This window comes from Muscardinus avellanarius (genome assembly GCF_963383645.1).
Source record: "Muscardinus avellanarius genome assembly, chromosome: 4".
NCBI classification, from domain to species: domain Eukaryota; kingdom Metazoa; phylum Chordata; class Mammalia; order Rodentia; family Gliridae; genus Muscardinus; species Muscardinus avellanarius.
Window position 1 is genome coordinate 155,201,812 of NC_137789.1, and position 70,704 is coordinate 155,272,515.

At 52.7% G+C, this 70,704-nt stretch overlaps 1 protein-coding gene across 1 annotated transcript; it reads left to right on the forward strand.

Annotated features, from left to right (window-relative positions):
• Positions 1 to 8,161: 8,161 nt before the first annotated feature.
• Positions 8,162 to 45,628, forward strand: LHPP (phospholysine phosphohistidine inorganic pyrophosphate phosphatase; the record flags this gene model as incomplete). The annotated part of the gene is made up of 6 exons (XM_080694621.1): positions 8,162 to 8,286; positions 22,069 to 22,256; positions 24,382 to 24,535; positions 30,801 to 30,864; positions 31,605 to 31,697; positions 45,533 to 45,628. The coding sequence occupies 6 exons, from the start codon at positions 8,162 to 8,164 to the stop codon at positions 45,626 to 45,628; spliced, it is 720 nt and encodes a 239-aa protein (XP_080550747.1).
• Between the last annotated feature and the right edge of the window lie 25,076 nt (positions 45,629 to 70,704).

The window sequence follows — 70,704 nt, forward strand, 5'->3', positions numbered from 1 at the left end:
TACAGCGCCAAAGAGAGGCATCTGCAGAGTCAAGACAAGGAAGCAGGCTAGAACTCTGCGAGCACAGCGGTCATCCACTTCTGGGTGAAATAAAGAGGACTTTCGTGAGTCCGTCTTAGGCGGTGTCCTGCAAGGTAGGAGTCAGAGTCCTCTGCTTCCTAAATCTGCACCCGAATGTCATGCCTTTACCTTCTCCCTGGCCTCCCTGCCTGCAGCTTTGCTGCCCTGACAGTCTGTTTGGCTCAGTTAGTATGCAAACCCCCCAGCCTTGGAAAGCCAGACTCTTAATGTAAATGAGAGAAGCCACCAGGCAAGGACCCGCCAGGCGTGGGGATGTTGCTACCCCACCCTGCAAAGGATGACCTTATAGGAAGGAAGACCTGTGTTACCAGACCTTCATCTGGGCCGGAAAAAAACAGAAGTCTGAAGTACTATGTGACACCTGCAACGTTTTAATGCTGGCAACCAATTCAGAATGTTGGAAAATAGGCTCTCAGAAACAGGTGCATGGATCAGGAGTTTGGACCATGACCGTGCTCAGGCCAGGTGGGCCCGTCCTTTTCATTGTCATGGTATCTCCACGGACACTGTGGTTCATGGGATGCAGACTAAATGCCTTAGCAGGGAAGGTAAAGTTCAAGGTCTGAGCCACTGTCTGTGCAGCCCTGGTCCCTGGACAGGCCATGTTCCATATGAGCTGGGGGGTCCTTTACACATGCACAAAGGCTCTAAACCCTGGGCCAGGTGTGACGATACCTGACTCACGTGGTGGCCTGTTCCTTCCTGGGCTGCCTGACGACCATGCCACAAGAGAAGACATCATGCTGAGAAGGGTCCAAGGAGCTCCCAGAGAGGCATGGGGGAACTCAACCCAGGCAAGTGGGGTCCTTGGCTTCCAAGATGGAAAAGAATTTCAGCACATGCCAGTCAGAGCCATAGACAGAGAGACCGAGGTTCACTTAGAAGAGCAAGGAGCTTAGTGTGGTGGCACAGGACTTGGGAGGCCAAGATGAGAGGATTGCAAGTTTGAGGCCGGCCTGGGCATCTTAGTGAGACCCTGTCTCAAAAATTTTTCAGGGGTTTACAGCTTTATTTATTTATTTATTTATTGTATTAGGGATTGAACCAAGGGCCATTCTACCTCTGAGCTACACTCCCAGCCCTTTTTACTTTTTATTTTGAAACTTGCTAAATTGCCGAGGCTTGACAATCCTCCTGTTTCAGCTTCCCAAACACTGGGGTTGCCCGAGTGCACTGCACACCTGGTTTCATGAATCTTTTAAAGGAAGCTTGGAGAGGGGTGCATATGGGAAGGCATGTGACCCCAAGATGGTGTACAGAGGTCTGGTCATTTTCTGGATCCTTAACATTGGTCTCCATCATCTGGTTGATAGATATTCTGGGAAGTCCTCCATTAGCAGGTTCCCCCAGATATCCTGTCTCTCTTGTTTAAGCCATTCATTTGGGTGGTTAGTTAACAGTGCACACGGTAATAACACATGTAATTAAGTTTTTGGTAAACTTTAAGACAGATTTCCTAAGAAATTATGAGTGACGGGCCTGGAAGAGAGACTGGCTTTGGGAGTGGCAGGCTTGGAAACTTCTGAATTAAAACTTATTTTTGCCGGGCGTGGTGGCGCACGCTTGTAATCTCTGCGCTTGGGAGGCGGAGACAGGAGGATCGCGCCGGTTTGAAGCCAGCCTCACCTCCTTAAGAGACCCTGTTTCCAAATAAAAATGTAAAAATAGGTCTGGGAGTGTAGCCTGGAGGTAGAAGGACTTCCAGGAACCCCAGTACCACCAAAAAAAAAAAAAAAAAAAAAACAAACACAAAAAAAAACTTATTTTTGCTGGGTGTGGTGGCGTATGCTTGTAATCTTAGTACTTGGGAGACTGAGACAAGAGATCCAGGTTCTCAGTCAACCTCAGGTATTTAGTGAGGCCCTCCGCAACTCAGGCCCTGTTTCAAAATAAAGAATAAACAGCCGAGCGTGGTGGCGCACGCTTGTAATCCCCGCGCTTGGGAGGCGGAGACAGGAGGATCGCGCAGGTTCGAAGCCAGCCGCGCTGGCGTAAGAGACCCTGTTTCAAAAATATAAAATAGGTCTGGGAGTGTAGCCCGGAGGAAGGAGGGCTTCCAGGAACCCCAGTACCACCAAAAAATAAAAAAATAAAAAAAAATAAAGAATAAAAAACAGGGCTGGGCGTATAGCTCAGAGGAAGAATGCCCCTGAGTTCAATCCCCAGTATTGCAAAAACAAACAAACATTTTTTGCCAGGTGTGGTGATGCACGCCTGTAATCCCAGTACTTGGGAGGCCGAGACAGTAGGATCTCAGGTTTAAGGCCAGCCTTAGCAACTTAGCAAGAACCTTAACAACTTAGGAAGACTATGATTTCTTTTTTTTGTTTGTTTTGTTTTGTTTCTTTCTTTCTGTGATACTGGGGATTGAACCCAGGGCATTCTACCTCTAAGCTACACCCCTGGCTTTATTTTATTCTTTTATTTCAAAGCAGGGTCTCACTAAGTTGCAGAGGATCTTACAAAGTTGCTGAGGCTGGCCACAAAACTGTGATCCTCCTGTCTCAGCCTTCCAAGTACTGGAATTACAAGCATGCGGCACCATGCCTGGCTTGAGAAGCACTTTTAAAATAATGGCTTTTGAGGGGTTAGGCCGGTGCCGGGGCCAATGGCCGGCATCGGAGCCTGCCGTGAGGCAAGGCCACTACTGCGGCCTCCGAGGTCAGGATTGGAGCCAGCTGAGGGGTTAGGCCGGTGTCGGGGCCAGCGAGACCAGAATTGGGGCCTCCCATGAGGCAAGGCCGCTGCTTGAGCCAGCGAGGTCTGGATCAGTCCACCAGGTAGTCAGGCCACTACTGGGGCCATCAAGAGTGGGATTAGCGGAGCCTGCCGCGAGGCAAGGCTGGTGCTGGGGCCTCCGAGGCCGGGATCAGAGCCTGCTGAGGGGTTCGGCCGGTGCCGGGGCCACCTTCCGTGAGGCAAGGCCGCTATTGAGGCCTCTGAGGCTGGGATCGGAGCCTGCCAAGGGGTTAGGCCGGTACTGGGGCCAGCGAGGCTGGGATCAGAGCCTGCCATGAGGCAAGGCCAGTGCTGGGCCCGCCGAGGCCGGGATCAGAGCCTGCTGAGGGGTTAGGCTGGTGCTGGGGCCAACGGCCGGCATTGGAGCCTTCCATGAGGCAAGGCCGTTATTGAGGCCTCCGAGGCCGGGATCGGAGCCTGCTGAGGGGTTAGGCCGGTGCTGGGGCCACTGGCCGGCATCGGAGCCTTCTGTGAGGCAAGGCCACTATTGAGGCCTCTGAGGCTGGGATCGGAGCCTGCCGAGGGGTTAGGCCGGTGCTGGGGCCAGCGAGGCCGGGATCGGAGCCTGCTGTGAGGCAAGGCCGGTGCTGGGGCCTCCGAGGCCGGGATCAGAGCCTGCCGTGAGGCAAAGCCCATGTTGGGGCCTCCGAGGCCGGGATCAGAGCCTGCTGAGAGGTTAGGCTGGTGCCGGAGCCACTGGCCGGCATCAGAGCCTTCCGTGAGGCAAGGCCACTACTGAGGCCTCCGAGGCCGGGATCAGAGCCAGCCAAGGGGTTAGGCCGGTGTCAGGGCCAGTGAGGCCAGAACCAGGGCCTCCCATGAGGCAAGGCCGCTGCTTGAGCCAGCGAGGTCTGGATCAGTCCACTGGGTAGCCAGGCCACAACTGGGGCCGTCAAGAGTGGAATCGGTATTTGCAACACGGCATGCACAGAGAAATATCGCAGAAAATTAAAACCAGATGCTTCCCCTAATCAGCAATAACTAGGAGGAAAGGGGCAACAGGAAGTGGTTGAGCTATAGAAAGGGCCCTCTAGTGAAGCAATTAAGGTGACCAATCAGAGGGTGTGGAATAGGGGAGGATGGAGCCTCTTTAAAAAGCAGGAGGTACATAAACATATGTATCAAAGTTAATCACCAAACAAGCATGGGATCGAGGGAGGGGGAAGGAATAGGATGGGGGCTGGATGAGGGCTAATTGGATGATGTGTGCTTGTATATCCTCTCAAGTCTTATATTCCAATGTGATGTATGATTACAATGCACCAATAAAAATAAATTAAAAAAAAGAGTGGGATTGGTACTTGCAACGCGGCATGCAGAGAAAGATTGCAGAAAATATAAATCAGATGCTTCCCCTAATCAACAGGAAGAGGTTGAGCTATAGAAAGGGCCCTATAGTGAAGCAACTAATGTGACCAATCAGAGGGTATGGAATAGTAAAGGACGAGCCTCTTTAAAACGCAGGAGGTACATAAACAAATGTAGCAAAGTTAATCACCAAACAAGCATGGGATGAGGGAGGGGGAGGGAATGGGATGGGGGCTGGATGAGGGCTAATTGGATGATGTGTGCTTGTATATCCTCTCAAGTCTTGTACTCCAATGTGATTGAAATATGACTACAATGCACCAATTAAAAAATAAAAAATAAAAAATAAATAAATAAAATAAAATAAAATAATGGCTCTCAGCCAGGCATGGTGGTGCATGCTTGTAATCCTAGCATTCAGAAGGCTGAGACCAGAGGATCACGATTCGCAGACAGTCTCAGCTAATTAGTGAGGCCCTCCACAACTTAGTGAGACCCTGTTTCAACATAAAGAATAAAAAAATAGGGCAGAGAGTATAGCTTGGAGGTCGAATGCCCCTGGATTCCATCCCTAGTACTACAATAAAAAAACAAAAAACAAGAAAGTACACAAACAAGGGCATGCATGCAGCTTGGGGCTAACCAGGGGCATCAGCCATCAAATCCCAGCTCAGCCTTTAAATGAAATAGGGCCTAAGTAGCTGAGGCTGTCCATGAACCGTGATCCTCCAATCTCAGCCTCCCAAATGCTAGGATTACAAGCATGTACCATCACGCCTAGCAATAAATTTCTCTTACATGTAAACCATGTTGAATGTTTCTATTGCTGGCAACCAAAGAGTCCTAACGAATACAAGTTAATCTGAAAGGATTGTACAGACATCTACTACAGCCAGAGAAGACTGATGGATCTTATTTGAGCTAGAATCCAGACACGATTTGTAGATTGGTATTTGGAAAAATAACAGGCCCAAAGCTCTGGATGGAGCGTGTGTCCCTGTTCACTGCTATGTTAAGGTGCCACCCAACAATCTCTGGCCCCAAAGATGCAAACAAGAGAACACTGGATTAGGATTCTGGGGAAGGTTTTGCCTTCCTCCTTCGAATCCTCCCTGCCTGAGATGCAGAAGTCATACACATTGGCGGTACAGCAGGCATCCTGAGAGAGAGCCTCAAAGCTTCAAGCTGAGGGTGATGGGGTGGACGGATGGAGGGAGCCTACTCCCTGCTGGTCTTGGGAGCTGATGTTCCCACCCAGGGCTGCCTTCCTCTTGGATTTATGACATCTTAGGAGATATATCCCTATTTGGCTGAGCAATTAAGAGTTATATTTCAGTCCCATGTAACCAAATGTGACAATGCCCTTTGCCCATTACAGGCAAAGGTCTTGGAGTTTTGCATCCAGCCTCAGCTCCTCAGTGGCCCACACTCAGAGACTTGCCAGCTTGGATCACATGTCAGTTTTCAGGTGAGGGACCTGGGTTCCTGAATTTATTTCCTGTCACCGCTGTAAGAAATAATACAAATTTAGTGTGTCCCGATGATGGATTTATTACCTTACAGTCCTGTAGGTCAGAAGTCCTAGAATCAAGTTGTAAGCTGGGCCACTTCCCTTCTGGGGGATATGTGGGAGAAGCTATTCTTTGTTTTTTCCAGATCTCTGTTTCCAGAACTGAGGATTGAACCCAGTGACATTCTACCTCCAAACTGCACCCTCAGTCCTATTTTTTATTCTTAACTTTGAAACAGGACCTCATTAAGTAGCCGAGGCTGGCCATGAACCCGCGATCCTCCTGTCTCAGCCTCCCAAGTACTGGGATTACAAGCATGCGACACAATGCCAGGCTTTTTATTCAGCATTTGAGGACCACCTGTTATCTCGGCTCATGGCCCCTTCACGCTCAAGGCTAGCAGCATAGCCTTTTCAAGTCTCTAGAAGGCTATAAAGTGCATTTCTGCTGGGCATTACCATGCTGGGATTACATGTCTATAATCCCAGTTCTTGGGAGGCTGAGACTGGAGGATCACAGATACAGGACATCCTCAGCAACTTAGCAAGCCTGTTTCAAAACAAAACAACAACAACAAAAAAATGTTTTTAAGGCTTGGGGATATAGTTCAGAGGTAGAATGCTTTTGAGTTCAATCCCCAGGAACTCCCATCTCCTTAAAAAACAGAAAAACAAAACCGGCAGGTGAGACTAGGTCCCACCAAACCAGGCATGGTAAAAGGAAGGTGGTAGCCACAGGAGGAAAGAATCTTCTGAGTGGAAGGGGTGGATGTCTTCGGCTTTTCTGCTGCATTCATGTGGGGCTATACTCATAGGATCCTGACATCTTAGAAACCAAAGGATGGAGAGGGTGCTCCTGACACAGAGGTCAGGTAGGCCTCTGTCGTAGATGCACGGCTCCTGGCTGTGGAGTACTTGAGCTTGGTTCTCCAGCTCTCCTAGACATCTTCAAGTTCTTCCTGCCCTGTGTAAACAGGAATAAAGGCAAAGGTATAAAGACTTAAACTTTTATCTAAGTTGTAAGACTCCTCCCTGGCAATGTAAATTCCTCAAGGAGAGGAAGCATATCTTATATTTCTCTTGTAAACATCTTGTACAAGACATTCTACCTCTGAGCTACACCCCCAGCCTGATTTTTTAGTCTTTATTTTGAAACAGGGTCTCACTGAGTTGCAGAGGGCCTCACTAAGTGGCCGAGGTTGCCCTTACCGCGATCTTCCTGTCTCAGAACGCTGGGATTACAAGCCTGTGCCACCACGCCCAGCTCTCTTGTAAACATCTTTAAACAGCTCCCTCAGTAAGCTTATCAACAGAATATGCACAATTCACCAAACTGTGCTAAAGTCCTAACATTCTAATGAATTCTTCATTCTTTCTGTGACATGAGAGCCTGAAACAAGACGTCAGAATAATGTGGTCCCTCCCCTAACTTACACCGGAAGTCAAAATTTCTCAAGTTCCAACTGAATTAATCGCTTTAGAAGAGGTTTCCAGGACACTTTCCCTTTTTATATTATGTGTACTACAAAAGTAAATTATATTCAATATAATTTAATATATGTAATTAAACATAATTTTATAACTCACCCAAAAATCTCATTGGCCTAACACATCTGCAATATTTCCATTTTCTTTCCAGCCCAATTCCTAGGCATTCTTATTTTTTGTAGAGCTGTTACAGTGTGCATAAAATTTTGTATTTTACTTTTTCTTAATTTGTGGGGAGTACTGAGGACTGAACCCAGGGGCATTCTACCACTGAACTACGGCCCAGCCCTATTATTTATTTATTTAGCGGTACTGGGGATGAACCCAAGGGCATTCTACTTTCAAGCTACACCCCCAAGCCTGATTTTTTTATTTTGAAACAGGGTCTCGCTGAGTGGCAAAGGGCCTCACTAAGTATTAGCTGAGGCTGTCTGCGAACAGCGATCCTCCTGTCTCAGCCTCATAAACACTGATTACAAGCGTGCGCCACCACGCCTGGCTCCTATCTTATTATTTATTTATTTTGCAGTAGTGGGGGTGGAACCCAGGGACATTCTACCTCCAAGCGACACCTGTTTTTCATTATTTTGAAACAGGGCCTCTCTAAGTAGTAGCAGAGGCTGTCCGCTAACCGCAATCCTCTGGTCTCAGCCTCCCAAATGCTGGGATTTACAAGCCTGCGCCGCCTCGCCCGACTCTAATCTTCGTTTCCACACTTCTTTCCGTACCCATGTTAGGCTTTCTTGAGCAGTCTCCGCCTTTGCAGTTGACTTTCTTCCGGTGTGTTCTCGCATCCTTTCGCCCCGCAGTCCCGTTTGGCCCCGCAGGGCTGCTCGCGTGCAGCTTTCGCGCCGCTTCCCTCTGCAGGTGCTCCTCGGGGTCCTCCTGAGCCCTGCCCTCCTCCCTGGGGCGGCCGGCTCTTCCCCAGGGCGGCTGCCCACGTGTCCTGCGCGGGTCCCGCCCGCTGGACTACACTTCCCGGCGGCCCTGCGCGGCGCGCTCCGGGGTGGGGCCGCGGTCGGCGCGCGGGGAGCCATGGCCGCGTGGGGCGAGCGGCTGGCCGGCGTGCGCGGCGTGCTGCTGGACATCTCGGGCGTGCTGTACGACAGCGGCGCGGGCGGCGGCGCGGCGATCGCGGGCTCGGCGGAGGCGGTGGCGCGGTGAGCGGCCGCGGGCGGGCGGGCGGGGGGCGGCGCCGCACTCGGCAGGTGCCGCCGGCCCAGGGGGCGCCGGGGGCGTGGTCGGGGCGTGGCCTCCGCCCTGGCCCCGCCCCCCCGGCCTGGAGGACCCCCTGCGGATCTGGGCGCTTGGGATCGTGGATGAGCGCTGGGCCTGTGCTGGGTAGAGCTACCGGCGCTTGGACCGGGGCTAATCTTAAGCATAGAGACGTGGAGAGAAGGATGTCAAGTAGCTCGTTCATATTGTTATAAGTCGACTGCGTGTTGAACTGAGAGTATTTTTGATATAGTAGGTTAAATACGTTAATTAACTCCCCTTGTTTCCTTTGCCTTATTATTAGGAAACTTTCCCTGTGTGGGAAGTTGACTGGGCTTTAGCTCGCAGTCTTTTGGACTGATTGGTTCACATGGGAGGAGGGGATCTGGCCCAGCAAGCCTTTCCCTGCAGGACGGTGCCAGGACCAGGGTTGGCAGCACTGGGCCTGGCTTTGAAACTGTCCCTGGTGCCCCGGGCCAGCGCTGCTGTGATGTTGGTGGGCCCTCCGAGAGGGCTTACTGCCCCAAACTTGGCTTCCCAGAGTCGCTAGCCAGGGCACCGTGGCTTGATGGCTTGACCTCCCTGGCACTCGGTTTACCACCCTGTAGATGGCAGATAAGTGAGCCTCTTGGTTCCTTCAGAGACCCCACCTGCCCTTCTATATGTGTGGAGCTGCTGAGATAACAGAGGCCTTGCATAGTGAAATAGGTGCTTGGGCTGCTGGGACCTTGTAAAGGGGAGGCCCAGTCCCCAGGAACGCATGGGAAGGGCATCCCAGACCTAGGAAGCACCCCTGGGCCCGGGCTTGGCCCCCAGGTTGGTGGAGATTCAGCTTGAAGTGCCTTCCTGCCCTTCACATTTCTCTCCATTAACCCCAAAGCTTTAGGCTAGTGGTGTCGCAGGTGAGCGTTATATGCCAGCATCTGGGGAAGGGAGCAGAGGGTGCTGAGCTGGATCAGGGAGTGAAGTGGGCCTCCTGCGGCTGGGCAAGCGGCCAGAGCCAGTGCTGTGATGGGTGACCAGGTCTTGGGCAGTGGCTGGAGGTGGGTGGACAGGATTCTGCACACACACAGGTTGAGCCCAGTCTCAGCAACTTAGAGGGAGCCTGTTTTAAAATAAAAAGGGTCGTCAGACGTGGAGATTGATTCATACGTGTGATCCCAGTACTTGGGAGGCTGAGACAGGAGGATTCTGTATTTGAGGGCAGCTTCAGCAAGTAGTGAGACTCTCATTAACCTAGTGAGACCCTGTTTTATTTATTTATTTATTTATTTTTATTTTTTTGGTGGTACTGGGGTTCCTGGAAGCCCTTCTACCTCCGGGCTACACTCCTAGACCTATTTTAGACTTTTTTTTTATTTTTGGAAACAGGGTCTCTTAAGCTAGAGCGGCTGGCTTCAAACCTGTGCGGTCCTCCTGTCTCCACCTCCCAAGCGCGGGGATTACAAGCATGCGCCACCACGCCCGGCTTGAGACCCTGTTTTAAAACAAAAATAAAAATAGGTTTGGGGTGTAGCTCAAAGTGTCATACAAAATAAATAAATAAAAACTAAAAAAGGCTGAGGGTGTAGATCAGAGGTAGAATGCCCTGAGTTCAATTCCTAGTTCACCGGGTGTGGTGGTGCACACTTGTAATCCCAGCACTTGGGAGGATGAGACAGGAGGATCGCACAGGTTCGAAGCCAGCCTTAGCTAGTTAGTGAGGCTCTCAGCAACTTAGTGAGACCCTGTTTCCAAATAAAGTATAAAATAGGTCTGGGAGTATATTTTGGTGGTAGAAAAGCCCCTGGGTTCCACCCCCAGTACCACACACAAAAAACAGTTCAATTCCTAGTTCAAAAAATGAAAACAATATCTGAAAAGCAAAGTACGGTGAAGATACAGAGACAGCTTCAGTCCTCCCTGGTCCACCTTCTGCTCAGGAGCACAGGATACTTTCTCAGTACCAACTAAGTTTAGTCTCCCTGCCAGGAGGGTCTGTCATCCATTTTTTTTTTTTTTTGGACTGGGGATAGAACCCAGGGGTGTTCTATCCCCAGCTCCTCAGCCCTATTTTATTTTTTATTTTGAAATAAGGTCTCACTGAGTTGGGCCTATTGTCCTTGAACCTGTGATCCTACTCTCAGCCTTCCAAATAGGGGGGATTACAGGCGTGCCCCCACCACGCGCGGCCTGTCATCTGTCCCTCTTTACCACAGGGACAAAGAGGCTCAGAGAGGATGGGAGCTTGCCCTGTCTGAACTGGGATGTCATAGGAATCCCATTCGGCCTGACTCAGGGGCAGGATCCTAAGCGCTGTTGCAGACCTTACTTGGACCCTTAGAGGGAGAAGGGACATGGGGACAGGTCCAGTGCCTCCGTCTAGCAGCTTCCTCTGAGCGGATGCTCCAGCCTGACTGACACAGCACTGTCCAACAAACACAGGCAGGTTCCAGGCTGTGGCACCGGGAAGGTTCTGTTGAGCTCTGGGCTTTGCGCTGGAGTCTTCTGGCTGATCCCCAGCGTGGTTTGTTTAGGTTGGCTTTAACTCTAGCAGATTTATCTAGCTGGAGCGTCTCTGGTAACACCTACACTGGATAAACCCAACAGCATTGTAATAACAGTCCTAAAATACACCCAGCTTTCTAGTTACGGTGAAAAGCTCCCTTCCTGGAAGAGATTTTCTTCTGGTGAGCAGACCTCATACATCATACCCATCATTGAGAAAGTTTATCGTTGTGCTATTGGGGGTCTCAGAAACGTGATGGCCTGGTCTCCCTGAAACTTCCTGGCTCTGGCCTCCACCCAGGCCCAGCCTCCACAGGGCTAGTCCTTCCTGCTTGGTCGCAGGGAAGCCAAGAAGACCCTTCCTATGTTGTGACAGATGTTGGAAGCTCATGCATAGCTTGGGGCTGTGAGACTTTCCCATGCAGTAAACTCTGCCTGTTTTTGGCACATCCTGGGGGTTCTTGTGGTGGTGGAGCCAACAATGAGCTCTCCTTAGGCCCCGCTGGCCAAGGTACACAGCATTGCTGAGAGCCGCTTCTTCTCACCTCCCCCTCTGTGGCTTCCTTGAAATGCACAGCTCTCTTTGAAGTCCTTCTGGGGCTCAAAGGAAGTTCCTGGCATGGGACCAAGGGCTGCAGAAGGACCCGTGTGAGAGGAGAGGGATGGGGTCCCAGGGGTCATGGGCCTCCGTGGCAGCTCCCCAGCACCCCAGCACCATGGTCCCAAGCAGCATCTCCATGCTGTGAGCCTGGGAGGGGCTGACCCCTCCCCCCACACTCCTCTTCCTGGATTTTCTTCTTGTAACAGGTGTCCTCAGATTTCCTAAAAGATTCCCTCTTACTGGGGGACAGAAAGTACCTGGAGAAGGTAAACTCGGCTTTTGAACATGACAGGGACCGCAGGAATAGAGGCCGTGCTTCATGGAGGGAGGCTCGCCCCGCGCCAGGCAGGTGCTGCTCCATCCACCTCACCCGCCCTTTTCAAGGTGACAGCTGAGGCTCAGATTCCAGCACTGATACAAGTAGGAAAAGGGGCCGAGCCCTTGGTAAAGCCTCATCCGTCCATCTCCTCACACACCCAATATTCAGTGAACACCTCCACTGCACCAAAACACCGTGCTGGGCCTGGGGGCTGAGGGTGGTGAACAGGGGAAGGAACACCGGAACCTGGTGGAGCTGATGTCACAAGGTGAGGTCAGCAGTGGATGGCACATGCCCAGAGAGGTCAGCGTGTCAGAGCCTGAGCTAGCTGGAGGTGGGCGTCCAGCGGTGCAGGTGCCCGGCCTCCCAGGGCAGGTGGTATGAGGAGTGAGAGGGGCCAGGAGATGGATGCCCCGGGCTAAACACTTCCCAGATGGAGGAGCAGGGCCCGCACTCCTGTGTCCTTCTTGGGCAGTACAGTTCCGGGTCCCCAGGCTACCGTCTCCTTCCGGGAGCTGTGGGTGGGGCCCACCTACTGCCCCAGGACTTGTGGGCAGGTGTGGACATCTGTAACCGGCCTTTATTGGAGCCCATTCTTTGGGCAGATTGGGCTCCCCGAGGGGAGCCATTGAGAGGCCAGCCCGGCACAGCAGGGCTGCAGCACAGAGGCACTGGCCAGCCCTGGATGATGCCCTGGGACATCTGCATGTGAAAGGCGGTGGCCATTTACTGCATCCTGCCCCAGGCCACTAAAGCACATCTGCCAGGCTGGCCCAGGCCCAGCGGCCTTTTTGGAGCCGGCGGAAGGAAGCTGGCTCAGCCTAAACCCAGGGCAGCCTCATAAAGCAATTCCAACCCAGGACCGCCCCGCATGTCTCGTGCCGCCAGGCCAGCCCCACAGTCAGCCTTACAGGTGGTGCCTCTCAATCCCCAGGGTGACTAGAAGCCTTAGGGACCCTGTTAAAATGCAGGTGCTTCCCAGCAGGTCTTGGAGAAGTGAGGGACCAGGGGCAGGAAACTTGGTCTAAAGTCTGGCCGGTCCCAGTCTCTAGGACCACCTCATGCTCTGCTGGCCAGGCACCATCTGGCCTTAGAGACAGGAGTCTCTGGGGATAGGGATAATAGCAGGGGCCATGTGCCCAGGCTGGAGATTCACCTGCCTGGCCTGTCTCAGCCCAAATGCAGGACAGTGCCAGCCACAGGGCCCTGCGGGTATGTCGAGAGGGCCACTTGTTTGAGTTTGCTTAAGCCAATAGGCGCTTTCTTGGCCCAGCCTGAACCTTGGACCTTGTTTGTGGAGAACCTGCTGTTGCTTGTGGTGCCCTTTGCTGTCAGGAGATGAACCGGGTTGTCTTCAGAGATGGAGCGCTATGGCCCACAGGCCAGCGGGCTCTGAGTGTTCTGTTTGTGATGTCAACATGTCAAGTTTCGCAAGATAGGTGGCTTCCTTCTCGTAAATGTCCCGGGTTGCGGCATGAATTCAGAGAAAAGTCCAAGTCCTCTCTCATCAGCCCCATCCTAGTCACTGCCCCGCGGTGACCAGCCCCTTTCTTCTGTGTCCCTTAAAGCAAAGAGGATTCTGAAATGCAGCCTCCCCCCTTTCCTGGTCACATGCAGCGCCCTGGCAGCTGTCTGTCACGCGCACTGCCCCCATCCTGCCTGGCCTGCTCACAGAAAGTCTGAGGTTCACAGTCCAGGGTCTGAACTCTTATTAGCCCTGGAGCATTTTTTCCCCCAAGCAAAATCTGGGAGAGAACTTTAAAGAAAAAAGTGTGTGCTTTCCGCATTCACATCTGTGATGTTTGTTATGAAGTCAGTCATTGAAAAGCTTGGTGGTGTTTGAGGAACACCACCAAGTGCTGAAGTCTGGGGGCTGGACCACACAGCTTGGTTTAGATGTGCATGCTTTAAAATGTGTACCTGGGGCAACCCAAGTATATCATGAGGGGATGAATTGCGTCCTAAACCGTGGTTTATCCAGGCTGCAGCATTGCGTACAGCTGTGAAAAGCACAAGTAGCCCTGATTGGTGTTGCCCCGTGACCTGCACCTTGTACATAGCCGGTGAAGAACCTGTAAGAAGACGTCATGCACTAAGCCGCCCAGAACAGTGAGACCTGACTTGCTGGGCCCAAGCGACCCCTGCTCCAGCCTACCGAGGAGCTGTGGCTGTAGGCTAATACGCTGTTTTTGTTAAGACAAACTAGAGAACCGCGACCCCCATATATCTGGGCCGGAGTCATCAGACTCACGCACTTGAACTGTGGGGAAGGAGGCCGAGGGTGGCGGCAGCTCTGAGGTCAGGAATAAGGTCTGGTTTCTCATCTTAGCCTTGGGGGCTGGGAGCTCCCCCTGGAATCAAGGGCAGCCAGGTGGGCGTTCTAGAACAGCTGCTGGTTTACCTAGAGTGTTGCATAAGTTTCCCCACAAAGCTCACAGATGGAGTCCTGGCCCTGTCCCCAGCCCCCAGAGGTGTACAGAGAAACTCTATCGGCCAAGCAGTGTGCGGGGTCCCCAGGTGCCCTGGCTGCTGGAGTCCTCCCCTCTGCACACGGGTCCCCCCGTCCCTGCATCCCCAGCAGCTGGCCTCCTGGTGGACCGAGCCTGCCGGGAGGGCCGAGATGCCCAGCACCTGCACCGGGTGTGTCAGGGACGTGGTTGTCACTGTCACCGCCGTGACATCGCTGCCATTTATTGAGTATTTGCAGTGTGCCAGCCGCCTCCCAAGTGCGGCTTCCTGACAGCCTGTCCAGCAGCCACTGCCGGTGCCTCCGCTGACGAGGAGCCCGAGGTTGGAGAGGGTAGGTGACAGGCGGCAGGTCACACAGGGAGGAGGTGTATCTGCTTCCCCGGCCCAGCCCCCATCCTGCGCTCTTAGGATGCCGGTCCTGGACCAGCTGGCCCTGAGCTCGGGGACGACCGGCTGCCGGCCAGGCTTGTGGTCTGAGGAACCTCTGGGCCTCAGCCTTCCTCTCTGTGATGTGAACCGCACGGTGAGATCATCTCCAACACCCCCCTAGCTTGCAGACTCCTGTGCGCCTGATTCTAAACTGTTTCTTCATCACTTTGAAATCGATGCTCCGGCCGTGGCCTGGCCCTGTGATCTGAGCCGTGTGGCCGAGGCGCGTCACAGAGAGCGTGCCGGGGCGATCTGCCGGCAGGTGCAGACGCAGGGCAGCATGCCATGTGTTTGCTAAGGGCCCTGGCTGGGGGCCCACCGTGTCTCTGTGACCTCACCACTGTCCCTCTGAGGTCACTAGCCAGCTGGCCCGGACTAAGAGATCCGGTCACTGCGTCCCTACTGGACCTCTCTGTCTGGACTTTGGTCTCTGATGACAGGGATGTGTGCCGTGCCCCTCAGCGCCCAGTGGCATGTGGGAGCGGCTGGCTGGTGGCCTGGCCGGTGTCTGCCCTCAGGTGGGGTCAGTGGGAAGAGGAGGATGAAGGTGCCGCAGGCCCCGCTGGGCTCTTGGCCCAGGCCATGAAGGGTGCCTTTCACTGTTTAGGGTGTGGTGGTGACTCAAGTGAGGGACATGTGGCAGCCCCTCTGTGCCAGCTTGACCATGTCTCCATGCAGCCCTGGAGAGCCCGAAGGCTGGGTAGCACCACTGCCCCACGTCAGGGCTGGCACTTGGGTCCCAGGAGCCAGGCGTGGCGGTGCACACCAGGAACCACAGAACTTGGGAGGCCTGCGCAGGAGCGTTGTGGGTTTGACACCAGGGAACCGAGGCAAAGTTGTCGCCCTCTACCCTGGTTTCATTTCAGTAGTAAGAGGCACCTCCGGCCATGAGGTGTGGGAGCCGCCTAGAGGCGGAGGGATGGTGTTGGGGGCGAACTGATGAGAGGACCCCCCACATACCAGGTGAGCCTCTTGGGTCCTAAGTGGGCATCAGATCTGGGATTTGGGGCAGCTAGTTGCTTCTGCCAGTGAAGCAGCAGCCAGGCTGGGTACTGAAACGGGATGTCTCCTCTTACAGGGCTCTCGTCCAGTAGATTTTGACAAATGATGTCTAGGGACTAGTGAAGGGGATAGGGATAAGAAAGCTCGCCGGGCGTGGTGGGCACGCTTGTAATCCCCGCGCTTGGGAGGCGGAGACAGGAGGATTGTGCAGGTTCGAAGCTAGCCTTGCTGGCTTAAGAGACCCTGTTTCCAAAAAATAAAATTAGGTCTGGGAGTGTAGCCTGGAGGTAGAAGGGCTTCCAGGAACCCCAGCACCACAAAAAAACAGAAAAGAAATATGAAAGTTTATTTTATGTCAAAGATAAAAGAGAGAAGTCAGCTCCCCCCTCACACATGGGGGGAGTGTTCCTGAAAGACAGTTACCACGGAAGCTCGGTTTTTAACCTCCCTGGGGTTCCCTATCTGCTCTTCTATGATTGGTCAAAATTGGGTTTGGGGGAAGCAATGTCTTCTGACCAATTTCAAGCCTGAATTTGAATTGTTATCCTGTGGGCTGGTGGACCCTGCTCTCCCGGCACACAGGTCTCTCACCTCCTGCTTATCTCCCCGCCTCACAGAGGCGATGCAGGTGTTTTGTATTTATTTATTTATTTATTATCTATTTATTTATTTTTGCAGTACTGGGATGGGTACTATAAGCTACACCCCCAGCCCTATTTTTTAGTTTATTTATTTATTTATTTTTTTGTGGTACTGAGGATGGAACCCAGGGGTAATCTTCCTCTGAGCTACAACCCCAGCCCTATTTTTTATTCTTTATTTTGAAACAGGGCCTCACTGAGTTGCAAAGGGCCTCACTGAGTAGCAACTGAGGCTGTCCGTGAACCGCGATCCTCCCGTCTCAGCCTCCCAAGTACTGGGATTGCAAGCGTGCGCCACCACGCCCGCCTCAGGTCTTGTCAATCCCTCCAGTTCCAGTCCTCGGCCCTGCCGAGTACTGAGCCAGATTTTTGGTGCAGAATTCCAGAAGGCACCCAGATGACCTTGGTGCAGGAGAAAGGCCCGCCACACCCTGCCAGTCGTGGGCCCCTGTTAGCCCTCAAGTGGATATTTCCCATACTTGGGCTTTGTTTTATGGACCAGGAGGCGTCTAGCCTGCAAATCGCTGCTCTGAGCCCTGAGATGGCACTGCCCAGGGTGTCTCCTGTGGCCTGCCCAGCGTCTCCCTGCAGCCTAGGTGCTCCTTTGGCCTCGGTGACCCTGGCCTGGGTGCCACCTGTCCACATATCCACTCAGGAGCCCATTTGGCAGAGCGGGGCTCTGGTCACTGGGCAAGAGAGCTGGTTATGCACCGGGATGCCCAGTGCTCTCCCGGCCCAGCTGTGGCTGCCACACCTTCTCCGTGGCACCAGGCCTGGAGGGCTGCTGAATAGGGCACAGCCCTGGCCCTCCAGGCGCCCAGAGCTGGGGCAGGGGCAGAAGGAAGGAGGTCATGAGGATACCCAGGTAGAACAGGATGGACAAGCCTTGAAGGGGGGTAGGATTTGACTCCGGGGGGATGAAGGCAGGGAAGGACCCAGGTGCTGATAGGGCCTCCGGGTCCAACAGAGGGAGCAAATGCCGGATGGGACCAGAGGGCAGGGGAAGGGGCCCAGTGGGCGGGGCCTGGCTGTCCTTCTGCCAGCAGCCTCCTGTTCCTGAAGGGGAGCCCCTGCCTCTCCAGCCCCCCAGCCCTCCACGAGCTGGAGAGGGCAGGCTGGTGAGCCATCCCAAGGTCACTCAGGATGTCCAATAATTGTCCTAACACTTTACCTGCCGCAGAACAATAATGAGAGGGTTTTCATTATTTTCGGGTGAGCGCCCCTGGCAGATGCCGACAGCCAGCAGATGTGTGAAGTCCGAAGTGATTTGTAAAGGACCGGCTCATGTGAAGCACGGTAATTGCACTGGCCACGTTGTCACTCAGAGGTGCGTCCTGGCCTGCGGGGATGAGGTAAAGGTCAGTTCAAAGATCCAGTTGGCCACAAGAAGTGGGGGACAAGCCCCTACTCCCTCCGGGCTCCTGGGGGTCAGTGCGCTGAGGCGGCAGCCCGAGCCTGCAGGTGCCCCCTCTCCTCACGGCTTTTAGGTGTTGCAGTTGGAGACAAGGCGGCCATCAGAGCTGGGCCTGCCCAGTGACAGACCCTCTTTTCTGGGACTCTTGCAGGTCTTTGGAAGCCGTGCCAGCTTGGGCTCTCCTTACATTCTGCAATTCTTTTTTTTTTTTTTTTTAATGGTACTGGGGATGGAACTCAGGGACATTCTACCTCTACCTCTGAACTACACCCCCAGCCCTGTTTTTTTTAAATTAATTAATTAATTAATTTGGAAACAGGGTCTCACTGAGCTGCGAAGGGCCTCACTAAGTTACTTAGGCTGGTCTCGAACCTGCGATCCTCCTGTCTCAGCCTCCCAAGTACTAAGGTTACAAGTGTGCGCCACCCCGCCCTCCCGGTTGGACATTTTGTAGTTTTTGTGCCCTAAGACTCCCAAGGCCAAATCTGTGACATCTGGCAGCAGGCCTGCTGAAGCTGACAGGATCTGGTTCCTAGCCTGTCTTGGTCTGCCCAGGCCACCATGACTGGATATCACAGGCTGCATGGTTTAACCAAACACCTGTTTTTTCAAGCCAGGCATGGTGGCGTATGCTTGTAAACCCCAGCATTTGGGAGGCTGAGACAGGAGGATCACAGCCTCAGCTACTTAGTGAGGCCCCTTGCAGCTCAGTGAGACCCTGTTTCAAAATAAAGAATGAAATAAGGCTGGGGGTGTAGCTTGGAGGTAGAATGCCCCTAGGTCAATCCCCAGTATGGCCAAAAAATTTTTAAAAGTCTGTTTTCACAGTTCTGTAGGTCGGAAGTGAAGGTCAGGCGGCAGCATGACCAACCCCTTCCTGGCTTGTAGGCAGCCGCCATTTTGCTGTGTGCTCACATAATCTCTTTGTGTGTCCACAGGAGAGAGAGATGGAGAGAGAGACCAATCACTCGATTGATCAGTCTCACACATCTCTTCTCATGAGGACACAGCCCTGTCATATCAGGGCCCTAATCTATGGTTCTCTTCAACCACTTTCTCACAGACACAATCCGTTAAATAGTCACACTGGGCATTAGGGCTTCAGCATGAATTTTGCAGGACACAATTTAGTTCATAGCCCAGACCCTCGGAGCCTTCTGGGTGGAGCCGAGCATCCATGGCACACTCCTGTCTGCCCCCACACCCAGGTGTCACTCAGGGCTCTTCTATTTAGGGCACCCTGGAGCAGAGCTGGGCTGGCGGGGCCAGCCAGGGCGGGCCTTTTGGGGGCCCTAGGGCTTTCTCCCACCTGTGTGAGGGCCCAGCACCACCATAGGTGCTCCAGGCTCGCAGGCTTTGCTCTCACAAGTGGCCTGGGTCGGCCTCTGCCCCAGAGGCCTCTTTTCTCGTCTGTACCGGGAATGGCAGGTGTTGCCTCAGACTGGCTTCCTCGGTCAGCCACTGAGTGAGGGCCGCCTGGGAGCGGGCCTGGCCCTGCGGGTATGTGTGAGGGTCACGGCCTCCCCATGCTCTCGGGGGTGAGGACAGCCTGGCCCGGGACTCCTCAGGTGAGGCTCAGTGCTTCCCCAGAGGCGGGGCTCCCCATGACACTGTGTTGATATTTCACTATTTTAATAATCTTAGTAACCACTTTTATTATTTTCAGTATCTAAAATACTGAAGGGATCACCTGGGGCCGGTCCCCTGTTGACGTAGCCAAAGGGGGTCGTGGTTGGTGGCCCCGAGGGACGGGACCTCGGAGGAAGGTCACTACTTCCACAAGACCCACTAGATTTTTTTTATGAAAGAGAATCCAGCGCTAAAATGAGCATTTGATTTGGAAAGCGAGGATTTCGGACGGACTCACATTGGCACGTCGAAAGGGACGGGTGCGAGCGTCGGGGTGAGCTGCGTGACTCGCTCCCTGCCGTCCGCATCTGAAGTTGGGTGTGGAGTGACAGATGTGAGGCTCTGCCGTCTCTCCGTCACACCGATTGCTCACTGTTCTGAGAAGGTCACATCATCATTCATTAGCAATAATTAGCCCCCCGGGACCCCCTGCAGGTCTTCACTCACAGGTCCCATTAACTTGGGTGTGAATCACACGTTCCGGGTGCCAGTCAATGAAGATCTGTCCATAACGTACAAGGTGACGCTATTAGTTACAATATATTAACTGCCTAATTTAAAAATAAAAAGCCATCTTTATGAAGGGCAATTAACCACAGAGTGTAATTGATCATTCATAAACCTCTGATTAGGAAAGACAAATAAGAAAGGAGTGAATCAGCTGGACTGCGGGAGGCGACGTGGTCAGCGTCTCGGCTGTGCCCGCTCGACCGTCAGCGGACCTGCGGCCATCTTCCTGCACCACACCTGGCAGCTGCAGGGCTGAGGGCTAGAGGCTTGCTGCAGCCCGCCTGTTTCTGTCGGGGCTGATAAAGGGGGTGCAGTTCAGGGATGGCCTAACAGAAGCAGCAGGTGAAGTTATTTAGACTTCCATCTGTCAGTCACTCAACAAACATTTAGCAAGTGCTTGCTATGTGCCAAGCACTGGGAATACCGCAGAGAACCCAACAGACCTTGGCCCTGAACTTGTGAAGCATGGACATCAGGGAGAAAGACAATAAAAAGGCAAATGGACCAGTGGAGAGATTGACATAAGTAAAGGGGAGCAGTGTGTGTTGCCTAGAGACGGGATGGGGAGACATCACAGGATGGAGACATCACAGGACCCTGGACTTCTTCCGCTTGCCGCCACCACCAGCGAGGGTCGTATCAGGAGTGCCCCAGGCCCAGGCAGATGCCGGGCTCATTCCTGTCCTCCTGGTCCCTTCATGCAGCCCTGTTTTCCCGCTCCACCTCCCACTTCGCCAAGCTGCTGGTGTCTTCTTGCCTGAGAGCGCAGGGCTACACCCTTGCCTGCCCGTGGCCTGAAGTCTCCCCCAAGACCTCACTCTGGGACTTGAGCTTTCTCCTCTTGGTGGGACAGCTCTGGGAGCACTGATTCCTGTGCCTGACCATAAGTCAAGTCCTAGAATCCATGCAGAGCAAAGCAGAAGTTAGCCCGCACCCCCAGAGCCTCAGCCCCAAAGAAGAGGAGCAGAAAGCCCCGGACCTCTCTGGGCCTCAGTTTTCTTGCCCTTGAAGTGGGATAACTAGGTTCTCCCTGGGTTGTGTTGTGTTTGGGTCTTTACCTCATCCTTTACCTGTCTCCTGTGTGCATCCTTGCTGGTGGACACTGGGATCTTGGCCTCTTCTTCCTGTGCAGAAGGGCCTCGCTGCTGCCCCCCAGTGTCCATTCTTCCCTCTGCACAATGTGCCCTTTCCAAGGACCTCAGCTGCACCATGGCTCCCCCAGGAGGCCTCACCAACCTCCTGTCCCTCCTCTCACTGCAAATTGCCTCCCCCTTGGGCCTCTGGTTTATTACCTGCCTCCCACCCTTCCCAACTGGCCAGGGCTTGGCAGGTCCTCGCCTGCGCCCACCGTTTGCACACTAGCCCAGGCCCGGTGCTTAGTAGGTGCTCAGCGATCATGTGTGGGAGGGTTGGCTGTCATTCTGCTCTTTGGGCATTTGCTTTGTGGCTTTGCATTTGGAGAACTTGCCTGAGCGTGGTGGGACGCAGCAGGTCCTGTGACACCCATCAGGAAGGGATGGCGGTGCCGCTGGCCGTTGGTGACATTCCAGATTCATGCCACCTGGTGCTGGGTTTGCATGGGGTTGGACTTCTGTCTGTCCTTCTGGGAACGGTCCATTTCCCCCAATGGGGTGTGTCTGGCAAATCCCCCTCACTGACTGTGATGAGAAGACCAGCCTAAGCTCTTTCTGCTGCCTGCGCCCTGTTTGGAAAATACGAACCCACAGTTAATAAGGCACAGGTATCCGAAGCTTAGGTGCAAAGTGCCAGTGCTAAGCATTGTGGGAAGGCACAGAGGAATAGCTCTGGACAGTCCAAAGTGACCTCTGGCCAGGCTAAGCAAGAAGATGTGGTGGATGGGGAGGTGCTGAGTGCATCTGGGGTGGGATAGACTTGGCACAGATGGACAGGCGTCAAGTCCCAGGCCCAGGAGGTGAGGTGTGTCACAGGAAGAGAAGGGGGAGCCTTGGGGGTTATTGGGTATATTGAGTTTGATGAGGATGGACAGGAGGGTGGGACATGGCTTGGAGTCCCCTAAAATGGGGTCTTCTCCCAGTCAGAAATCCTGCCTGAACACACCTGGGGTCGGTCCAGGGCACTCAGGGACCCATAGTGGCCTGCTCTGGAACTTAGCCAGTCCTGGGAGAGGTGTCCGTGTCTGGGTTCCTCTCAGGAGCCACACTCTGTGTGCTGACCGCTCTCCTCTCCTGCTGCTCTCCCACCCAGGCTGAAGCGGTCCCAGCTGAAGGTGAGATTCTGTACCAATGAGTCGCAGAAGTCCCGGGGACAGCTGGTGGGGCAGCTTCGGCAGCTGGGGTTCGACGTCTCCGAGGAGGAGGTGACCGCCCCGGCACCAGCCGCCTGCCAGGTCCTGAAGGAGCGAGGCCTGCGGCCACATCTGCTCATCCATGACGGTAGGCCGCTGGGCTCTGGCTCCTCCTGCGGGCGAGTGACCCTTCACAGGGCCCCCACTCTCACCTGGGCCAAACCACAGGGAAGGGCAGGGGTTAGTAGAGGCTGGCTCCAGATGGTTCTGGAAAGCCTGGGATGGCGTCCCTGATCTGGGCTGCACCAAGCCGCCAGGGATCTGCCCAAGGGGAAAAAATTCTGGCTCCTGTTGAAAGAGACAAAGAGATGGACAGCCAGTCAGACAGACAGAGAAGGGATGACTGTGAAAAGCTGGATCGAGGTCCTTGGCTTTCAAATGTCTGGCACCCGTAGCTTCGAATTGTTTCTGTGACAGCCAGCCCTGCTTCAGTGCGGTTTGCAAATGTCTATAGGAATAAGGTTTGCATTCTGATTTTAGTCTGAGTGCAGGAAGCGAGCCCCTTTGACCCTCGGATTTGGGGGATAAGGCAGAAGGAGCAATAATATCTGGTACCTTCTGAATATTTATGTTTTTATTTTATTTTTTGGAGTATTGGGGATGGAACCCAGGGGCATTCTACCTCTAAACTACACCCTCAGCCCTATTTTTCTATTCTTTATTTTGAAACAAGGTCTCACTAAGTAGCAGAGGGCCTCACTAAGCAGCTGAGGCTGGCCTCGAACCTGTGATCCTCCTGTTTCAGTCTCCCAAGTACTGGGATTACAAGTGTGTGCCACCATGTCCAGCTCTTCTAAATATTTATTTATTTTTGGTACTGGGGATCGAACCCAAGGGCATTCTACATCCAAGGTACACCATACTCCTTTCCATTTTTTATTTTGAAAGAGGGTCTCAGTAAGTTACTCACTAAGTTCCTGAGGCTGGCCTCAAACCTGTGGTCCCCCTGTCTCTGCTTTCCGCGTGTTGTATCACAGGCGTGCCATACTGGGCCTGGCTCTGAATATTTTAAAAGAAGAGAGATCAACAGCGCCTTGGAATCCAGGACATTTCTTTGTCCTTCGGCTGAGTCCTCTTCCTTCCTACATCTTTTGTGCTTGATTTTTATTTTTCACAAACCAAGGGGCAAAGGCAAGCTGCTGTCCTCTCCAGGGCGGGAGTGGGGGCTCTCAGAGGTGGGGTGCTCCCTGGAAGGCCCAAGGCTTGGCTGCACCCTGGCACCAGCCAAGGGCACTTTGCCTTTAGGAATCTTGTTTCTTAAAGTCCTTTCTTTGCAGCCAGGATCCCGGCCAGTGGCTTTAGAGTGGCTTTCTTTCTTTCTTTCTTTCTTTCTTTCTTTCTTCCTTCCTTCCTTCCTTCCTTCCTTCCTTCCTTCCTTCCTTTCTTTCTTTCTTTCTTTTTTGTGGGTCTGGGGATGGAACCCAGGGGCATTCGACCTCTGAGCTACACCCCCAGCCCTATTTTTTTATTCTTTATTTTGAAACCAGGTCTCACTGAGTTGCAGAGGGCCTCACTAAGTAGCAGAGGCCGTCCGCGAACCACGATCCTCCTGTCTCAGCCTCCCGAGTGCTGGGATTATAAGTGTGTACTTAGCTGTCTTGTCTGTCTGTCTGTCTTTCTTTCTTTCTTTCTTCCTTCCTTTTCTTTCTTTTTCTTTCTTTTTTTTTTTTTGTGGTACTGGGGATGGAACCTAGGGGTATTCTACCTCAGAGCTATACCCCCAGCTATTTTTTTTCTTTGAGACAGAGTCTCATTGAGTTGCAAATCAGTGAGACCCTGTCTCAAAATAAAGAATAAAAAATGGGGCTGGGAGTATAGCTTGAAGGTAGAATGCCCCTGGATTCTATTCCTAGTACTGCAAAAAAAATAGACTAGCCGGGTGTGGTGGTACATTTAATTTAATTATTTAATTTAATTATTTGCCTCATTAATTTAATTATTAGCAATAATTAATTTAATTATTAGCAACAATAATTAATTTGATCCAAAAGATTGTACCTCTGAGGAAGGGAGAAGGGAAGACGTGCCTGGCAGGAGTTGGAAGCAGGCCGCGCTGTTCTGGACTCAGTGGGGACCTCTCTCTTTCTCTCTCCCCCCCCTCCCTCTCTCTTTCTCTCCCCCCCCTCTCTCTTTCTCCCCCCCCCTCTCTCTTTCTCTCTCCCCCCCTCCCTCTCTCTTTCTCTCTCCCTCTCTCTCCCTCTCTCTCTCTCCAGGAGTACGTTCAGAATTTGATCAGATCGACACATCCAACCCCAACTGTGTGGTCATTGCAGATGCCGGCGAAAGCTTCTCTTATCAAAACGTGAATAAAGCCTTCCAGGTGCTCATGGACCTGGACAACCCGGTGCTCATATCGCTGGGAAAAGGGTAAGTGGCCTCCAGGGACAGTCGCTGGCGACGCTTCTCATGACACTTTGTGGTTCTCTGGTGTAGAATCAGGTAGAGAGCGGGGTATGGTCAGGTGAGGTGGAGTGAGCGCAGGCCGTCGCCTCCAGCCTCCTGTGCTTCTCGTCTCCATTTCTTTCTTTCTCTTCTCTAACAATTATTTGTTTTGTGCTGGGGCTGCACCCCCAGCCCTATCTTATTTTGAAACAGGGTTTCACTAAGTTGCTGAGGTTGATCCCGAACCTGGGGTCCTCCTGTCTCAGCCCGCCAAGTACTGGGATTACGGGCCTGTGCCACCATGCCCAGCTCTCCTTTAATAATTTTTTTAGGAAACCAGGAGGTGGTCGATCAAGCTTCCATGTGGACGCTTGGCTATTAGAGGCTGGGCGTGGGGTGGAGGACGTCATTACAAATGGAGACCCCATGGAGACCTCGGAGGCCAAGGGTTGACGGTCTCAAGTTGAGAGTCAAGGAGAAGGCAAATTGGCACAGGATAGATCCAACATGTTGAAGAATGGCCCCAAAGGCTGCCTACGTAGTGACAGTGGCTGAGGGCCCAGGAATATTCTGTTCTGTGTCCCCAGAGTATCATCTGTTTCCTCAGTCAGCTCTCATGTTACCTGATGACCACAACTTAGAGGAAGAAAGATTGATCTGCTCATAGTTGTGGAAATTTCAAAGGTTCAGTCCATGTTAGGCCAGGTAACATCTGTGAAGTTCAGGGAATAGCTGTCGGAAGCAGAGCTAGCGAGAAGGGGACCCGGGGACATAGATACAGTCCCCAAGGCCACACCCCAGTGACCCGCCTCCTCTAGCCACATCCTACCCTCTTATGTTAACACACAGTACATCCGTGAATCCATCAATGGCCGTACCCACTGATGAGATTAGATTATAATTCAGTTACGTCACCTCCGTGCACCCATATATGAGCTCTTCTGGGGGCATTCTAGAGCTGAACCGTAACATCTGCAGAGCTGTGGATTTGTGACCAGGGCTTTGTCTGAGCTTCTGGCACATGCCTCCCCGTTCATGTTAGTAGCCAGGTTCTGTTACTGTGACAGACACATGAGACAAATCGACTTAAAGGGAAGAAAGGTCTGTTTTTGTTCTGGTTCATCGTCGCTTGCCCTGGTGCTTTGGGCCTGTGCTGAGTCCGCATGTCATGGCGGAAGCCTGCGGCAAAGGAAAGCTGCTCACCTCCTGGCAGCTGGGAAGGGGGGGGGGAGGCAGACACATCCTTCCACTAGGCCCCGCCTCCTAAGGGCTCCACCACCACCTAGCGGCCCTGTCAGTGGGGACTGAGCTTTCAACACAGGAGCCTTTGGGGGATTCAGGATTCAAACCAGAACACCATCCCTTTCTTGAGAGAAACAGCACTGGTTTTTCTCACCACCAACATAGCACATGTTCATGGAAGGAATAGAAAATGCAGATGAGCAAAGGAAAAAAACGAAAAGTGATCTTAGTGCCCTGTACAAGGAAGGGTCGGCGCGTTGGTGTCATGCAGATGGGTCTGTACAGGTGGATGTATTCACAGCATTTGTATTAAACCCAGCCCTGTTTTGTCCCACTTCTTACTGTCCACCAAACCATATTCCTGAGTGACTTCGTACACACGCAGGGTATGTCTGTGCACAGGTGTCTAGCCCGTGGGTGTCCCTGTTGCCAGACATTCAGGTTGTTCCTGATTTTCCGCCACAGGAAGCCTTGAAGAGCCCTAGTGAACCCAGCTGATATCCTTAGAGGCATGAGCGCAGTGAGCATATCTGAGGTTCTCGATGCATGATGCCTGGTTGCTTTCCAAAAAGCGTGCAGCTCTCCCCGATCACCAGCAGAAACGGCACGAGGACTTCAGAGTCGCGGGCTCTTGAAGGCACAGGGACACTTTGGAGTCCCGACCCAGCCCCCCCTCGCCTTCTCTGAGGACACGGTTCCTACCTCAGTGCTCTGGTGACCGTGTCCTCACGGCCTCTACTGCTGAACAGGGCCAGCTGTTGAACAGACGAGGGAGGCCCTTGGATGTGGCCACTGGCCCTTGCTGGGCACCTGACCTGCCCAGTCTGCCCAGTCTGGCCGCACCCTGTGAGCTGCGGGCAGGACTGTCCCCATTTGGCAGGTGGAGGTGCACAGGAACCTCCGTCCCCTCATGAGGGCTGGCAGGACCAAGGATGCCACCCACCTAGCCAGCCCCAGGGCCCGCGCCCATCACCGCTACGATACACTCTAGAACAGATGCTTGGGCCACACACACAAGATCCTGCTTTGGGGTGTGTGTGTGTGTGTGTGTGTGTGTGTGTGTGTGTGTGTGTGTGTGTTGAGCCTATGTTTAAAAGTTGTGAGACTTGACACAAAGTATTCACATTTCTAAATCTTCTGAGGTATCAGGAGCTGGGCAGCATCATCAAGCCGCAGGTCCCCACGCTCACCTGGAGCCGCTGCCCCTCTGGGCTCTCCTCCCACAGACCCCACCGCTCCTGCTGCTCTGTTTCCTAGTTTCAAAGTCCGTTTTTATTTACCATAAGCTGTTTGTTCTTTTTCTCATAGTAGAGAACTGTTCCTTCACGCTATATCTCTAGCAAAAATAGACAAGTGGAAGATGTTTCAAGAAAGAAAAGAGACCGGGGTGAGGTGACGCACACTTGTAGTCCCAGTACTTGGGAGGCTGAGACAGGAGGATTACAGGTTCAGTACCAACCTCAGCAACTTAGGGAGGCCCTCCACAACTTAGTGAAACCTTGTTTCAAAATAAAAGATAAAATAGGACTGGGGGTATAGCTTAGAGGTACAATGTCCCTGGGTTCCATTCCCAGTACCATTAAATTTTTAAAAAGTCTCATAATTATGAAAGTTATTATTTTAGATTGAGTAATAATCAAAATAGACATGTTAAAAAAAAAGAACAAGCGCCAGGCATGGTGGCGCACGCTTGTAATCCCCACACTTGGGAGGCAGAGATAGGAGGATTGTGCTGGTTCAGAGCCATCCTCGCTGGCTTAAGAAACTGTTTCCAAATAAAAAAATACAAAATATGTCTGGTAGTATAGCCCGGAGGTAGAAGGGCTTCCAGGAACCCCAGAACCACCAAAAAATAAGAACAGGAAAAATGGAATCAGTTACCATCAGCTTTGTAATATAACAACAGACACAGAGTAGGCCCACGTTTAGTGAGAGATTCGTGGGGTCTCCTACTGGTGGGGTTCTGACCTGGAATATAATATGGTAGAGTGATGTGTGTGTGTGTGTGTGTGTGTGTGTTTCTACCTCTGACCCACACTTCAGACCTATTTTCTCTTCTTGTTTTAAAGCAGTGTCTTGCTAAGTCGCTGACACTCAACCCTGTGATTGTCCTGTCCCGGCCTCCCAAGCACTGGGATCACAGGTGTGAGCCACCATGCCCAGCTTTGGGTGTTTTAAAGGAGGGAGAGAAACCCAGAGCTTTTGGACGAGGTCACAGCTCCCCTGGGCAGCCCAAGGGCCCAGGACCAGCTACTGTCACCACTGGGGGTGGCCGCTCTGAGGGCGCGGGCCACCGAGCCGGCAGGAGCGCCGGGCAGGGCGTCCTCCTCCTGGAAGTGGAGTGATTTACATTTGGCATCTGTTTGGACCCAAGAGTGGGAATTGGCTTTGTAATTTCCTCTGTCATGCCGCCGTCAGAAAATTAAGCTGTTTACTCGACAGACTATGGAAGGTTAATGGCTCTTCTGGGAAAGGTCAAGTGGTCATTTTGAAGGGAGGCTGTGCTGAATAATTTGAAACGGCAGGAGAATAAAGCATAACATCAGATCTGACTGCTCCTCCCGCCCGCCCTCCCGCCGCTTCAGGGACCAGCTTCCCCTGGCAGTCGTACCCCCTGCCTAGCCAGGCGCTGTGGGCTGTGCTGTGGCAGAAACGAAAGGAATTTACCCCCTCTCTAGTGTATGGAAATAAATTAGAGGCTTATATTGACCGTACCTCTCAAAAATGTCTTCAGCCAACAGTAGGTTTCAAGATAGCTTTTTTATTTTCTGGAATGAGTAAGAACTACAGAAAATTTCCTCTCCCTATAAAAGCTCAGATTTGCTTAAGGAAAAAATATCAAAGGTTCTGATTTTGGCTTTTAGGAGTCAATGGTCTTTTTGGACGTTCAACATGAACATCTAAAGGTTCTGACTGTATTTTGTTATATGCCCTGCGTTTCCTCCGCCCAGGACTAAATTTAAATGCAATGTAACTCCAGTAACTGGGGAGGCTGAGACAGGAGGATTACAGGTTTGAGGCCACCCTCAGCAACTTAGAGAGACCCTGTTTCAAAATAAAAAATAAAAAATAAAAAGGACAGGGGGCATAGCTCAGAGGTAGAATGCCCTGGGTTTAGTCCCCAGTAACACACACATGCGCGCACACATACGCACACACACATGCACACACGCACACATGCTAAAGTCTGGGCTTCTTTCATGTCAGAGGAGGACTCCAGGAAATCTGAGGTCAGCCGAATTGTGCCCGAGGCCGCCTTGGCGTATGTGTCTGGTTCCAAATGGCCTGGTCCAGTCCACCCAGCGTCCTGGATCCTCCAGCTGAGGGGCCTGCATCTGAGCTCACAAGCCTCAGAACAGCTGCGAACAGCTGCACATGTCTTGCTGGGCGCCTTTGTTTGGGACATTTCCTTTGCCTGTGGGGAGCTTTCCTCGGCTGGGTGCAGTCTTTCCTCATCTCTGCCCCCATCCCTGGCTCACTGCTACCTGTGGCTTCCTTAAGGAGACCCTTCTTGGTTCCCTGATTCCTTCCTCTGTCCCTTAAGTCCCCTTCTTCCCTTCTTTGAGGGTAATGGGGGACAGGGGACGAGGGCTGTGGCCTCTGAGGGTCTGCTGGAGGCCCGTGCCCAGGGCAACATGGAGGTAGAATGCCCCTGGGTTCCATCCCTAGTACTGAAAATAAATAAATAAATAAATAAATAAATAAATAAATAAATAAATAAAACAGAGCCCGGGGTGGTGGTGCACACCTATAATCCCAACATTTGGAGGCTGAGACAGGAGGATCACGGTTTGTGGACAGCCTCAGCTACTTAGTGAGGCCCTTTGCAACTTAATGACACCCTGTTTCAAAATATAAAAGAGCTGAGGTGTAGCTTGGAGGTAGAATGCCCCTGGGTTCCATCCCCAGTATGGCAAAAAGTAAAGAAAGAAAATAAAAGTATAACAAAAGGTCTGGGGATGTAGCTCAGAGGTGGAATGCTCTTGAGGTCAATATCCAATACCAAAACAAAAATCAACACAAAACAGAAGCAAGCAAGAAAGCAAAGGCAGGGCTGGGCTCGGAGGTGCGTGCCTTGATCCCAACTACTCGGGAGGCTGAAGCAGGAGGATTGGGAGTTTGAGGCCAGCCTGGGTAACTTAGCAAGACTTACCTCAAATAAACAGGGCTGGGGTGTAGATCAGGGGTAGAGTGCCCCTGAGTTCAAGCCCCAGTGCTGGCAAAACGAGGGCGGGAGGGAGAGGAGGAAGGAGAGAAGGGAGGATCTGAATGCTGGCCCACCTGCCACACTCCTCTGTCTCTGCACACTTGCAATTTAATGTCCTTAAATCTGAAGGCCAGGGAAGAGAAGGGAAACCATGGAGCAGGTGGCAGAGCACTTGAATAACTCTAAAACTGGGTCCGTCTTTTATTCTTGGCTTTCTGCGAGTCCTGCCTTCAGCGGCACAGCTTAACTGTCATCTTGAGTCCGGTGGCTTGGTCAGGCCCCGTGTGCCCAGCTTGGGTCCGGCCTGCGCTGGGCCAGGCCAGGCCAGGCACCGGGCAGGGCTCAGCCCGGCCACTGGCAGCGCGGCCCTCCTGAGAAAGGAGCGCGCCCGCGAGCTGAGCTGGCCTCCGCCTCCCGAGACGGGGGAGACCTACTTGTCTTCTCACACGGCATCTGGTGCCCACGAAACCTGGTTCCCGCTTGACCTCGGCCAACAGGAGCTGTGGCGGGCTGCTGTGGAACTAATGGAGCTTTCTTCTTCGGGCAGCAGTTAGGGGTTAATTATTAGCAATTTGGGATCCATTGGCCTGCTGTCCCTTACCAGAACACAGGTCACTTGTCTTTCTGTGTTGGCAACTGGATCCACCTGCCCCCTAGGGTCCCCGGTTAATCATCGCAGTGTGTCCCCACGAGGCTGCTCTCACCCACAACCAGATGCCGCGCCGGCCTCTGTGCCTCAGTGTGGCGTCCGCGCTGGCCGGCTCCCTGGCTCTGCTCACCTCACCTTCTGCTCTTTTATAGACGCTACTACAAGGAGACCTCTGGCCTGATGCTGGACGTCGGCGCCTACATGACGGCGCTGGAGGTACCTGCCCCGGCCCCTTTGGGGGTTGTTTGAAGATGTTTCAGGTCTTTCTGGGGAAGAGGGTGTGTTTAACGTACAAGTGGTCTTCCGTGCTTCACAGCCCTCCTGGCTGGGGCTTCCAGCTCTGCACTCCTGGGCTGGCCCCTCTGTGGTCCTGGTCACCACTCCCCCTCCCCTGCCATTCTCCCAGCATGCCCTCTGCATTCTCCTCTCTGACTCAGGGCTTCCGGTCTGTGCTGACCACCAGCCTCCTTCCTGACCCGCTCACCTGCAGCACCTCCGACTTGAGGTGTCCTAGCTGGCCCTCTTCCTGACCCTCCCCTCCAGCTTGCAGGGTCACCTGTGGCCAGGCCCCCAGAGTCCAGAGTCCGCTCTGACCCAGGGCTCCTGCCTCAGGCCAGCCCTAGGTCACACACACCCTGGGCTGCAGGAGCTCTGCCTCCCGGCCCTCAAGTGGGAGGGGGACAGTTAGGTGGGGGAGCGCTGGAGCTGGGGCTGGGGCTGGGGCTGGGCAGAGGGGGCAGCGGGCAGGTGCATGGAATTGCAGCTGAGTGAGCAAGCGAGAGCCCGTCCCTGGCCCGTGGGAGATGCAGGATGCCTCCTGCTATGGGCCGGCCTTAGGGCATCCTGGGCAGCCCACTGTGGAGTCACGGTGCTCTGGCCAACAAGGTGTGTTTCTCAGGCCCTGGCCCTCGGGGACACACTGGCACAGCCATGCCGCGTCCTTTCCCCCCTTACAGTATGCCTGTGGCATCAAAGCCGAAGTGGTGGGGAAGCCGTCCCCTGAGTTCTTCAAGTCCGCTCTGCAAGCCATGGGGGTGGAAGCCCACCAGGTAGGAACGGCACGATTTCTCTTTTTATTGTAAGGAATTTCAAACATACACAAAAGTAGCGAGTTTAAGACAACACGCCCCCCATGTGTCTATCAGCCAGACTCACCGTTGACCCGGTGCACAGTTCTCTTTATTGACCTTTTTTCCTGCTCCTCCAAAGTTTTGTTTATACTATCATATTTTATCTCCTTATTGACCCATGTATTTTTGTACTTTGGTTTGAACTGAGGGGCATCCTACTTCTGAGTGATACCCCATCCCTTTTTATTTTTGTTTTTTATTTATTTAATTGATTATTTTTTGAAACAGGATCTTGCTAAATTGCTGAGGCTGTCCTTGAACCTACAATCCTCCTGTCTCCGCCTCCCAGGGACTGAGATTGAGGCATGCACCACCATGCCTAGCTTGTCGTCTTATTTTAAAGCAAATTTCAGGCTTACTGTTCTTGTAAGTCTTGAAGCACAAGTCAGAGCCACAGGCCAGGTGCAGGGGCACACACCTGCAGTCCCAGCGGCTCTGGAGGCTAAGGCATGAGGCCAGCCTGTACAAGCTAGTGAAACCCTATCTTAAAATTAAAAAAACAAACAAACAAACAAACAATAGGACCAGGGATGTAGCTTACTGGCACCCAAATATGTAAGTAAATAAACAAACCACATTGTGAGATCACTTCCCATCCTCTAAGATAGCCATAAAAATAAGTAAATGAGGCCAGGCATGGTGGTGCAGGCTTGTAATCCCAGTACTTGGGAGGCTGAGACAGGAGGATTGCAGGTTTGTGACCAGCCTCAGCTACTTAGTCAGGCCCTCTGTAACTTAGACCCTGTTTCAAAAGAATAAAAAAATAGGGCTGGAGGTGTAGCTTGGAGGCAGAATGCCCTTGGGTTTAATTCCCAGTACCAAAAATAAAAAGTAAATGGAAGCCAGGTGTGGTGCTGCATGCCTACAAATCCAGCGATTCGGGGACTGAGGCAAGGTGTTGGCAAGTTCAAGGCCGGCTTGGGCCCAGGAGTTAATTTCTCCCATTGCCTCGTGGTAACTCTGATCTTGGTTATGGAGGTGGCTTCCAGGACTCTGCTGCGAAGTTACCATTTCTCCCTTTTAATAAGTTTCTTCAGGAAAGTGCTTTGATATTATGTAAATATTCTCTTCTCAGCCATTCTTTCCCTTCTCCCTTTAGCATCAATTGGTAGAGTGTGTGTGTGTGTCAGTGTGTGTGTGTCAGTGTGTGTGTGTGTGTGTGTGTGTGTGTGTGTGTGTGTGTGTGTTGCTGGGGATTGAACCCAAGGGCCTTCTACCTCCCAGTTAGACCTCTTAGCCCTATTCTACTTCTTAAGGACACAGGTCTACGTTGCTGAGGCTGGCCTTGACCCACCTGCAGTCCCCTGTTTCAGCCTCCCAGCTTCTAGGATTGCAGGCTGGGCCTCCACACCGGCTGTCCATCGTTCTTTCTATCTTTATTAACTGGAATTTACCATAAGGGAGAGCTTTTCCTTTTCTTTCTTTCCCTTTTTCTTTCGTTTGTTTCTACAACATGGACTTAAGGGCATTAGTTTTATTTCATGAGCTCTGACTCATGCTCATTGTTTTTTATTTTATTTCCAAAATTGTTTGGTTTGGCCCTTGGGTCCTCCTCAAGTTTAACAGCCACTTGTGCAATCTATAGCCTCTCCTCTAGAGAGTCGAAACCTTGAGATCATGCCACTTCATCTGGAAACATTGTAATGTACCTTTAAAAAGTAGGAATTCTTTTTCAGAACATATATAATAATATTACCACATCTAAATATGATTACTAATAATTTCTTAGTATCATCAGATATCCAGAGAATCATGTTTCTGTTTATTTTATAAATGTTTTATGTTGCTTACAATTTAATTGAATCAGTATCCAAATGAAGTCCTTACAATGTGACCAGTTGATGTATCATATATATATGCATATATGTATAAATATTCATATATTAGAGAGAGAGAGAGAGAGAGAGAGAGAGAGTGTGTGTGTGTGTGTGTGTGTGTGTGTGTGTGTGTTAGTTACTGGGAATTGAACCCAAGGGTATTTGACCTCTGAGCTACACCCCAGCCCTATTTTATTTTTTAATTTTTGAGGTAGGATCTCAGTACGTTGCTGAGGCTGAACCTGTCATACTCTGTCCCAGCCTCTCAAGTATAGGGATCATTGCACTGCCATGCTGAGCTCAATATGGTTTTCAACTCTCAATCTATCCAAATCTGTCCATACCCTCCCTCATTCTATTGGGTTTTTCTTGCAACATTTTTTTTTGTCCTGGGGATTGAATTCAAGGACATCCCACCTTGGAACCTCCAGCCCCTTTTTATTTTTTTATTTTGAAACAGGGTCTTGCAGAGTTTCAGGCTGTCTCAGCCTTCCAAGTGCTGGGATTACAGGTGTGCGCCACTGCACCTGTCCATCCCTGCAACACTTTGAAGAAGGCTCTTGGTTGTCCGCCCTGTGGCGCTTCTCTGCGTCTGTGTTTTGTGGATTGCAGCCCAGTGCGCCCACAACACCCCCCCCCCCTACCTACCTTGTTTCGGTAGGTGTGGAAGCCTCATCAGAGTCAGGTTCTTTTTTTTGACAAGACTCCTGTGTAGGCGCTGTTGAGATGGTCCCTCAGGGACACTGACGTGCACTGGTGTGCGCCTGTGACCAGGGCCTAACTCCACCATGTCACTGAGGGTCACAGAACAGTGCTTGAATCCTGCCACCCCTTCATGAGTCTTTCAATCTCCAGAATCGTGTGTAGAGGAAAATCTTCATCAGCCATGTAAAACCTTGAGATTCATGTTGGAAACACCAGGCATTTGTTTATTAGCTTTTAAAATAATGAGTCAAGTCCAGTTTGATAATGCATGCCTGTAATCCCAGCACCTTGGAGGCTGAGACAGGAGGAGCATAGGTTCTAGGCTAGCCTCAGCAACTTAGTGAGATTCTCAGCAACTTAAGAAGAACTAGGCATGATGGCGTACGCCTGTAATCCTAGTACTTGGGAGGCTGAAACAGGAGAATCACAGGTTCTCACCAGCCTCAGCCACCTCGTGAGACCCTGTTTCAAAATAAAATTATAAAACAGGGCTGGGGATGTGTAGCTGAGAGGTAGAATGCCACTGAGTTCAGTCCCCAGTACCACACACAATAAATAAATAAATTAATTAATTAATTAATTAATTAAAAAGGGGCTTGAGGTGTACTTGGAGGTAGACTGTCCCTGGGTTCAATCCCCAGTGCCCCAAAATAAAACAATGAATTGATTCGCCAGCATTCTCCCAAGATGACAGGTGAAAGTTAAAAATACATATATCATCAATATAGACAAATGAGTTTAAACACACATGATTTATGTATATATGTGCTTTGTATAACTATACATATAAGATACATATATCATTAGAGACAAATGAATTTGAACAAATGATTTATGTGTACACATGTGCTATATATAGTTACACATATAAATACATATATCCTTGTGGACAAATGAAGAGAACATATCTGATGTTTCTACCCATGGCTGCTGTCTTACTGGTGTCCAAGTATTTCACACTTGCACGGCGGGGGGCCTCTGCTGTCCAGGTCTTTCTGACCTGACCCTAGTGGTCCCCAAGAGCTTCAGACCTGCCCTAAGCCCAGACCCACCATCCTGCAGAGGAGTCATGCTTACTCTTAGAGAAAATAGTGTTTCTTCTTAAAACCATGATGGGTATATCAGAGGTTTTTGTTGCTACTGGGCTGGTCAACAACAAGGCTCAGAAAAATATATATCATTACACAGAAATGGCATTTGGTTCTGTGCTCAGTCTCCTTTATCGTCTATCTGCACTTCCCTTTTCCATGTTAGAGATACTGTTTCTCAAGAATCGCAACATAATCAGTCATTTGTTCATTGGTAGAGTGCATGCCTAGCACGCATGAGGTCCTGGGTTCAATTCTCAGCAGCCACCCCCTAAAAAACAGCATGAAAAAGAGCCGGGCGTGGTGGCGCACACTTGTAATCCCAGCACTTGGAAGGCTGAGACAGGAGGGCCGCACAGGTTCGAAGCCAGCCTCAGCTACTTAGTGAGGCTCTCAGCAACTTAGTGAGACCCTGTTTCCAAATAAAGTATAAAATAGGTCTGGGAGTATAGCCCGGAGGTGGAAACGTCCCTGGGTTCCACCCTCAGTACCACAAAAAAAAAAAAAAAAAAAAAAAAAACATGGAAAAAAGGCACAAAACACACACAAAAAAGCCCAACCCTCACTTCAGTATTTAAATTTACTTATAGCAATATAAGTGTATCTATCTTTTTCTTTATTTATCCTTGTCTTTTTTTTTTTTTTTTTTTTTTTTTTTTGGTACTAGGGATTGAGCCCAGGAGCGCTATACCCCCAGTCTTTTTTTTTTTTTTTTTTTTTTGGTGGTACTAGGAATGGAACCCAAGGCCTTTCTACTTCCGAGCTGCACTCCCAGACCTATTTTATATTTTATTGGGAAACAGGGTCTCACTAAGTTGCTGAGAGCCTCACTAAGTAGCTGAGGCTGGCTTTGAACCTGTGCGATCCTCCTGTCTCAGCCTCCTAAGCGCGGGGATTCCAGGTGTGCGCCACCACGCCTGGTGCTGCTGTCCTCGTTCTAATGGACCACACTGAAAGTGGGGCCGGGAAAGTCTCATTACCTTGAGTGGCTTTATTGCCTACGCTTCCTATACTATATGTATTCTGCCAGGAATATACATTTTTTAAATAAAAAATTAAATTGTACTGCTAAATATGCCTTTTTATGCCTCACTTATAAAACCTAAGAAATGCTGCCATGCCTGGGCCTCCTTGAGAACTGGGCTCAGTAGAGAGCCGGGAGGTCTGGAAGATGAGGGCCCCTTGCACTCCTCACGCCTGCGGCCGAGTGATCTGGGGGCTGACACTAGACTCCTGTTTCCTTGCGTTCTCTGGTTTCCCCCTCTGGGGCGTCTGGCCATGAATGTCTGGAGACATTTTTGGTCTCCCAGTGTGGGGAGGGAGGCAGTACTAGTGCACCCCGTGGTGCAGGCCCAGGATGCTGCTAGCCACCCTACAATGTACGGGACAGTGCCAGAGCCCTCAGCCCGCAAACTGTCACCAGTGCCGAGGCTGGGAAATCCTGTGCAAGCCTGCACGTTAGAATTCAAGTACCTACAGCGGGGATGGGAATAGGGACTTTGTCAAATGAGCGGGCAGACGACAGAGCCTCGGTCCTTGAGGTCCTTCCTCCCCCAGGCCTTGGGCTCCTGGCCTGTGAAATGGGCCCCGCCAACCTGGCGACCACACTTTGGTTCCCCAGTGACTCAGCACCCTGGTTTGAACAGTCCCGATTTCCTTTAAGCCTGATCAGTTTGCAACTACAGGAAGTTAGGATCATGGAAAACTGCCCAAACTCACCCATCACGTGGACTTTGGTACGAAGCTCTGCGAACACGCACTGATGCAGACGCTCCAGCCACAGGCCCGAGGCATGCCAGAGGGAGATTTTCAGGTCGGTTGTTCTTTGCCTGATCGCTGGATCCTAGAAGTAGCCTGGTTGCCTCTAAGAGGTTTGAATTTCCAATCTATTAGAGTGATTCCAGCACTCCGTTATTTCTAGGCTGCCCAGGAAAGGTTAAAATGAAAATTGGATTTGGGAGCGAGGCAGGCTGAAAGCTCAGCACAGGCAGCAAGTCCGCGTCTTAGAAGAAGCCAAGGGCATGATGGGTGATAACTTTATTGATTAGAGCAGTTAGAAAAATTCAAGCTTTGCCACTGCCTGGCACTTGGGCCGCAGATGGCTCCTCCTGGGCATATTTTATTAAAAATCAGGAAGCAGGAATAGAGGATTTTTACCCTGTGTATAAGACACAGTTCATCTGAAATGTCCTTATTTTGACATGCTGCTTTAAAATGTCTACACATTTTGACACTCAGATGACATTAAGGAGAATTTCAGCAAAACGCCAGGCTGGGCGTGTTAAGACTGTGCAATTGCCTCTCAGCTGTCTATCAGGGAGAGGACAGAAATGTCATTTGGGGGTGGAGGAGGATGCGGTCATGTGGGCGGTAACTAAGGCACCGCTTTGCCCCATGTGCTCAGAGCCACCAGAGAAGATACCTTCTGAGCGGCCCAGGGCCACCCGGGCGCAGGATGGTCACTGCTCCTTTCCCATGACCCCCACCAGGTAATTCCATCTAGGGCTCCGCCCCCAGTGTGGGCGTTTCCTCTGGGCGTTTTTCCGGAGTGACCCTGCCCAGCTCCTGCGGGGAACAGGCCACGGTGCTGACTGTGCATCACAGCACTGGGGGCCCGGAGCAGACACTGAGCACCCAGCACCGCAGCGGTGGGCAAACCCCACGGAGGCTTTAGGAACCCAGGGCTCTGAAGTCGGCTTTGTGATAGGTCTCAGTCCCACGGTGCCTTCAAGCCTCACAGCTGAAGTTTTCTTAAGACGTTTTCTCCTCTGGAGCTTTTACAAATGAATTCTCTTTTCTATTTTTCAAAACACGAGTATTTTTATCTCATTATAAAGTAACTCATGTTTATTAAAAGAGATAGAAAAAAATTAGAAAAGTACAAGGTAAAATGTTCATCAAACTGGGCATGGTGACATACACCTTAATTCCAGTACTTGGGAGGCTGAGACAGGAGGATCACAGATTTGAAGCCAGCCTCACCAACTTTGTAAGGCCCTCCACAGACCCTCTTTCAAAATAAAATATAAAATAAGCCGGGCGTGGTGGCACACGCTTGTAATCCCCGCGCTTGGGAGGCAGAGACCGGAGGATCGCGCAGGTTCGAAGCCAGCCGCGCGCGCTGGCTTAGGAGACCCTGTTTCCAAATAAAAATGTAAAAATAGGTCTGGGAGTGTAGCCCGTAGGTAGAAGGCCTTCCAGGAACCCCAGTACCACCAATAAATAAATAAATAAATAAATAAATAATAAATAAAATAAATAAAGACTAAAAAATAGAGCTGGCAGTGTAGCTCAGAGGTAGAATGCACCTGGGTTCCATTCCCGGTACCACAAAGGAAAAAAAAGCATCAACCCAACCTACTAGCCTAAAACAACACATATCACGCTTAGTCTTTTCAGGGTTTTTTCTATATATACATTTTTTGTACTTTTTTTTTTAACCCAGAAGTATTCTACCTCTGAGTTACACCCCAGCCCTATTTTTATTTATTATTTTAATTTTGAAACAGAGTCTCACTAAGTTGATGAGAATCTCACTATTTGCTGAGGCTTTCCTCGAACCTGCAATCCTCCTGTCTCAGCCTCCCAAGTACTGGGATTATAAGCATGCGCCCTCACTCCCAACTCTCTATATACATTTTGATATAAAATTGAAATAAATTCTGCATCTGCTATGTGAAACTTGCTCTTTCTCCCCCTAACATCCTGTTGAGAACAATTTCCTTTGTGCTTATTTAAGCACTTTCCTAAAGTATTTATGGCTGTATAGTATTTCATCCCACGGACCACCATAATGTTTTATCTTTCCCCCACTGTTGGACATGCAGTTGCTTCCAGTTTCCTGATGAGCACCCTGGAACGTGCATCCTTTTGTTTCTAATGATTTTCCGGACCTCCTGCTGACATGGCTGCGGGGCCACAATGCACGTTGTTTCTAGTTCAGGAGGTTTCTGTTTCAGCCTTCCTCATATCCATCGTTTCTTGCTTTTTGAAAAATAGTGGTCTTTGAGGGTTTTTTTTTTTTTTTTTTTTTTAGCTCTTTCCCGTTTGTGGTGCTGGGGACCTACCCCAGGGCCTTGCGCATGCCCGGCTGGCACCACACCACCGAGCCGCACCCTTAGCTCCTGCTCCTTGAGTTTTGCTCCGCTGATCTCGTTCCTTACAAACGTGCCCGACCTTGGAGACGTAGAGAAAGGCTTGGTGGCGCACTGCCCAGGTCTCTAGAGTGTCCGGAGGTTCGAGGTCTAGAAGTTGTTCAAGGCCTCTGCAGCTGCGGGGCGGGGGCGTGCTCCTCAGAGCTGCAGCACAGAGCCTGAGCCCACTCCTCCAGCTCTGGCCGTCTGTCCTCCAAAGTGTCGCCACCTGTCAGACCAGTTCTCCTAGGACAAACCGCTCAGGAAGGACCAAACCCAGTCCTGCCTCCAGGACCGTGGCGGGCCCTCCAGCTCTCTGGATTTCTATGAAGTCCAACCTCCGGTTTTGTGTCTCTGTCTCCCTTCTGCCCTATCACAGTCAGAAAGGAAGTGAAATCCAGGCCTGACAGTTAGAGGTTTTTTTTTTTTTATTATTTCCCCAGACAGCCCACCTCTTGACCTCCATCTTCTTGCCAATGATTTTTTTTAAGTCCTAAATGATTTGGCAATAATTGCGCCTCCTGGCGTGATTATCGCCCTTCACCGATAGTAAATCTGCGAAGTCTCCAGGGACCCCAGCGCATTTTGGTATGCAGAGCCCGCAAGCTGGCCCACACAGGCCTCGCACGCCGGACGGGCGGCTGCGCCCTGCTGATCCCCACGCCCGGGCCCTGCCCTGGCCACCCCGTGCCGCGGCCCGGGGCTCTGCCAGGCGTGAGCATCGTTTTATCAGGCCAGACCATAAGTGCTGTTCTCTGAGTGACAGCTCCTCCTCCTCCCAGGGACCAGGTTTTCCTGAATCTGTCCCTGTGGGCTGCATCAGCAAATATCCAGTCCAGGAAGTCCTGACTCGCCCTTCCAAGAGGGAAGAATTTCTGCTGTCTAGGGATGTGTATGTGTGTGTGTGTGTGTGTGTGTGTGTGTGTGCACGCGCGCGCGTGTGTGTGTGCGTGCGTGTGTGCGTGCACGTGCGCGCGCATTCACCTTTATTTTTGCCAGAAGCATGATTATTGTAAAGCATGGCAATAGGGAGCGTACTGGAGAAGGTTAAACTCAGGGTCATTCTACCTGAGCTACACCCCAGCCCTTTTTTTTTCTAGATTTTAAAATAGGGTATCACTAAGCCGGGCGTGGTGGTGCACGCTTATAATCCTAGTACATGGGAGGCTGAGACAGGAGGATCGCAGGTTTCAGGCCAGCCTCAGCTACTTAGTGAGGCTCTCTGCAACTTAGTGAGACCCTGTTTCAAAATAAAGAACTAAAAGAGATGGGGCTGGACGGTAGCTTGGAGGTAGATGCCCCTGGCTGCCCCGGCGGGTCTGCGCCCTGAGCTCCGTCAGTCTATCTTGCTGGTCAGAGTGCTGCCCCCTTTTCTTGGTCCTCCTTTCCCCCAGGAGCAAGGCCACCTGGACCCCTGTCTTTGCAGACAGAGCCTGAACAGATGGGCCCAGGATCAGGAGGATCCCCGGCTTGAGAATGCTGCGTGGTCAGGATTTCATTTGTCCTGGATGTGACTTTTTGTATTTATTCACCACTTAACCCAGCTGAGCATCTGAATCCAGCGAGGAGTCTCTGGGAGCAACTGTCAGCTTCACGCATCTGTCCCTGTCAACACTGGGATACTCGCAGCTTCAGGCATCTGTCCCTGTCAACATTGGGATGCTCGCAGCTTCAGGCATCTGTCCCTGTCAACATTGGGATGCTCGCAGCTTCAGGCATCTATCCCTGTCAACACTAGGATACTCGCCCTGTCACTGGGATCGGTTTTCCAGTCTGTCTGGCTCCTGACCAAGGACATTCCTGATTGGTCTCGAGGGTAGATGGGAAGGGAGTTTCCTATAGAAGGTGCTCGTGACTTTCCACCAGTGAATCTTCTGAAAGTATTCTGATGCTTTTAATTAGACTCTTGTGGTAATTACACACATATAATCCCAATCCTGGGAGGCTGAGATAGGAGGATCGCAGGTTCAAGGCCAACCACAGCAACATAGAAGGACTGTCAACGACTTATTGAGACCCTGTTTTAAAGTAAAAAGGGCTAGGGATGTATCTCAGAGGTAGAATGCCTCTGCATTCGATACCTAGTACCCCAGGCCCCCCAAACATGTAGTTATATGGAAAGCTATGAATATATTTAATCAATATTAATAATACAGGTTAATGGGGCAAAAGAAAACCCCCAAATGGCTAATGTTTGGGCAACACTGAAGTGGGATATTCTAGTACCCCCCCTCTTTTTTTTTTTTTTTTGGTGACTAATAATAATTTGTACTGATTGTACCTTTAATGTCTCCAGAGACTGACAGCCTTGAAGTCAGAACATTATCTACTCAGGAGTTACTTGTTGACCAACAAGTCAGTGCCAGGTGTCAGCCCAGAGCCCCTGCCCTGGGCAGTCACTGTCCTGAAGGAAATAGAGGAGGGGGATCCATTGTAATACACCAGCAATACTGGGGCAATCGGAGTGCTTTGGGAGACCACACGTCCCAGCCTGGCGGGTTGAGAAGGGCAGTGTCGCCCGAGTGAAGTTCTCTACCTGTTCATGTAGATCGTATTTCCATCTTGTATCATTTTCCTTTTGCATGTAGGACTTCCTTTTACATTTCCTGCAGGGTGTATCTGCAGGTGATGAATTCTTTTAGTTTGGGATGTCTGAATTTTCTTTATTTCATCTTTGTTTTTTGCGACATAATTTTGCTGGGTATAGAATAGGAGATGGGTAGGTTTTTTTTTTCCTTCAGTACTTTAAAGAAGGCACCCCACAGTCTTCCTGCTTGTGCTGTCTCCAACAAATCTGTTGTCTTATTTTTGTCTTTCCATATATAGTATCTTTTCACCTCTGACTATTTTTAAAAATATGTTTTAGCCTGGCGTGGTGGCGCACGCTTGTAATCCCCGCACTTGGGAGGCAGAGACAGAAGGATCGTGCAGGTTTGAAGCCAGCTGCCCTGGCTTACAAGACCCTGTTTCCAAATAAGATAGATCTGGGAGTGTAGCCCGGATGTAGAGGGTTTCCAGGAACCCCAGTACCACCAATATAAATAAATATATGTGTATATATATATATATATATATATATATATATATATATATATATATGTTTTTATTGGTGCATTATAGTCTTACACCATAGTGTAAGTCATGTTGACAGTGGTGTACATGCCAGAGCACTTCTCCTTTACATCAGCTTTGAGTAATTTGATTATCGCGTCTTGATGAAGTTTCTTCATGTTTCTTGTGCTTGGCGTTCACTGGAATTGCAGATCTGTGGATTTACAGTTTTTGTTGAGTTTGGACATCTCTCAGTCGTCATCTCTGCAAACGTGATTGGCTCCTCCTCTCTCCTCTTCAGTTTTATTGACCTTTTTTTTCTGTGTACTCTCACCAGTGTAACCCTGGCATTGTAGAATTCATCTCCCAAAGCTTGGTCTGGATTTTGTTTCTTCTTTGTAATCTGCTCAACTTTGGGAACATATGAAATGCAATTATAGGAACCCATTTAATGTCCTCATCTGCTAATTCTCACAGCTGTGTCTGTTACGGGTCAGTTTTGTTTGATGAACTTTTCTCCTCATTATGTGTGTGACATTTTCCATTCTTGCGTGTCTGATAATTTTTTATTAGATGCCAGGCATTGTGAATCTTACCTCTTGGATATTTTTGTATGACCGTACATATTTTGGGGCTTTGTTTAGGCCATAGTTAAGTGTGTTTAGGCCATAGTTAAATTACTTAGAAGTAGCTTGATCCTTCCAAATCTTGCTTTTAAGATTTTAGAGGCAGCTCCAGAACAGGGCATAGTCTAGGACTAATTATTCCTCACCACTGAAGCATGATGCTTCTGAGAGCTCTACCCTGTGAATTACGAGATTTTCCAGTCTGGTTCGTGAGAACAGGCTCAACCTTGTGTGAGGTCCAGGCTGTTTTCTCTCGTTTCCTGGCCTGCTTTTTCCTTGGGGGGCTTCCTCACTTAGGGGTGCTGGTCAGTCATGTATTGAGTGCCTGAGGAGACTGTAGACCTTCTCAGTTCTTTCCGAATGGTCTCTCTTGTCTGACACTTTGTCCTGTGGGCTCTGACTTTCTTGCTTTCCCCAGAATCTTAGCTCTGTCTCCGTAATTCTGTTCTGTGGGCATAGGGTAGGGGAAGATTATCTGCTTCATTAGTTAGCTCAGACTAAAGGCTAAACAAAACAACAGTCTAGGGTGGCCTAAACAATGAAAAACATACTTTTCCACAGTTCTGGAGGTTGGAAGTCTGAGACCACAGTGCCAGCAAGTTCAGTTTCTGGTGCAGGCTTCTTCCTGGCTTGTATGTGGGAGTTGTCTTGGTCAGTTGTGTGTCGCTATAACAAAATACCTAATGCTGGGTACTTCATAAGGAATGTGTTTATTTAACTCACAGTTTTGGAGGCTAAAGGTTCAAGGTTGGGCAGCCACATCTCTTTGGCCCTGTTGAGGCCCTGGCTGCATAACGACAGAGGAGGAAGAGGAAGGCCCATGCAGAAGGGGCCAAGCACGCAGGGTGGCCTTGCGTTCTAACAACCAGCTCATTCAGATTCATTTACTCCCTGAGCCCAGCACTGCTGCCTTCTGAGGGTGGGGCCTCCAGACCTAAGACCTGCAGTAAGCGCTGCCTCCTACAGCCCCACCAGCTCCCTGGGACCAGGCTCCCAGCAGGGGCCGGGGGATGCCCTCCAGCCACGTCCAGGCCTCAGAGGCTGCCTTCTCCTGTGTGCCCACGGGGCCTTTCCTCTGACTCTGCGCTGTGGCATCTCCTCCCCCTCTGATAGAGAGCCCCGTCTCACAGATCAAGGCCCCACCTGTGACCTCGTGTGACCTGAGTTACCTCCCTAGAGGCCCTGTCTCCACATACAGTCGTATGGAGGGCGAGGACTTCCACGCATGACTTTGGGGTCCACAGCTCAGTCCACGGCACCCTGCCTGCACTCGCAGTCTTGAGAGGCCGAGGACGGTGAGCTGGGCCAGGTGCAGGGCTCGCCCATCCGCGCCCTGTGTCCTCGTGTGGTGCCCATTATCTCTAGAACTGTTGGTTCAGAGAGTTCGTCTGGCTGTTCCAGGTAGGGGAGTCTATTCTAAGGCAGTTTTTGAAACGGTACGCAGGCATGGTGGGGCACGTGTATAATCCCAGAACTTGGGAAGGTGACTGCGGGTTTGAGACCAGCCTCAGCAACTTAAGGAGGAGACCCTTAGCAACCCAGTGGGACCCTGTTTAAATATTAAAAAAAATAAAAGGAGCCGGGGGTATAGCTCAGAGGTAGAATGGCCCTGGGTTTGATCATTGGTGTGTGCACACACATGTGTGCGTGCACACACACACACACACACACACACACACACACACACCAAGTAAAAAAGAAAAGAAGGAAGGAGGGAGGGCAGAAGGAAGGACAGAAAGAGGAAAAAGTACCCAGAGGACTGAGGATGGCTTGGTGGTAGAGCATTGCCCAGCATGTGTGAGACCCTGGGTTCCATCCTCACCACAAAAAAGAAAGAAAAGTCACACGTACATATTCATACAATGAGTGTATCCACTGTGTGTATGTGTGTTGTTATATATTACTTTGTTTTTCATAAGTAGTACCTTCATTATTGAAAGATTTACTTAGTCTTTACAGAACCAAGGGTTGGCAAAAGTCCCCAGGCTGCCCGGCACTCAAGGCAGGCGAAAGGCGGCCTGCGCTCACGCCGAGGCCCCGCACAGCATCCCCACCATGTGCGTCCTTGGGGCGCCAAATCACTTTGACATCTGCTGATTGATTTCAAATTGTGCAGATATATACCACTCAGAGGCACGGCCCGCGGGGGCGGCGGGAGGTATATTCATGGTGGGTTGACTTGTAATCAATACCATGACAATAATATCTTGTTTAATTCGTATGCTGGTGGGTTTAAACATCAAATGAAGCAGTTTATTATGTCAAAAGAGATGAAGGGGGCACGGGGTAAAATTCTCCCGACATCACTCTGAGCGTGTTTCACTGCCGTGACAGGCCATCATGATCGGGGATGACATCGTGGGCGACGTCGGCGGTGCCCAGCGGTGTGGGGTGAGAGCACTGCAGGTGCGGACCGGGAAGTTCAGGTGAGTGCCGCGGACGGTCCACTTCCCTCCTCCCCAGAGTCCTGGAGGGACCGTGCTCTAGTTTTGTTTTCTAAAACAAAAAGCAGGTTTCTTTCTAAATAGAGAAGCAGAATGTGGACATTTATGGCCTTGTCTATAAGTGACCTCTAAGGATGGGCCTGGCTGACCCCCATATCAGAAATCGCAGTCCTTCGTAGCTAGGTGTCCAGCAGTAAATGGAATAGCTTTCTATGCAGGGTCTGGGTCTTGACACAGATGTGAAGAGGTGCAGTGTGGAGATGGGCGGTGAAGGCTCTCCCCCGCGGAGCCTGCCCGAGGCTCAGGTGGAATCTGTCTGTGTCCCTTGGCGGCGTGCTCAGAGCTTTTGCCATGGCAGAAGTCGCAGCTGGCCCTGCACCTCTCTGCCACTCTCTTTCTCCTTGACTCTGCCATTTCTAATCTGTGAGAGGCAGAGATCCCAGAGTGGACAATGACAGCTGTCAGGATGCTCTGGGTGTGACCTCCGTCTCCAGATGCTTGGGCTCGATTTGTTGGGCCCAAAACCTACCCGGTCCTGAGCAGCTCACTGTGGGCACCTGCTGGGGCTGACACTTGGGGACGTGTGGGGCTGCCCTGGGGGACCAGGCTGTGACTTGCTTGGCCATTGAGAGTGTCTTAAACAACAGAGAGACCTTATTGGGCCTTATTGATTTCAATTGTGAAAAGGTTCAGTTTTCCTGGTGCTGGGGAAACTTGGTGAACGCCTGGGGATCCGGGGTGCCTGGGCTTCGTGGGGGGCGGGCAGGTGTGCCAGGGTGGGAGAATGCTGCCTGGGATGCTCCAGGCCCTCAAGTGACATCATCCCTTGGAGTTTATCCTGGAGAGAGAAACCCCATCCACAGTTTGTCAAATCCTTCTAGACCGCCTCTCTGTATAGATTGTTAATGTTCAGGGTTCTCTGTCTTTTCACAAAAATGGGATTATATTATTAATTTTGCAGCCTGCTTCTTTTCTTAGACAATGTTTTATGGCATCTTCTCGTGACCACTTTTCATTATTTTAAACACTGACAACCTTCTGCCTTATATGAACACTCTATCCCGGGCATGGTGGCGCATGCCTGCAATCCCAGTACTTAGGAGGCTGAGCCAGGAGGATCTTAGTTTCAAGCGTAGCCTCAGAAACTTAGTGAGACCCTGTTTCAAAATAAAGAATAAATAGGGCTGGGGTGTAGCTCAGTGGTAGGATGCCCCTGGGCTCAATCCCCAGTAACGCCAAAAGTGGGGGGGGAGAAAGAGCTCACTGTAGTGCCCGGTGCGTGGCACCCCCAGGCTAACGGCCCGGGTGACAGTGCTGCTGCCAGCGCAGGGACTTCCAGAACTCCCAGGCACGGTCGTCTTGCCCCAGCTGGGCAGGATGAGGCTTGGCCTCTTTGGGGATGTCTTTGTATGGATGCAGTTCTGCCTTCATTAGGCAGGACATACGGATAGAAAAGGAGACGGCTTTCTGCGTGTGAGTGTGTGTTTTAAAGGGACGGAAGACCTGTCAGCTAGTGTGACTCCCTAGAGCCTCCCGGCTGATGATTAGCCACCACCTGCCGGTGCCACTCACTGGTCCAAATTGTCACCTCTGGGGTCAGCTACACATCAGGGTTCTGAGACGAAGTGGGGAAACAGGAGGCGACCATGCTTATTAGTCATTTTCTGCAGGCTAAAATGTTGATATCATATGTTAATTCTCACTGGTTTATTATACAGTTTGTTATCTTGGCTACTAGAACCCGCTAGCTTGCCCTCCAGTGGCGTGGGGGAAGGAGGTGCCTTGTCCCTGCGCTGCCCCCTTCTTCCTCCAGAGGGCAACCTTGGCGCAGAGACAACCAAGGCCCTGTGGTGCACAGGCTGACTTCTGATCTTCCCAGAAAGATGCAGAAGGCGAGGGGAAGGGACAAGGGCCCTTTCCGTGCCCCAGCCATATACTGACGGCTGCTCTGACTTGGCTTTGATTTGGATGCTGGTTCTTCTGCGTGGTGGGCAGGGTGTGATCCCTGCTTGCTCCCCAGCCACCGCAGTATCCTCAGGGAACAGCCAGGGCAGGGCCCCACCCAGGCAGCTTCATGTGTGAGCGCCCTATACCCTGCTGCTGGGCTGCCTGACGCCCCAGTACTCTTGCCGTCTCCACCAGGTGTGAGCAGCTGTGCCAACCAGGGCCTCCAGGAGGTGGAGAAGCCCAGCTCCGCCCTCTGAGAGCTCAGGTCCAGCTGGCCAGAGGCCCCAGGGGGTCACCAGGAACTGTGTGTGCCGTGCAATGGCTCCACCATTTGCTAGCCTTGGGCGTGATATTTACCTTCCCAGGGTCTCTGTTTCCTTCTGATGAGCTCCCTGCCCTGGCCTCCCAGCTCTGTGGGAAGCACTGGGAGTGTTGGCCTGGGTCCCGGAGTGATGGTGCCCTGGTGGCATCCTTCCCTAATGGCTCCTGGTTTCTCTGGCCAGCCTGGACCAGGCTGATAGGACTTTGCCCTCGGGGCGCCATCTACTTTATGGGTTCTCTCTACCCCATGCCATGGTGGCTTTCTGGAGCACAGACTTGTCCCCTCCCACTGCCTTTACAACCCCCGTCCCTGTTTTAATGACCCTACTCTGCGGTGGCGCGGCACACGGGGCAAACCGCACACAACACGCGTTTTCCTTGGCTCCCGGTTCTCGAGGTCGGGAAGCCCCAGGGCACAGCAGCCTGTGGTGAGGGTCATTGAAAGCCAGGTGAGCTGGAGGCTAAGGGCATCGGTGCCAATCCTGCCTCTGTTGTCAGCAGCCTGTGTCTCCAATGACAGCACAGGCCCCTCTGAGGCCAGAGTCGGGCCCACCTTGGCAGTGGGTGTACTGAAAGAACCCCCAAATCACAGTGGCACGGTCCTCAGAGAGCGGTGGTACAGACAGGATGGGCGGCACCCCTGTCTGCCTGTTCCTCCAGGTGTGGGCCTATGTCCAGGGCCACCACTGCCCTACCCAGGCCTCCTCTGGCTACAGGCCTGGGCATGGGACCGGCCTGACCAGTTCAGAGCACAGAGGCTCCTAGTCACAGCAGTGGGGATGTGGTCCAAGCCGGATTGGTAAGCTGGCCCAATGTTTTTCAGAACCCCTAGGGAAGCAGCCAGTGTAATACAAGATGAGAACTAGCATCGATCCCTTCTGTCACCCCAGGGGAAAGTGCCTGCGCATGGAGCCGGCCACGGGGATGCAGAGAGACTTCCAATTATATCATTTGAATACCTGGATCTACTGTACCTGAAGCTGGACCTATCTCTGGCTTTTTTAGTAAAGCGGGCCAATAAATGACTGTTTTTGTTGGCGATACAGCACCAAGTGCTGTGGGTACCCCAGGGTTGGCCTGAAGAGTCTCAGGCCTCCCCATCGCTCAGCTGGGGCTTCTTTCTGATGTATGCCCACTGGGGAGCTTGCCCAGGGTTCTGCTTTTCATCCATGAGTGGGTGCCGTGGTGCAGGGGCCCAGCTCCCACGCTACAGATGAAAACCTGCCCCAGCCTTTGGCTCACGCACCACTCCCTCCCTCTGTGTCTGGAAAGTGCTAGAAGGGACCTCACCTAACCTCCCAGGAAACCGTGTCCTTGAAGAGCTATCCCAAAATAGAATGGGCTGTCTGGAAAGGATGAGTCCTCTCCCTAGAGATGACCCGCAGGGGCCGGCAGGCCTCCTCTGGGATGCCGAGGAAGAGACTGTGCTGGAGGCTGGCGCTCAATCCAGGTGCAACGCCTCAGCGCTTTGACACTTGCCGGCACCTGCTGGCTGCCAGGCCGTTTCTGTACCGCCAGTCCTGATGGAGCCCCGGGAGGCTGGTCCTGCTTCCCACCAAAGATGGAGCCCAACGTCTCAACGGCATGGTGGCATCAAGTCCCTGCGTGTGGAGACTGATGGCAGATGGGAAGCCGAGGCGCCGACAGGCAGGGAGGTCGCGGGTTATTCTGGCTGTGCCCGTCATCTAGGCCTCCAGTTCCACCCACCCTGCCACCTGCACTGAGCCCAGCCCCTGGGATCACAGATGCGGCTGCTAGGCAGGACGCTGCAGAGAACAGAGCGGAGGGGTGCTCCTCGCCAGGGAGACCGTGACGGTGTCCCACAGCCCCGCTGTTGTCGTCGTCGTCGTCGTCGTCGTCGTCGTCCTCCTCCTCCTCCTCCTCCTCCTCTTCGTCCTCCTCGTCCTTCTTCTTCTTTCAGTACTGGGGATGGAACCCAGGGGCATTCTAACTCTGAGCTACACCCCCAGACCTATTTTTTAGTCTTTTTATATTTTGAAACAGGGTCTCACTGAGTTGTGAAGGGCATTGCTAAGTAGCTGAGGCTGTCCGCGAACCACGATCCTCCTGTCTCAGCCTCCCAAACACTGGGATTACAAGTGTACGCCACCACGCCTGGCAGCCTTGCTGTCTTCTGCTGCGCCACATCGCCACCAAGGAACGGGAGCTGTTTCTATAGTACATCAAACCTCTAGGGCTTGTGAACTAGCGGGGGCCCTCCAAAAGGCAAACCACCTGAGAGCTCAGAATCAGCAGTCAGTGTGTTTTATTTTATTGGTGTTTTGCTGGCTCACATCATAGCGTAGCCACAGTGAAGGTGTCACACATGCGCACAGTGTTTGCTCTCCCCCCTTCCCCCAGCTAGCAGGTACTTTAGAAACAGAAGCCGTCCAAGTTGCCAGAGCTCCCAGCTCTGGCCTGCGCACTGCGGCCCAGCGGCCGCCTTCTCCCCCAGAGGGCCTGATTCTCTGACAACAGCCTTGTCTACAGCCCCTGGCCCAGCATGTGGGCACTGTGGTGGGCACCCCTGCTCCAGTGCCCACTTGTTCTGCCCCCCAAAAGCAAGATGCATCCAGAAGGCCTTCCGCATCTCTGAGGGAGAGTACTCTGGAAGGCTGGTGCGGGGTCCTGGTCTCTGTGACCGAGGAGTCAGATGATGGGGAAGGATGAGGCTTCCTGCACACTGTCCACGGCGTTTCCTCTCCTCGGCCTTACCGCTTCCCATGCTCACACTCAGGCCCACACTAGCTTGCACACACACACACACACACACACACACACACACACACACTCATCTGGTCAGTGGGAGAGTGGTCACTGGAGGGCAGGGCCCCAGCGGCCCTCATGTGGGGAATGGATGCAGGTGTCCTCTTTGGACCTGTGGGCTGCAGCCTTGGGCTGCCTCCAGGACGCGGGATCAGGACACCAGGCTGGAGAGTGACCTCTGGGCAGATTCCAGGCTGGCCTGACACACACACATCCCTTGAGGCCAGTCTAGCCGAGTCCCTGTCACTGAGAGGATGCCTCTGCAGGAGCCCGGAAACCCTGAGGACGGAGGTGGGCCTGCTCCCCCAGGAAGTCGGCCTTCTCCCCTCCCCTTCCTCCTGCCCTGCTCTTTCCTGACCTTCAGGGCATTTCACTTTCCTCTCTCACACCGCTAGAGGGCGCCTGGCCCCCAGGTTTGGGGAGAGGCACCGCTCTCCCACACCAGGCCCCAGGCGCGCTCCCAGCAAGCCAGGCCTCCTCACACTCAGGCACACTCATGTTCACCCCAGCACACTCACACCCCCACGCCCACTCCCCCACACGCACCCCTGTGTTGCTGTGGTGTCCCCCCCCCGGGCTGGCAGCACCCCGGTCTGCTGGCTCCGTGTGGGGAGCGAGGGGTGCAGGGGGCCATCTCCAGGTCAGCAGGCGACTACTAGCTTCACAGCAGGCCCGGTTCTCTGGTACCCAAACACGCATTGACCTCTGGGAGAATCACCCGACACTTCCTAGAGTTCCACAGCCTTCTCATTCTTAAGCCATTTTTAAGACTTCCCAAATAGAAAGATATCCCACACACTCTTTTCCCAGAGACAGAACCCGTTCAGGCGTCTCCAGCTACCCCCCCCAACTCTGAGGGACCCAGGGCGGCGCGGCTCAGGGGCTACCACTTCCACGCCCTTCGTCCCAGCCCTGACAGGCAGCATGGACGGGCAGCAGGCACTGTGTGTGGTGTGTCCTCATGAGAGGACCAGGCCACACCTGCGGGACCAGAGCTGCAGAGCAGCGCCCAGTGGGGCCACAAGGGATGCCCGCGCACCCAGTTGCTTTATCCAGATGGGGATTACCTCAGGTCTGCGTTTGGCCCCTCGTGAGCAGTAAGTACTAAGGGGGATTCTTTGAGACCCTTCCAGCATCCTCTCCTTGCCCTGCTGGCATCCACTCATGTTTATCATTTGGCTATTCTCTGAGATGATGGTAATCGCCCCTTGCCTTCATTAGCAATCTCCTTTAAGAAGAATGTTTTCTCCTCCCTATTATACAGCCTTGAGCTCACAGATTCCTGTGTAAATCAATGCATCTGTTCCTACCGTTATTCTGATGTTCAGATTGTCCCTTAAGGGGCCACTGGCAACCCCTCGGAGCTGGATTTTTTTGTTTGTTTGTTTGTTTGTTTGCAGTGCTGGGGATGGAACCCAGGGGCATTCTACCTCCGAGCTACACCCCAGTCCTACTTTTTATTCTTTATTTTGAAACATAAATAGGGTCTCACTAAGTTGTGGAGGGCCTCCTCATTAAGTAGCTGAAGCTGGCCACGAACCTGTGGTCCTCCTGTCTCGGCCCCCCAAGTACTGGGATTACAAGCGTGCGCCACGGCGCCCAGACACACTGGCCTTTGGATGCACCCCATCAGTCTTTGCTCTCTGGCACAGAAAGATGTTGCGGGCTCATCTCGCCCCGTCTCTTCCTCCGCCCTGGAATCAGCCATTTTATCAAGGAACCCTGATTCTTTCAGTGGAAATGCCCTCTAGACTCTCAGCCCGAGGGGAGAGGTGCTTTTGTGTGTGGCGGTGCTCAGGCCCTTCCAGGACAGGCAGGAAAGATGCGCATGCGTGCATAGCACACCCACCCCCATCCACACTTATCTCCGCACCCATCTATGTCTATGGAAAACCATGAGCTCACACGGCACCTCTGATTGCAGCCCAGACAGGTTCCTTCTAGCCTGAGCCTTTGCAGCGAGAAGCCGGCGCCCATTCTTTTCTCTGCACCGACTTACTTGCTCACTCCCCTTACTGAGCTCAGATCCTGCGTGCGGGGATTTGTCAGTGACAGTCTTCCTCGGTGGGAGAGGTTTCCCGGGCTCCCCAACCCCCCCCCCCACCCCTGTTCTTGCAGCCTCGGCGGGCAGAGGCTCTCTGGGGAAGGAGCTGACTCTCCCTGGTCCCGGCGCTGGTATGGGTGTAGCAGCACAGTTATCAGCAGGCTCCAGTTGTCCCTATGTCCCCGATGAAAGCTTAGCCAGGTGGTGTCAGAGTATCCGGGGAAGGGGACTTTGTTGGTGGCATTTGTGGGGGGCCCAGCTGGGCTGGTGCTGCTGTGGCTGAGCGTGACCTCAGGAGGTGAGGAGAACCCCGGGTTCAACTCGTGGACACCCACAGGTTCTAATGATGGCGTTTGGGGCTGGGGCCAAGGATGCAGGGGCCTGGGGTGGGAGCCTAGGACCCCCAAAGGTCCAGGTGCATGAGGAGGAGGGCGTGGCTACAGGAGCCACAGCGTGGGCTGCCCATGTTCGGAGCAGAGGCCAGGAGCCTCCCTCCTGCTTCTTCCACCTGGATTTTTGTCCTTGGCCACAGTAGGGGGCCTGGTTTTTCCTAATTTTTTTTTTTTTTTAACTTTCTGTATCTCAACTGTTCTGAGAGCCTATAGCAGGAAGGGGGCGGTGTGGGCTCATCATAAGCACAGGCAGCTGCTGGGAAGCTGGGATGCTGTCATCCTGGGAGGCTCTCTGCCCCGGGCTCATGGAGGGCACCGTGAGCACCAGCAAAGAGGTACGGGAGGGCTCTCCCGCAGCCCGTCCAAACCTCCCTAGGTGAGCCCACCGCAGCACCAGTTCCCTTCCTCCCAGCACCTTATGGGTTTATAAGCTCTCAGGGTTTCTAACTCAGAGAAGGTGGCTCTCCATGATGCGGTGAAGGGTGGGTGGTGAGCGGCTGAAGTCCTGCTGGGCTGGAGCTGCCCAGACCTCAGAGCCACAGGGCTGAGAGTGCAGCCGGCTGGGATCCTCAGGCTGTGACCCTGAGCCCCGGTGCTGCTCTGGTCCCTTAGGATAGTCAGAGACTACAGTGAGACTTCTGCGCCTCTTCCCCTAATTCATGGAGCGCAGCCCTTTTGTCTCTTCTGATGTTCCTTGGAAAAACTCCACCAGGCCAGGGTGGAAGGTTCCACAGCTCCAATCCCATTGCAGGGGTTTGGAGAGCTCTGACCTGCCCTGTCACAGAGGGGGAGGCTGAGGCAGGCGGTCCTGGGCTGGAGAATGTACCAGTCCCTTCTCTAGGCCCATCTGCAGCCCCGCCTCAAAGTTGGATAAACTCGGCCCGTCCTTTGGCTTATTCCAGAGTGTTCCACACAGAGCCCTCTGGCTCACAGGGATGCAGATCCCAGGGGCTGGCAGGGTCCAGGCAGCAGGTAGCAGGTGGTCCTTGTTTTGTTCTGGTAGGAGTCAGCTGGCAGGGAGAGGAAGGGGTTAAACAACTTGGAACCCGCCAGTAAAGAGGAAGCGTCAGTGTTCCTAAGTGAAATAGTTTAAAATAAACTCAGCCTCTCCAAGGCCAACCCAGACGGCTCTCTCTTGCTGCCGCCAGATGGAAGCACATGACCCCTGGAGCGTCCCAGCTCCCGGAGTCCTAGGAAGCCCCCATCCAGCAGGGTGTGGACAGGATGCAGGGGGCCAAAGCTCCTGGGTCCAGGGGATGGCGCTGCCCCTGCACCCCAGAGCCACAGTCTCTGGAGGGGGGGGCTGCAGGATTAGAGAGAGTAAATGGAGGGAGACTGCCATTTTGGAAGGGGCCCGAAGGCAGGAGTCTGTGCACCCCCAACTGGCAGAGCACCTCTGGGAACCTGAACTGTTTAGAAGAGATTCCATGCTGCACCCATGGGTCTGGATGGTGGGGCACTGGTTTGAACAATGGCTCTGGCGGTCACAAGGGAAGGTACAGGGGGTCATTTTGCTGCAGAAAGGTGGAGGGACAGGGCTCTTTGAGGGTTAGCCCTTGGACTGCGGTCCAGGCTTTGCTACGTACTGCCAGGTGGCCCAGGCTTCCTGACCTCACTAGTAATATTTTTAGAATAATCTAGCACACTGTGTTTGGAAATGTACTTTTCTTCTTTATGCAGTGAGCCTATGAAGAAGATATAGTTGCCCCTTGGTTTTATTTTTTACTTTTTGTGGTACTGAGGATTCAACCCAGGGGCACTCTACCTCTCTGAGTTATACCCCTAAACCTATTTTATTTTGTTTGAAACAGGGTCTTCCTAGGTTAATGAGAGTCTCACTACTTTCTGCAGCTGGCCACAAACCTGTGATCCTCCTGTCTCAGCCCCTCTGGTTCTGGGATTGCATGTGTACACCACCCCCCGGCTGGCCCTAGGTTTTCAATAAAGAACTTGGGCATCATGGGCACCTGTGGGGTCCTGGTGGATCTAGGGGTCCCATCCTCCAGAGCCCCACCTATAGCTCCTGATCGGCTCTCCCAGACTCCGTTTCCCTGCCTGCTGCCTCCTGGCTGTCATGAGAAGTCTTGGACATGGTGCTCAAGGGGTACCTGGGGGCCCAGTGAGATGTTGGGGCTTCAGAACGCTGCCCACATGGCAGGGCTCCTGTTCCCGGAAATGTGCACCGGAGCTGCAGGCTCCAGGTGGCGGCATGAATCAGGGCTGAGAGTGGGCAGCAGCGTGCCAGCCTGCGGCGAGCTGTGCAACCAGGCGAGGAGGCAGGCCGGCCGTGAGGGAGGCCATGGTACCGGCAGGACCTCCTCTACCCTGCCGCCAGCCCGGGGCCCGCAACAGACGTCCGGACGCCCTCCCACACCCCATTGGGAGATGCCACATATAGGCAGAGCTCAACAGAGACGACAGGCAGGCAGTCTACAGACCTCGACACCACCTGCCTGGGTTCACAGATGAGGAATCAGGCCAAGGGGCCAGGGGGCCAGCATGAGGACCGTCCCCGGGAGCCAGTTTCCCCTGCTCTTGTTCCTGGGGCCCTCGTTTCTGTCCACTGGGCCGGGCTGGCATAACCCAAGGTTTAGAGCCCTAGCAGGTATGAGTAGTTTAGGCTATCTCATAAAACCCACTGGTGGGCTGGGGTGTGGCTCCGTGGTGGGGTGCTTGCCCAGCATGTAGGAAGCCTGAGCTCCATCCCAGCACCACAAACGAAACAGAACAAAAATACTGCCGGGTTCTTCGCACCCATTTTAAATATGTGAACTGGACACACAGGACTCCGTGGCATGTGTCTGTAATCCCAGTATTTGGGAGGCTGAGATAGGAGGATCCCAGGTTCTAGGCTAGCCTCAGCAACTTACAGAGACCTTGTTTCAAAGTAAAAGGTAAAATAGGACTGAGGGTGTAGCTCTGAGTTAGAGTGCCCCTTGGTTCAGTCTCCAATGCCAAAATAAATGTGTGTTCAGTGCCACCACCTGGACATGTGGGCCACCACCTGGCTAGTGGGTGGGCTCAGGACAGGATCTCTGGGACACCGTGATATGTACAGGACTCGAGTCAGAGGGTGTGACCATGGAAGGAAGGCCCCTCTTGGGGTGTGATGGTCCCTGACCCTCTGCAAGAAGGTCTCCAGGCATCTGCCATTCTGGGGCCCCTGCCCAGATCCATCACCCCAGGCCCATCCACATAGGGGCAGGAGTTCACTCACACCCTCTCCATTGGCACCACTTCTCCTGGGTTTGTAGGCCTTCCTGGGCCTGGCCGGTGTCCAGTGTGGCTGCTGCGTTCCCCCTGTGGCACGTGGTCCCTTGGGGATGTTTTAGAGGGAAGGAGAGGCCGGATGTCACGGTACTTCTGGTCTGCACACTTCCAGCAGCTTCAGAGGCCCAGGAAGCCACTTGCTCTGAGCCACAGTGCCCTGTGCAGGCTGAAGGGAAATGGCAGGCAGGCCTCCCACCCCTGGGGCGGGGGAGACCCCTGGACAGTGCCACGGTCCATGGAGAGCGAGGACGAGTTTTGGCTGCTCAGGTCCGGAAGAGACAGCGATGATGAAGTCATGCTACAGATGTTCCATTCGCTCAGAGGTCCGCATGGCGAGGAGGCGCCCTAGGAATGCTCCAGGCTCTTCCCTCCCGCCTTGCAGAGGACTGGGAGCCTGGCGGTTCTGGCCCAGCTGTTTGGAAGCTGGGCTTGCTAACGAGTCCCTCCCTGTGGTGACATCTCCAGGAAGAGCCTTTGTTTCCCAGCTATCAAAGGGATTGACTTCTTTTTAGCCTGGCTCCTGGGATCAGAGAATCAGGTCCCGCAGCTTGAGAGAGGGTGAGGGTCCCATCAAGGCTGCCCTCCCCGGCCCTGCTCCCCGTGGCTCTTGTCACAGCTAGGATTCTGTTATCAGCGCCCCCCCTATCCCCCGTGCTCCTGTGTTCTGGGAGCAGGGGCTGCCTCTCTGCCACCCAGGACCCATCTCAGGGCGTGCGGCATAGCAGGCCCTGCATTAGGACCTGTCACAGGGCTGGGCGTCTGCACAGGACCTGTCCAAGGGGTAAAAGGAGAAGGAACGTCCCTGTCCCAGCTCAGCAGCACAAGCCGTCTTCCCAAACACACGCGGCCGCCCTGGGTCCCTGAGCTGCCTGGCCGCTGCTTCCTGTGCAGCCCCCACAGTGGGCAGGATGCCACCCAGGGGGGCGGGAGTTCCTGACCAACCTGGGGGTGTCACTGCCCATCCTCCAGCCCAGGAGTCTGAGACCCCACCAGCCTACCCTTGGACTTGTCCCCATCCCAGATGTCACACTACTGGGGACATAGCAGGAGCTGCTGTGACTCCCAGGAAGGAGGAGACCAGAGAGTTGGGAGGGCCGAGGACAGGGGATCTTCCCTGGGCTCGGCACCTTTCTTGAGATGGAGCGTCTGGGTTGCCAGGGCCTCTGCTGCTGAGACCTCTGTGCAGGGGTGATGGGGGCTGCACATTGCCTGTCAGCTGTGCACAGGGTTCAGGGTGCAACCCACGGGAAAGCCGTTTTCTACCTTGAAGATTCCATTGATCCTTCTAGCTTTTACATGTTTGGTAGCACCTGCCACTTTTTTCTTCTGAAATCGAATGTAATTTTTAAAGTAATCTAAGAAATGTGTGTCCTCTTTGGAAAATATAGAAAAGCACAAGGAAATAATTCACAATCCCACGTCCCAGAGGGAACCACAGTTAACATATTGTTCTGCCCCTTTCTTTAAGAAAACAAAGCAAAACAAAACAGAACGGCATATTGAATTGCAATTATTTATAAAGTGTGGTTGGGGAGATAAAGCCCTAGGAAGAGAGTTGCTTGCGTCTGGCCACATTATTCCTGTCCCGGGAGTGATTTTGCCTCCCGGCCAGCCCCCTCCTCCAACAGCAGTGGGTGAGAGCCTGGCAGAGCAGGAGGGGCTGGGTGCTCCCTTCCCAGGGCCGACCTGAGAAACGGAAGGTCTGAGGTGGGGAGCAGGTTTGAGTCGCCCGTCCAGGAGACTCCCACCCTGGCTCAGAATAAGGTGGTGTCTGCCATCTTTCTACTCCGAAGGTAGAGTAGAAAGTCTTCCCCTCTCTGGCACCAGAGCTGGGAGGAACCATGCCCCCAACATGAATATTCACCGGGGAGGAGCCTGGTGCATGTGCCGCTGCCTCCAGCCCCCTTGGAGGCACAGCCAGCCCCGGACCCAGCATCCTCCAGGCTTCCCGTGGCTGGCCAGCGCCCAGCACCCCATGGGCAGAGGGAATAGGGGGCTGTCTTTTGGCTGCAATGTGGGCAGGTGGATGGGGCGGGCAGTGGCCTCCACACGCCCCTGGCTGCAGTCAGCCTCTGGACGGGGCTTCAGCCAGGACCCCCCCTCCTCAGAAATGCTCTGCTTGCTGTGGTCAGGATCTCCTCATCCTATTATTGACTCGTAGCACAGGTATTGGGACCACAGGGCTCGAGTTTTACAGAGTGAGCCCCCCTGTGTGGGTGGAGCGTGACCAGCCCCCAGGCCCGGGTCCCCTGAGATGCCCACCTGACAGCAGAGACTGGTGTGCTCTGGAACTTTCTATAAATGGAAGCATGCTGTGCGTACTCTCCTTTCTCGTGGTCAGACTTATGAAGCAGCTTCTGCTGGGCTGGCAGGCGGGCCACGTCATGGCATCTGCGGTGGGCATCAGTCTGGGGAAAGTACTAAGTCCCAGCTCAGCAGAGACTCTCAGCCTAGGGAGGGGAGCTGGTGCATAAACGGGCAACTTCTCCCTCTGAGCAGGACGGTGCGGCAGGAAGTTCCTGGGGAGAAGACACAACTTTGCTGCCGGGAAGTCTAGTTCTGAGCAGTGCTAATCGCGGCTCTGATGGCCCCGAGGAGAGGCGGGGGTGTGGCGTTGGCCAGCTGTGGCCTGCCATCCTCCCTCTTTTGCCCAGATGGCGGGAGGGTGCTGGCCAGGGTTCCCTGGACTCCCTGGTGCAGGAGGCTGGAGCAGGGCTGGGGTCCGTGGGAGCAGAGTCACCGGCAGTGTGGGTGGGCCCTCACTCCTGGGGCCCACCACCCTGCCCATGGCCGAGCCTGGGTACTGGTGGGGGCCTGGAAGGGCTATGTAGTGCCTGCTGGGCCAGAGCCCGGCCAGTCTGGCCACATCGTGCCCTGGGATGGGTGTCAGACACCCAGGCCCCGTCAGGCCCTGGGAAGCTCACACCAAGTATTATCTCATACTTTTAGCTAAATAATACGACAATAAAGCATCTCATGGTACTTATGACCAAGAAGTCACCAAGTCCAGAATTCTTCTTCCCACACCCCGCGGTCTCCAGGTCTTACCTCCGCTGCCTCACTGCCAGAGTCCTGCACCACCCTCCTGTCCTGGCAAGAAGCGTCCAGCTGCAAGGGACAGAGCACCCAGCTAGCAGTGGCTCCGGCCAGCAGGGCCGTTACTATTTCCCTAGGAAAGTACAGAGCTCTTGAGACTCGGGGTCGACCTGCAATTTGACGGGGCCTTCCTTTCTCTGTCCCCTTGATCCGCCAGCCTTTGGGGACATCCCGGCTCTTGAGGCCTGAAGTGTGGACAACTTGGAGCAGGGGAAAGGCGTATTAAGAAAAGGAATGCAGCGTATGTTTAACAAATACAAAATTAAGTTTGAAAGAATTGAAAATATATGTCGTAGCCAGGCCTAGTCGTGTGTGCCTGTAATCCCAGTACTTGGGAGGTTGAGACGGGAGGATCACAGGCTTGGCAACTTAGTATGACCCTTAGCAGCTTGGCTGAGGGTGTAGGTTGGAGGCCAACTGCCCCTGGACTCAGTCCCCAGCATGTCTGTCTGTCTGTCTGTCCACCTACCTACCTGTGTGTATGTCTGTATATGTTCAGTCTAAAACGTGCTCATAGGAGCATTGTTTACTATTAAGGTACTGAAATTATATGACAGTAATGGTGCATAACATTAAACAGCAGTAAAAGCCACTGAACCGCACACTTTAAAATGCTTAAAATGGTGATCCCCATGTCAAGTGACTTCACACTTGTCAGTGCTTAGCACGCCAGCCTCCTCTCCTCTCGTCACCTGAGAGTCTCAAGACAGCTGCCACAGCACCGTGAGGTGGCCACATTCCGGGCAGTGCCAGTGCGCTTTCCTCCATGGGCATCCCTTCCAAATACGTGCAGAGCTCTCCAGAGGTGCCCTCCCTTCCCACCAGGCTTCTGCTTCCGGAACTGGGTCCCATGACCAGGCCTGGCTACCAGGGCTTCTGGCAAGAGATGGTGGGATTGCTACCGTGGATTAGCCAGCCACAAACTCCCAGCCTGGGAGTGACCCACTGCTGCCTCCAGTAAGTTTGGGGTTCTGAAGTTGGGCGTGGTGGCGCACACTTGTAATCCCAGTACTCGGGAGGCTGAAACAGAAGGATCGCAGGTTCGCAGCCAGCCTCAGCTACTTAGTGAGGCCCTGCGCAACTTAGTGAGACCAGAATGCCCCTCGTTCAATCCCTAGTACCACAAAATAATAATAATAGTAATAATAATAATAATAATAATAATAAAAAATAGCTGGGCATGGTGACACATGCTTGTAATCCCAGCATTCGGGAGGCTGAGACAGGAGGATCATGGTTTGTGGACAGCCTCAGCTACTTAGTGAGGCTCTCTGCGACTCAGTGAGACCCTGTTTCAAAAAATAAAAGAATAAAAAGTAGGGCTGAGGGTATAGCTCAGAGGTAGAATGCCCCCTGGGTTCCATACCCAGTACAGCAAAAAAGAATTAAATAAATAAAGTAAAGAATAAAAAATAGGGCTGGGAGTGTAGCTCAGAGGTAGATGTGCCTAGGTTCAATCCCCAGTACTGCCCAAAAAAAAAAAAAAAATGGGGGTCTGGTGGCTACGGTGCTTGCCTTCCTGCCTCTGAGGTATCTCTGCTCCCACCCTTCAAGCCAGCAGGCAGGCTGCCTTCCAGGGTCACCCCTTTCGCTCCCCTCCCTGCCCAGGACCCTCCCCATGGCTCCGGCTGCCCCCCATAGAGCTCAGCGGTATTTGCTCCGCTGTCTAGATGGCTCAGTGGCTCCTCTGCCCCTCCAGCCTCAGCAACGAAGTCCCCAACACCTCTTCTGGGCTCTGGGCCTTAGTTGGCGATGGTGGCCATGATAGTGGCAGACACAGAGGGCACTAGGCCGAGCTGGGGCTTCTCCTTCTACATGTCACCTGCCTTTGACTCTGTCACTGTTGGCCAAGCCTCCGTCCTGCGGTCAGCCCTCCTCAGTCCCTGAACCCTGCCTGCTACGTCCACACCACCCAGGCCCAGAGCTCAACACACTTCACATCGGCCGCAGCCCAGCTGGTCGGGACAGGGGCCCGTCCTGCCTTGCGCTCCAGTCCATCCTTCCTGAGAGCCAGGAGGACCTGAAATGCAAATTTGGTCCAGCCACAGCTGTAGAGCGGCTACACTGTGGGTGGGCGGTCCGGCTCCTTCGGGGCCACCCCTCCAGCCACATCCTCAGCGGTGTCCCCCATCGCTCCTGGCCTTGCTCTTTGTCCACAGGAATATTGGGGGTTTTCATCTTGGCTTTTGGAGGCAGTAACAACAGAGTTCCAATTCTGTATTCTCCCTCTCACTTAGCTTTGCACTGTGAGTGTGGTCCTTGTTAGCCACAGCCTTTTACTCCTGTCTACACCCGCTCTCTGTCCTGTCTCTCCCTTCTGTCTACACCTGCTCTCCCACCTGTCTCCTTCCCCCATGCCTAGTCCGGAATGACCAGTGTTCACCTTCTGTGTGTCCCGCTTTGTCACACGCACCCCACACACACAGGTGGAAGGACCGCACTGTGAGCACCCCCAAGTTGGAGTAAGGGCGGCAGCTCGGGCTTTGCACCACGGCAGCCGGCCATCACGGGCACCCTGTTGATGGACACTTGAGCTGTTGTTTGTTTTTTGACTCTTCCCCAGCATGCGCCTCGAGCCTAAGGGTGCTATGATTACTTGGAGAGGAGAGCAGAGGGGTGGCACCCCACCCCAGAAGGAGAGAACAGCCGGCCCATGAGATCCAGGGAAGGGATGCTGGGGTCGGCTTAAGGGGGAGGACATATGGGTGCAGGGATTTGCTGATGGCAGGGTGGCCACCAAGGGGCTCATGATGGCAGAGATCAGAGTCCAGGTAGTGGCCAGCTGGGCTTAGACTGCCAGAGACATGTAGCCCACCCCCTCCCTCCTCCAAGCTCCCAGAGCCCCTCTGCCTGGAGAGAACACTCAGGGTTAGCTGTGAATGAGCCAGCATTTCACTCGCCTGCCCTCCAACAGTCAGGACCATCCCCTTGCTGATTTCTGTGCTATATGTTTGGCATTTAATTGGAGCATAATAGTAATCCATATGCCGGTTAAGGTAATTACACTTATAAACCTAATGTAATCCATATATCAATGGGCTTGGAGCTAATTAAGGCCACCGCAATTAACATTTGCATGTGACCGCCGGGATACCCTTAGCGCTGGCCTTCCCAGCTGATAGCGCTCTGCTCGCTCCTCTGTTCTGGGGACCCCTCCTCCACGGGGAGGGGTCAGAGCCTGCTGTTACCCCTCCCCTAGGATCTGAGGCAGGCGCCCAGCTCCAGAGCCGTAACCGAGGCCAGATCCTTGTGCCTGCGTCCTCGGTCCCCAGGCTCCGCTTATTTTCTGGCCCAATAGATTCTGCCTGACAAAGGGACATCTTAGATCAAGAGAACAAGAAATCAACCTGCTAATGTAGGGTGAACACAGAAGCAGTGCCCGCACCTCCCCCAGCCTGGGGGGCTTCACAGGGTCCCTCTGGGGCCTGCCTGCCACCCCTGCACCTGCAGCCCCGCAGCTCCACCCACCTCACTGCCCCATGGCAGGACGGACTTAAGGAACCCCAGGAAGATCCCGACAGCTACGCAGCAGGGCTGGGATGTTCACAGATCCTGGTACTGTTGGCATCTCTGTAAGCTGCACAGAGGATGCGCTGGGCCCCACTGCATCTGGAGGGGAACAGAGTCCCAGCAGGCCACATTCCAGTTTGAGTAAGGCTCCTGCGGGCTGAGCTGCCTGGCATCTGTCCTGTGCCTCCTGCTGTGCTTGCAGCGCCATCCTCAGGGAACAGGAGCACCTTTGCACAGCGCCAAGGATTCCAGCGTAGGAGGAAGGAGACCTCAGGCCTGCCTGGGAGGGGTGTGGCTGGCTATCATTAGCTTGGGCTGCCTCTGCCAAGTAGTGGGTACAACCCTGCCAGCTGGAAGATGTTTGGCCCCTTTAAGACTCAGTTTATATAATGGGAATACGGGAGATAAAAAATGCGCAGAAAGGACTTGGCATGGTGCCTGCTACACAGTAAGCACTCAAGCAGCGCACCTACTACTGTTGCCATCTCTGCCATAGGAGCTGAAAAGGGTAGGCCCAGCTGGGGGCGGGGCCAAGGAGGTGCCAGTCAGGTGTGATGAGGGGCGGGGCCAAGGAGGTGCCAATCAGGTGTGGTGAGGGGCGGGGCCGAGGAGGTGCCAGTCGGGTGTGGTGAGGGGCGTGGCCAAGGAGGTGCCAGTCAGGCGTGGTGAGGGGAGGGGCCAAGGAGGTGCCAGTCAGGCGTGGTGAGGGGAGGGGCCAAGGAGGTGCCAGTCAGGTGTGGTGAGGGGCGGGGCCGAGTAGGGCCCTGTTCCCCTGGAGTCCCTGTGATGACTCCTGGGTCTGGAGTCACCTGGTGGCCCCGGCGCCCCTCTTTGTCATTTCTGCACACCTTCCCAATCTCTGGGCCTCTGGGTCTTTCCAGAGACTTTGCAACTCTGGCAGAAATTTCCTGAGGGATCAGGTTTTTAAGTGGAAAAACGAGGCAAATGTGTATAAGAGGTGTCTCTGTAGAACCAGGAGGGGCACACAGGGAGGGAGAAAAGGACAGAGCCCAGTAATAATGCCTGTCATTTATAGAGCACCTACTGTATGCCAGCTCTGGCCTATGCCTAGACAGACACAATTCGCTGACTCCTGACGGCAGCTTGCTGTGTGCCTGTGCTTTCAGGAGATGCTGGGGGTGGAACCCTGGTGCGCTCTATCACTCACTGAGTTACAGCCCCAGCCGTTTTTATTATTATTATTATTATTATTATTATTATCATCATCATCATCATCATCATCATCATCATCAGTACTTGGGATTGAACCCAGGGGCATTCTACCTCCAGCTATACCCTAGCCCTTTTATTTTTACTATTTATTTACATATTTATTTATTTATTGTTTTTCTGGGAATCAAACTTGGGCCTTCTACCTCCAAGCTACATACCCTCACCCCCTTTTAAAAACTATAATGCTGGGCATGGTGGCGCACACTTGAAATCCCAGCGCTTGGGAGACTGAGATAGGATCACGCAGGTTCAAAGCCAACCTCAGTTACTTAGTGAGGCTCAGCAACTTAGTGAGACCCTGTTTCCAAATAAAATATACAATAGGTCTGGGAGTGTAGCCTGGAGGTAAAAAGCCCCTGGGTTCCATCTCCAGTACCATAATAAATAACTAAATACAAATTATAATTATTATTTGTTTTGAAGCAGAGTCGATTGCAGAGAGATGCACCACTTGCGAGGCTGTCCTCAAACCTTCCATCCTCCTGTCTCAGCCTCCCAAGTACTGGGATTATAGGCATGCACCACCATGCCTGCCTATTTTTTATTTAGAGACAGGGTCTTGCTAGGTTACTTGAGAGTCTCACTAAGTTGCCAAGGCTGGCCTTGAACCTGTGATCCTCCCATTTCAGCTCCCAAGTACTAAGATTCTAGGAGTGCACTACCACGCCCAGCCTCCAACCCTTCATTATTATAAACAGGGTCATAGTGAGTATTTTTTTAGTACAGCTGTGCACACACTTATGATTACTGCATTAAGGTAAATTTTCATATATGGAATGGTGGTCAAAGGGTTTGCAAAAATTTAAGGTTCTTGATATTTCTGCAGAATTCTCCCCTCAAGCATCAAATTGCACTCTCATCTACACTATGGATAATCCTGTTTCCGTACCTCCTCACCAACAAATAATACCAAGGAGTGGTATTATCATTTTTAAAACATGCCTTTATTGATAGGCAAAGATGAAATCTGATGGCTAATGAGACTAAAGGTTTTTCCCCACTTTCTTTGGTGGCTGATTATTTTTCTTCTATAAATTGCATATTCATATCCTTTCTCAATCTTTATTATATGTTTTTCTTTTAAATGAGGGCTTTTCTTTTAATGAGGAATCTGCATTTCATCAAAGAAGGAACGCCGAATCTGTGGCTCATTTATTCTCGGGAGACGATGCCTCTTTTTGTTCTCTAAGCCAATCAGATACCGCGGCTGAAGCTGTTGGCAAATTACTTTCAGGCATGCGAGACTGGAGGTCGGTGTGCATAAAGATCCAGGCTGAAGAAATTGTGTTTTTAATCCTAACTGTTCAAAACAGAGAGGCCACTCGGAGTCAACACTGCCACTTTTTTTTTTTCTATCTCCAAGCTACACCTCCAGCCCTTTCCTTCCTTCCTTCCTTCCTTCCTTTCTTTCTTTCTTTCTTTCTTTCTTTCTTTCCTTCCTTCCTTCCTTCCTTCCTTCCTTCTTTCCTTCTTTTCTTTATTTCTTTCCTTCTCTCTTTCTTTCCTTTCCTTCCTTCTTTCTTTCTTTCCTTCTCTCTTTCTTTCCTTCCTTCTTTCTTTCCTTCCTTTCTTTCTTTCTTTCCTTCTCTCTTTCTTTCCTTCCTTTCTTTCCTTCTCTCTTTCCTTCTCTCTTTCCTTCTTTCCTTTCTTTCTTTCCTTCTTTCTTTCTTTCTTTCTTTCCTTCCTTCTCTCTTTCTTTCCTTCTTTCTTTCTTTCCTTTTGGGCACATTGTAGTCATACACCTTAATGGAGTACAAGATGGCGGAGGCACACACGCGCACATCACTCATTTACCCCTCCCAGTTCTCCTCCCATCCCCTCCCCCTCCCTCCTTCCCCTGTTTGGCTTAGTGATTGGCTTTGATGTGTTTGTGAATGGACATCCTGTACATTAGGGCACTTCCCTCTTCCCCCTCCCATGACCCCAGCTAGGCCTTCTTATTAGCTCATCCATGGCTCCTCCTTTGTCTAGACTTCCTCCTATGACCCTTTTCTCCTTAGTTTCCACATATTAGAGAGAACATCTGATTTCTTACTTTTTGTGACTGACTAATCTTACATAGGATAATGTTCTCCACTTCCATCCATTTTCTGTAAATGACGTAATTTTGTTCTTTATGGCTGAGTAAAATTCCATTTTCACCCAACTCCAACTACTATGGCAATCGTTAAAAACACTACAACAAATGCCGGTGAGGGTGCAGAGCAGTGGGAACTCTGATACAGTGTTGGTGGGACTGCAAATGAGTGCAGCCGCGTTGTAAAACAGTATGGAGGATCCTCAGAAGAGTGGGAATGAACCTACCGTATGATCCAGCAGTGCCACTCCCAAAAGAATGGAAACCAAAATACCAAACTAATGCAAGCATATCTATGTTCATAGCCACACAATTCGCAATTGCCGGACTATTCTTTATTTTTGAAACAGGGTTTTGCTAAGTTGTGGAGGGCTTCACTAAGTAGCTGAGACTGGCTGCGAACCTGCAATTCTTCTGTCTCTGCTCCCAAGGACTGGGATGACAAGTGTGCACCAACATGTCTGGCTACTTTCTGATGATGTGCCTGGGATGTCCACCAACCAAGGGAAGCCTTCCCTTTCTGGACTATAAATAAAGTCCTACCATACATTTATTTTGTGTGTGTGGTCCTGGGGATTGAATCCAGGGGTGCTCTACCACTGAGCTACACCCCAGCCCTTTTCATTATTCTGTTTTGAGACAGGGTCTCACTAAGTTGCCCAGACTGGCCTTGAACTTATGACCCTCCTGCGTCAGTCTCCCAAGCACTTGGATTACAGATGCCACCATGGTCGGCTCCCCTGTGCATTTAAATGCTACTCAGGTGCCTGGGCCATGAGTCTTGCACGCCCCATGGGGCTGGTCAGTGTGGTCTGGCCTCACGGCTCATACCCAGGAGCTCAGGACACCAGGACAGATCCGAAGAAACTGTTCATTGTTTTTGATCAAAATCTGCAGGGAGCTGTGGAAGAGGTTGTTTCTCAAATGTCCTTGGTGCTGGGTGCAGCCAGCCCCTGGTGCCAGGAAGGGTCAGGCACATAAAAGGAAGAAGTGCTTGAGTAATTCCTGGCCTGCGGGGCCGCACACGCACTCATGAGCCGGGAGGGTAGGAGGCCGGGCTGGGCCAGGGCTGGGCCTGGCCGAACGACTGCAGAGCAGGGTTGGAAGGCTGGGGTCCTGTGGCTGCGATGGGCAGAAAGGATTCCTGTCGGCTGCCACAGTCTCATCCTCATCACTGAAACTTACTGAGCAGAAGGTAGACGTTGCCGTAGCTGCGTTTTACAGATGGAGACTGAGGCACAGGGAGGGAATGGCTTGCCCAAGAACTGGGAAGACGAGCCTGTTCTCACCATGAAGGATCTTGGGGTCTGCACCAGTGGGGGCCTTCCCCACCCGCTTCAGAGCCTTCGCGCATGTGCAGCCGGGATCAGGAGCCACGTGGCCTCTCAGGCCTCAGGAGTCTGGGGGCCATCATCCAGGAGAGGAAGGGAGATGCCCAGGTGGCCCTGAGGCTGGCTGGTGCTGTGCAGACCTCGACTCTGTGACATGATGGCGCACGTCCCCACCCCAGTGGCCTTTGGATCAGTTGCCCAGGACCCGCTGCGCCGTTCTGAAGTCTGCATGCCTGCTCCTGGCATCGGAGAGCCGTCACAGCTGCCCCACCACGCACTCAGGTCTCAGTGCCCACGCTCCTTCCCTGTGCTCCCGACTCCCAGGCGTGCGTTTCAGACCCGGGATGCTCTCTTCCTCTCCCCACCTTCACTGACCCTTCCTTTGGAGACACCCACCTCCAGGAAGGCTTCCCTCACACCCTGGGAAAGTGTAGGCATTCCTGCGTCTGCCCTCTGAAGACACCTTAGTCAGAGATGAAGTCCAAAGACACCCTAGTCTCTCCTTGGTCACGGGTCTCATGACAAGTCCCTCTTTGCGGTAGCCGGGACACCAGGACACCCAGACCAGGGATTCCTCCTCTTCCCGTCCCCCGTGTCCAGCTCAGGCCTGGCCTGAGATGCACAGGTTCCGAGCTGATGGATAGATGGAGGCACGGAGTGTCAGGCGGCCCCAGGCCTCGCAGGCCAAGTGCTCGGTGGTGCTCAGCAGATGCCCCTTGCGTGAACTGGTGGGGCCAGGTGGCCCGGAGAGCCGCAGCCCAGAGCAGCTGACCTGGCCTGTGGGGCGGGTTCACATACGCTTTTTGTTGTTTTGTTTTGTTTTGGTACTAGGGATTGAACCCAGGGGCATTCTACCTCCCAGCCACACCCCCAAGCCCAATTTTCTATTCTTGATTTTGAAACAGGGTCTCACTAAGTAGCTGAGGCTGGCCACGAACCTGTGATCCTTTGTCTCTGCCTCCCAAGCACTGGGATTACAAGCCTGCGCCACCACGCCCGGCTCATATTGGCCTGTTGAAATCCGAGACGACATAACTTATTTGTATTCAAACCCTTGTACCCTTGCGAATCCAAGCTAAGGACACATGCATGCATGGCTTTTGTCGTGAAGTGCATCACAGTCCATTTGCAAAACCCATCTCCTGGACGAGGGTTAGCTGCTGGTGACGGGTGACTGTCATTTCCTGCCGGCGGGCGCGCTCCCCGGGTGGCCATTGGTGGCTCCAGTGTCATCCATGCCCCACAGTGAAGCCAGGCGAGGCTGGCCCGGGGAGGGGGACAGCTCCCCAGGAGGAGACTGAGGGTGTCCCAGGGTGCCGCCCCACCCGCACCAGGGTCCTGGGCTGCGTGAGAGTTGGAATGGTGCATGAGATTGTGAGCTCCCCCAGGGTGCGAGGCCTGCTCTGGCCCGGCCCCGTGTCAGCGCGTCCTGGCACCGTGGATGGTCACGTATGATCTGTCCTCTTGTGCCTCCTGCCTCAAGCCCCCCACCCATCCTGCCTGCTGCTGCTTTGGGGTTCAGGAGAGAGGCACCCCGATGCCTCAGGGACAGTCAAACAGGCCACGTGCGCTGTGCTGCAGCTGGGCCAGGGCCCGGGACCCAGGGGTGGGCCGGCTGTGCCCAGGAGCACCGTCCGTGGCCTTTAAGGGAAGGGGTGATTGTGGAACTCTTCTGAACCAGAGCCCCAGGCGGGAGCAGCTAGAAGGGCTTCTGTCCTCCCTGAGTGGACATCGCCTGGGCACTGGGCCTTCTGTCCCCATGAGTCCCAGCGACACTCACAGCGAGCCCCACCCGCAGCTTCTGCAGCTCCGCTCCATGCAGCTCCCTACACAACCCTGCTCTGTATGCTGAGCTGTTCTGTTCTGCCTCTTGACCACAGAGGATCGCAGCCCCTGGGCTGCACACACCTGGGGTGTTCAGATGCAGAACCTTCTGGAAAGCTTGACTAAAGATTTGGGCAGAAGCCGGGCGTGGTGGCGCACTCTTGTAATCCCTGCGCTTGGGAGGCGGAGACAGGAGGATCCCGCATGTTCGAAGCCAGTTTCGCTGGCTTAAGAGACCCTGTTTCCAAATAAAATATATTAAAAAAAAAAATAGCCAGGCATGGTGGCGCACTCTTGTAATACCCGCGCTTGGGAGGCGGAGACAGGAGGATCACGCTGGTTCAAAGTCAGCCTCTCTGGCTTAAGAGACCCTGTTTCCAGATAAAAATATAAAATAGGTCTGGAGTGTAGTCCGGAGGTAGAAGGGTTTCCAGGAACCCCAGTACCAGCACACACACACACACACACACACACACACACACACACACACACAAATAGGTCTGGGAGTATAGCCCGGAGGCAGGAGGGTTCCATCCCTAGTACCACAAAAAAAAAAAAAAAAAAAAAAAAATTGGGCAGAAGCCCTGGGGGCTGGGGTCAGAGGCAGGGCAGGGGTCTCTCACCCCACTGCCCAGCCCCCACAGCCTGCCCAGTGTCACAAAACAGGCCTGATACCCACTTCTATTATGGAGAGCTTACAGTCCCTCAGAGTCCCAGGAGTGAAGCCTAGCAGGGCACAATTGTCCCACCAGGAAGAAATGGACCAACCTGAGGAGGGCTGTATGGCCCTGCGCTCTCCTGCTCTCTGCAAAACCAGGCTCCTCACCAGGTGCTCCAAGGGAGAATCTTTGGGGAAAATGTCAAGGCACTCGTTTTTTCTCTCAACCTTTTTGGTTGGACTTACAGGCTTAACACTGGAAATAAAAAGTTATAGATAAAGACCCGGCCGGCTTCCAGTGGCCAGGTCTGGCCCTTCCCCACTGACCCTTGGGGGTTTCTCCACAGAGGTGCTGAGCACAGGGGTCTGGCCAGGTCTTAGCTCTACGCAGTGAACGGTGGTTATGGAGAGCAAGGCGTCCTCGCCCAGGCTGGCAGAGACGGGGACCCCAGAGCCAGGGGTGGCAGAGAACCAGCCCCGGAGTGGTTTCCAGCAGTACAGCACCATGTGAAGGTGGGTCTGAACTCCGGAACGCTGCCAGCTGCACTGGACTTGGAAGTGTCCTGTCTTTGCTGCCCCCTGGAGCCATGGAA